Source organism: Pleurodeles waltl, chromosome 9 (assembly GCF_031143425.1).
Source record: "Pleurodeles waltl isolate 20211129_DDA chromosome 9, aPleWal1.hap1.20221129, whole genome shotgun sequence".
Lineage (NCBI taxonomy): Eukaryota > Metazoa > Chordata > Amphibia > Caudata > Salamandridae > Pleurodeles > Pleurodeles waltl.
The window spans coordinates 165,436,480-165,508,568 of NC_090448.1; positions in this window are offsets into that span (position 1 = coordinate 165,436,480).

The following is a 72,089-nucleotide window of genomic DNA, read 5'->3' on the forward strand; positions in this document are numbered from 1 at the left end:
ATGTATTGTTTTGATATTTAAATGTTATTGTAATGCAAAGTCCAAAATGTGAAGCACAGACAAAAGATATACTGTCGAGGACATTAATAAATAAGTGCATTACATTTTAGCCATTGCATGCAGGTATTGCATAAAGTGATCTCTTTCTGCAAGGGCTGGCAGCAGAAAGGTCAAAGTGGACAGATCTTCCTTGTACTCAGCCCTTTCTTTCTAATGGTTCCGATAGTCAATAGCATCACTAGGAGGTATATCTCTGTTCTCTTCGGTGGCCAGGATAAAAACATCCCCCAGAAAGCATGGGGCAGCTGTCACTCCCTCCCACGGGATGGATAGGGTCCCTGACTAACCTCTTTCACTGTAGATGATCACAGAACTCCTTTCGGATCACCGGCTATCAGTACTTTCCAGCCATGATTTCCCATGGTGGGAGTTTTCCTTGACCACCTCTCATTCCATAATGGACAGCAGCTCCTGAGAGGTAATCAGCTCCTAAAGGAGTGGGTTGAGCATACCACCCTTTCATATTATGCGACCATGAGTGACACCATTTAAATATTAAACATTCCTTCAAATGTGTTTTACAAAATATCAGATTGATGCCAATAAAGAGGCAAAGAAACACTTTGACTGTGATGAAAACAGAAGATCATCATTGCATAAAGATATAAAAAAAAATAAACTGAGAATCCTGACGGAGGAAAGCAATATACAATTACAAGAGGTCAAATATTTATATAGCAAGGGGAGCAGCATGGAACATTGTTACTCCCTGCGCAAACCAGCAGTAAACACGCTCTGCAAGACACTATTACATCTCTGCAGCAGCAGATGTTAATTTGTAATGGAAGGAACTGGATGCTACATCTGTAGTTGGGCTACAGGGCTTAAAAGGGCACATCAATGCCTCGTATCATTTCAGTGTAGTGTTTGACTTCTGACCCAAATACTATTTTGTGACAGAAGGTTTCCTAGGCAGAGCAGTCTATTTTTTATTAATTTTCTTAAACATTTTGAAATGTGTATTTACTAGTTTACTGAAAAAAAAGCTTTCCTGAAGAGGTCCGTAATTGCATCTTTAATTAAACTTGAGGAAAACTACTGTGACCTTGGGAGCTTTATTTTCACATGAGTGGTTTTCTCCACGCTGAATAAAAAAATACGGTTACTGAATCCCTTGGCCCCGTTCCATGCCACCTGTTCCTCTTCATTAAATAAGCTTTGTCTATCACCAGCTTCCAATACTCTCACAGCAGGCTGTGTAGCAGTACATCTAATTAGCTGCAAAGTACACATTCTCTAGTGAAAATGAAAAGCTTCTATTGTTTGGCTCCGGCTAGTGTTTACTGATACATCACGGCAAGGATTACTACCCTTTCATTTACAACATGCTTTTATTGTAAGACGAGGCAATGGAAGTTTCAATACTGTATTGCAATGTTAGACCTTCTTTCCTGAGAAACAGCGCTATAAAGATACAAAATAAAGTCTTGTCCCGTCCTTCATAACACAGAATGTCTTATTTCTCTATCTCTAGGCTGAGGCAAGGAGGTCAACACCGAGTGAATACATTAAGTGCTTGCTGTGTGATGCTGGGAAAGTAATAGCTGTTCTTTGGTATCACTTCTTGGTTCTTGTGATCTGCGCAGCTTTTCACGTGAGATGGAGCTTTGGAAAAACACTCCTTCTACCTTCTACGTTTATCAGGCATTCTCACAGCCCCGTCTGCCAACTCCTCCCTCTCCACCTGATACATCCATGGACAAACTCAAAGCCCTTGCGAATAGATTTCCGCCCACAACAATGTGTGACTTGTACAAGGAACATATTCTTCGTCTGCGTAAACAAATAGCACGATAAGGGGCGCAAGTGGGTGCGTGGGGGGGGGGGGAGGTCATTAAAATAAGAGTTAGCGCAAGCAGATACCTAGGCACGCCAAGTAATGCATTTACCACTGAACGTACGTATCCCCATTTTCGTAATTCAAAAAGAAAAGATGGAGATTTCACTCAGTTGTAGACATTTGCCTTTCCACCCTCTTGCTCTTATGCAGTTGAGGAGAGCGTAGACTGATGCCTAAAAACAGAACCGTGCTCTTGAGTATCGTTTCACATTCCAGTTCCCATTTTTCTGAACCTAACGCACGGTGATGGAATGAAAGAGTGTACCGCATATCATTCCGAATAAAAGATATAAAATATGTGGTATGCTTGACAGCGTTCAAGAGCACCATGCAGCAATAACTCTCTGAAGCGCACAAATATACCGAGAGCACTGTCGTTTTCCTTCTCCAAGAATAAAGATGCAAACCATCCCATCAAGAGGGAGATACATTTTAGTGATGAGGAGGCAGAGCTTGTGGTCAACTTTGTACTTGACTACTATAGGAAGTTACATGGTCTGCTATTAATGGTCACAGCCTCTGCATGTTATAAGCTGTAATATTGGGTGAAATGATAAATGAATAAGGCATATGCATTCACAAAATAAATGTATTATTCAGGGCACAACAACGGAAGAAAGCTAACTTAAAATTGAGTCAATTACAAGCAAAAACATAACAGATATTTTTTTTATTGTACATCTACCAAGTTGTTATTTATGTTGTGTGTTCACAAGACTATGAATGGCTGTTGCATCATACAGAGGCAATCAACGGTGTCTCAGGATGTCAACTGTGGACTAAATACTGTTCTTCCACTGTAATACAACCAGATATACGTCTCCGTCAAATTGGGAAAGCTACTACTTGGGATGGGCATGAAGACCTTGACACCGTGCCAGCTTAAGGAGCAGGGTAACTGTGCACAGCTGGGTGTTGGTCTGTGTGAATGCCCCGCTGCTCAGTGTTTTTGCATAGCACACAACAGGCAAAGTTGTGTTTGTGCACTATAATGGGGGCAGACACAAAACTCTATTCTACTGATTAAATCCTGCAGAATTGATGAGGATGTAAAAGTAGAGTGAGGAGTACATGAGTAGTGCTATGTTGGATTAGATGAAAGAAAGAAATCAAATCTCAGACTGGTCACTGTTCCACTCCTCAGATTGTGAGGCCTGCTGGTGCCACTCCCCCAGTCGCCTTGTAGGCTGTCCTGCATTAAAGGACAAGGGTATAAAAAGAACAGCTATACACACTATGCAGTGCAATTAGGTTGTTGTTACACAAAGTATGACTTTTTCCTCCTTCCTAAATAGTTAATAGCAAGTGCACTAATTCTATGTTCTCTAAATGCTAGTGGTTCCCTTTTGGTTCTTTTGTCTCCGAGTAATGCTTAGTCACTCTTTGTACACAACTAATGGAACCAGTGACGAAATGAAACTTGATGTCCCCCTGCAAAGTAGATGGAGGACCTGACTTATAGAAATGGGGTGTTTGCTTGGTAGTCAGGTTGCCCCCTGTGCAAGCAAGGACCCTCACTCTAGTGAGGGTAAAGGAGAATCACCCTCAGTTAACCCCTGCTCACCCCCTTGGTAGATTGGCACAAACAGGCAGGCTTAACTTCAGAGTTAAGATGTAAAGTATGTGTACCAACACACACAGTAACCCAGTGAAAACACTACAAAATGACACAACACAGGTTTAGAAAACTAGGAAATATTTATCTAAACAAAACAAGACCAAAACGACAAAAATCCAACATACATAAGTCAAGATATTAATTTTAAAAGCAAAAGAGTCTTAAATCCTTTTGTAAACAGGTAAAACACTGTTAGTGTTGAAAAGTACCTGGGTAGCATCAAAATAACACGCATGGGCGAGTGTGCGTCGAAAAAGGTAAATGGTGCATCGATTTATAAACTGCAAGCGAGACCATGTGTCGTTTCTCCTTCTCCGGTCGGGTCGGCGTGTGTCATTTTTCCTCCCCATTGGGGAATGATGCGTTGATCTGGGCAGCACTCGGGTCCGGGCAGGCGTTGCATTGTTTTTCCGCACCCAGCAAGGTTTGCGTCGAAAATCCTCCTGCACGGTATCAGCAAAACCACGCAATGTGGGTTGCGACATTGTAAGCCTCCGTCAGTGGGTGTTGCGCGTCATTCTTCCATCTACGTGCGTCAATTTTCCAGCTGCGATGCTGGTGGAGCGCCAATTTCTGCCACAAAGACGGCGGTGCATCGTTTTCCAGCCACATCTCGGAAGGTGCATCCATATTTTCCCCACACAGCAGTCTGTGTGTAGATTTTCAGTCTTGATCTGCCAGCTTCACTTTCCAAGGCCCCAGGAACTGGATAGGGCACCACTTGGCAGGGCAGGAGTCTCAGCAGAGAGTCCAGGTGCTGACAGGAGAAGTCGTTAATGGCCCTGTGACTTCAACAACAGGAGGCAAGCTCAGGACAAGCCCTTGGAGATTTCTTCACAAGCAGGAATGCACAACAAAGCCCAGTCTTTGTCCCCTTGCACAGGCAGAAGTAGCAACTGCAGGATATCTCCACAAAGCACAGGCACAGGCAGGGCAGCATTTGTCCTCAGCTCTTCTCCAGGCAGAGGTTACTCTTGATGTCCAGAAGTGATCTGAAGTCTTTGGTTTTGGGTGCCCTTCTTATACCCATTTTGCCCTTTGAGATAGGCTTACTTCAAAGGAAAGTCTCTCTGGTTTGTGAAATCCTGCCTTTCCCAAGCCAGACAAACACCAGGGCGTTGGGGACTGCATTGGGTGAGAGCAGGCACAGCCCTTTCAGGTGTAGGTGACCACTCCTCCTCTCCCTCCTAGCACAGATGGCTCATCAGGATATGCAAGTTACACCCCAGCTCCCTTTGTGTCACTGTCTATAGAGAGATGCACACAGCCCAACTGTCAAACTGACCCAGACAGGGAATCCACAAACAGGCAGAGTCACAGAATGGTTTAAGCAAGAAAAGGGCCACTTTTGAAAAGTTGCATTTTCAAACACACAGGCGGTCATTCTGACCGCGGCGGGCGGCGGTAGCCGCCCGACATGCGGTCACCGCCATATGGCCGCTCTGCGGTCAATAGACTGCGGAGGCCATTCTGGCTTTCCCGCTGGGCCGGCGGGCGCCCGCCAAAGGAGCGCCCGCCGGCCCAGCGGGAAAGGCCCTGCAACATAGAAGCCGGCTCCGAATGGAGCCGGCGGTGTTGTAGGGGTGCGACGGGTGCAATTGCACCCGTCGCGATTTTCACTGTCTGCTAAGCAGACAGTGAAAATCATGCTGGGGCCCCCAGGGGCCCACGACACCCGTTCCCGCCATCCTGTTCCTGGCGGTAAAAACCGCCAGAAACAGGGTGGCGGGTAGGGGGTCGGAAACTCCATGGCGGCGCTGCTTGCAGCGCCGCCATGGAGATTCAGCCCAGACAGCGGAAATCCGGCGGGAAACCGCCGGATCCCCTTTTCTGACTACGGCTTTACCGCTGTGGCCAGAATGGACAGGGAAGCACCGCCAGCCTGTTGGCGGTGCTTCCGTGGTCCTCCACCCTGGCAGCTGAGCAAAGCAGGGCAGCAGTTCCTTGAAACAGTCAGGTAAAGCAATGTGGTGATCCTCCAGCACAATAGCCTTTACTCCATCGTAGATTCTTCCAGATTCAGAGTGGACTGACTTTAGGGGAGGTCAGAGACTTACTACTTATACCAAAAAGTGCCTTTGATTTGGAGGATGACTTCAGAAGTTTCTCTGAAATGCACAGGACCCCCTTTCAGCCCAGCCCCGGCTCCAGACTATGAGTAGGGGGGTAATCTGCGCCTTTGAGTGGGCTCTGGCCACTACCCTTTGAAATGTAAGTAGAAGCCCTTCCCAACCTCCTCTCCAGGATGTCCCATCAGTATGCAGATGAATGCAGATACAGTTGAATATTCTATGTTGTGGGTGTCTGAAGAAAGGGCACAACTGTAGCTGTCACCCAGCCCAGGCCAGATGTGTATTGGAGACAGGCTTTAGGCACACAGGACAGAGAGGACAGAGAAATGCCCACTTTCTGAAAGTGGCATTTCTAAAATAGTAATAATAGATTCGACGTTACCAGTAAAGAGGATTTAACATTACAATTTCAATGATACTAAACATGATTCAGCTACTCCTCTCTGATCAGGAATTGCAGCTTATAAATATTTTAAGGAATTCCCAATGCTGGTCTCTGAGGGGAGCAGTCCTACAGTAACAGAAAATTAATTTGAGAGTTTTTCATTACCAGGGCTTGTAAAACATAAAAGGTACATATATCCTGCCTTTTACTTACCTGGCACCCTGTCCTATGGGCTACCTAGGCCTTATCTCAGGGGCGAGCTATATGTACAAAGAACAGAGTTTAAGTCTTGGAAAGAGAGTTTAAATGCCAAGTCAAAATGACAGTGAAATTGCACACACAGGCTCTGCAGTGGCAGGCCTAAGACAAGTTTATATGCCTAATTAAGTGGGTGGCACAATCAGTGTTGCAGGCCCACTAGTATCATTTAATTTACAGACATTGTGTTTATGGTATACCCCTTTTATAAGGGACCTACATGTACATTAAATATGCCAATTGTGGATACACCAATGATGCCATATTCAGGGGAGAAGTCCATGCAATTTAGCACTGTTTAAAAGTGGTAAAAAAGTGGTCAGAATCCTAAGGCCAACAAAATGTTCCAGCAACAAAACAGGACGTAAAGGCAAAAAAGTCTTGGGTAAGATCACCCTAAGGATTCCAGGTCTAATAATACTCCTTCTCTCACACAGAGTGTGGAAATCTTCATTAATATTTTCAATTTATTATGAAGCGAATATATGAGATTAAGGGCCAGATGTAGCAAAGGGTTTTTCCCATTCTGTGTCAATGGGAAAATGTGTTCGTACATATGGCCCTAAATCTTATCACACACATTTTAGCATCCCTAAATTATGTGTATCGGACAGCCTTTCAAATGAAATCCCAAACCAACCTATTATGGCAAACAATGTTGTTTTTTTGTTGGAAAGGGTTGCTTTGGAGATTTCGGTCAAAATACTTTATCTGATGCCTACACTTTTGGGGATGCTAAAATTTATGAAGTAGCTAGGCCAATGGTATCAGGATTCTCAATGGGCATCTAGTGCTCTTATTGCTGCCAAACACTGCCAAACAACAAGTGCACCTGAGTAACTGGCATACTGAAATGAGCCAGAAATCTACAGCAGGCAGGGAAGCTGCATGGCCAAGAGGTGATGTTGTTTGGGGGACACTTTATAAGACTAGGTATATAAAGCTTTACAAAAAAGATACTCATCTGGCTTTCAGAAACATTGGATTTGATTTGTTTAGTTTGATTTGACTGATTCTTTTTCATAGACTAAACTCTCATCTCATGAGGCATCTTGGTGCTAAGAACAATCAGTTGAAATTGTGGGAACAGAAACTAAGAATAGAAAAAGGTCCAATGAATAAATTATAGCGAGGAAGAAAAAAAGCTAGCAAAAAAAGACAAATTCAACAACTGATTTTGTAAACAAATTTTGTTTGTTTTTCACATTTTTATTACAGTTTTAATGACATTTTTTAAATGTATTGTTATTTTAATTGTTTACAAATGTATTTGTGTTCTGTTTGCAGATACTGTTCCATGGCTGTTAGACTTTTCATCCTTGGCGTGGTCTCCCTTAACTTTTTGCCTCTGTTCCCCAGGTTGTTGATGTGTGCTGGACTCTGATTTTATTGTGTTTGTTACTCTGGGAACTTTACCACTGCTAACCAGTGCTAAAGTGCAAGTGCTCCTGTTTAAAATGTGTACGTAATTGGTTCTCCATGATTGGCATATTTGATTTACTAGTAAGTCCTTAGTAAGGTGCACTAGAGGTGCCAGGGCCTGTAAATCAAATGCTACTAGTGGGCCTGCAGCACTGGTTGTGCCACCCACATAAGTAGCTCTGTAATCATGTCTCAGACCTGCCACTGCAGTGTCTGTGTGTGTATTTTTACACTGTAAATTCGACTTGGCAAGTGTACCCACTTGCCAAACCTAAACCTTCCCTTTTCTTACATGTAAGGCACCCCTAAGGTAGGCCCTAGGTAGCCCCAAGGGCAGGGTGCAGTGTATGGATAAGGTAGGGCATATAGTAATGTGGTTTATATGTCCTGACAGTGAAATACTGCCAATTTCGTTTTTCACTGTTGCAAAGCCTGTCTCTCTCATAGGATAATATGGGGGCTACCTTTAAATATGATTAAAGTGTAGATTCCCCTAGAGAGTAGATGGACATGTGGAGTTTGGGGTCCCTGAACTCACAATTAAAAAATACATCTTTTAGTAAAGTTGATTTTAAGATTGTGCGTTTGAAAATGCCACTTTTAGAAAGTGAGCATTTTCTTGCTTAAACCATTCTGTGACTCTGCCTTGTTTGTGGATTCCCTGTCTGGGTCAGTTTGACAGTTGGGTTGGTTTTCACCTCACACCAGACAGTGACACAAAGGGAGCTGGGGTGTAACCTGCATTTCCTGATTAGCCTTCTCTGCTAAGAGGGAGGGGTGGAGTGGTCACTCTCATCTCAAAGGACTGTGCCTGCCTCTAACAATGCCGGCTCCAACCCCCTGGTGTGTGTCTGAGGCCTTGCCTGGGCAAGGCAGGATTTCACAAGTAGGTGTGAGTCCCCTTTGAAGAAAGGTGACTTCAAAGACTAAAATGGGTATAAGAAGGGCACCCAAATCTACAGACTTCAGAAACACTTCTGGAACCAAGAGGAACCTCTGCCTGGAGAAGAGCTGAATAGCTGAGGAAGAAAAGCTGCCCTGCCTGTGACTGTGCTTTGTGGAGCTATCCTGCAGTTGCTGCTTCTGCCAGAGTAAGAGGGCAAAGACTGGACTTTGTGTGCCTTCCATCTTGAGAAGAAATCTCAAAGGGCTTGATCTAGAGCTTGCCTCCTGTTGTTTGAAGTCTCAGGGACAGCAAAGACTTCTCTCTGCCAGCACCTGGAGTCTCTGGAGAGACTCCTACTCTGCCCTGTGGTGCCCATCCAGTTCCTGGGACCATGAAAGGAGAAGCTGGCAGCCTAAAGACAAGAAAATCCACGCACAGAGCGCCGTGCGGGGAAAAGATCGACGCGAATCCGATCTGCGGCTGAAAAACGACGTGCCGCCGGCTCCGCAGCTGAGAAACGACGCTCGCAAGAAACGCGACCAAAAAATCGACGCACGGAGCAGGAGAAACGACGCGCAGCATCGCTGACGGAGGCTGGGAGATCGCAACCTGCGCGGCGGGATCTTCAACTCATCTTGCGGGGTTATTTTCGACGCACACCCGCCCGTGCGGGGTTATTTTTGACGCACACCAGGTACATTTTCACTCTAGCAGCGCTAGTGTGTTTTTAAAACTACTCAAAGACTCTTTTTGATTTTTAATTGATAATTTGACTTGTGTATGGTGGATTTTTGTCGTTTTGGTCTTGTTTTGTTTAGATAAATATTTCCTATTTTTCTAAACCTGTGTTGTGTCATTTTGTAGTGTTTTCATTAAGTTACTGTGTGTGTTGGTACAAATACTTTACACCTAGCACTCTGAGGTTAAGCCTACTGCTCTGCCAAGCTACCAAGGGGGTAAGCAGGGGTTAGCTGAGGGTGATTCTCTTTTACCCTAACTAGATTGAGGGTCTTTGCTTGAACAGGGGGTAACCTGACTGTCAACCAAGGACCCCATTTCTAACATTGGTGATCAGCGGTTGGGATTTGGACTTGTATTTGTACTTGACATACAGTGATTAAGTGTACACTACTGTTTTGAGTTCAGACCACTACGTGACCACATACTACTAGTCTTGTGATTTTTGTTTTTCTCTATTTGGACTGTTTTTGCTCTGCATTCAGTTTCCTTTTTCGCTGATCCGGTGATCGACTTTTCTGGAACTTCATTTGAGAACTTGCTTTTCTACATTTGGAACTTTGCACTCTTTTAACCTTTTATCATGTCTCTACTTGGAGATGCACCAGTTGAAGCTGTTTTTGACCTGAAGCAATTGGATAGTTATAACAAGGCTCAGCTAAAGCAGTTTTGTAAAAATTTTGGTTGTCCCATTAAGAGCTCTTCCAAGAAGGATGAGCTGAAAAAGGCGCTGAGGGCCTGGGTGACAACCAGAAGCACTGGAGGGCACACTGAGGATGAGGAGGAAGATGAGGATGAGGAGGGAGAGCAATCAGTACATAATGGTATAGTGGGGGGGCCTGTTATTTCCAGGGAAAGAGTGTCTAGGGCAAGTAGCAGTGTATCCTCCAAGGGTCTGACACCTGAAGAGTTACAGGACAGACAGGCAGAAAGGGAGTACCAATTGGAGCAGAGAAGGCTAGCCCTTGAGGAGAAGAAGATAACAATGGCTCATGAGCTTAGCTTGAAAGAGATAGATCATAGAAGCCAGTCCAGTAGAGATGGTGGCAGCAATCCTACAGTGCAGCCTGAGAGAAGGGTACACATCCCAAAAGACCTTGTGAGGGATTATAAGAGGGAGGATGATATCTACTTGTGGTTCAAGGGTTATGAGTCAGCTCTCCACATGAACCTGGTCCCTGAAGCTCATTGGGGGGCAGCCCTGTGGAAGCATTTTGAGGCAGAGGGGAGGGACACACTGACAGCCTTAGGGGATGTTCAGGATCTCACCGACCCTGTCATGAAGGAGGCCTTACTTACCAGGTATGGTCTCACCCCTGAGCAGTACAAGGAGAAGTTTAGATCCTACAAGAGAAAGGAATCCCAAACATGGTTGGAATGTGTTGATTCTTTTTGCAGGTTACTGGATGGTTGGGTGAAGGGCAGTAAGGTAAACACGTATGAGGGGCTTTACAATTTAATTGCTTGGGAGCACTTAAACAGTTTATGTTTTCCAGAGCTGCGCCAGCACCTCATTGACAGCAAGCTGACTGACCCCAGGAAGCTTGCGCAGGAAGCGGACCGCTGGGAGAGCACCAGGGCCCAGAAGAGGTATGGGGGAGACCACGCCAAGGGTGGGCAGGGTCCCTCTCAGAAGAAAGGGGGGGTAAGGGCAAACAGGGGGAGTTCTCTAAAGGGCCCCAAACTGATTCCCAGGGTAAGGATCCCCAACCCCCCAGTGAAAAGAAGCCATGGTTGTCCAAAGGGAAGCCAGTGGCAGGTGGTCCCCCACGTAAGTGCTATGCATGTGACCAGGTGGGTCATGTGAGGGGGGACCCCAAATGCCCCAGAAGTACACCAGCACCCACTGGTGCACCGTCCCAGGGTTTGGCCAGTGTAGCGCTTGGGGAGGAGTTGGTTTCAGGTGGGTGGGAACCAGCAGAAATGACCCTTGTCTCACTAGGGGACGGTGAGATGGTCCAGAGAAACCTAGTGCCTGATAACACTAAGAAGTACAGGCAATGGGTGACCATCAATGGACAGAGGGTAGAGGCTCTGAGAGACACAGGAGCCAGTGTGACTACAGTGAGGAGTCACCTGGTGTCTGAAGAGCAGATTGATCCCCGGGTACTTCACCAAGTAGTTGCGGTAGACAACTCTGAGCGCCTCTGCAGAGTGGCGCAGGTTCCCTTTCAATGGGGGGGGTCTCAGGTTCCTGGAAAGTAGCTGTGAGTCCAACCATGCCTGTTGATTGTTTGCTAGGTAACGACCTGGAGGATTCCCCTTGGAAGGAGGTGGAACACAGGTCTCACTTGGAGATGTTGGGTCTGCCTGGGTGGATATGCGTATCCACCCGGTCTATGGCAGCCAATCAGGGTAGTCAAGAGCCCCTGGAGCCTGAAACAGTGGCCCAGGGGACCGCCAAGAAGAGGAAGGGCCGGGGGCGCGGGAAACCGGCCCCGAGGTTCCCATGGTGTGGGAGGAGGCGGAGCCTGAGGGTGACGCCCCGGAACCTACAGGGGAGCAGGTGGCTGAACTGGGAGAGGTCCCTGAGCTGTCGCAGTGGCAGCAGGAAGGGGGACCCACCAGGGAAGCATTCTGCACAGCGCAGAAGGAGTGCCCTACTCTTGAGGGGCTGCAGCAGCAGGCTGCAGCCCAGGCGGCTGGCGAGGCGCCAGGTACTCACCTGATTTATTGGGAGGATGCCCTCATGTACAGTGAGCCTAAGGTTCCTGAGCCTGGGTCAGCTCGTATGCTGGTGGTACCCCAGTGCTTCAGGGCCTTTCTACTGGGTTTGGCTCATGATGTGCCTTTGGCAGGACATCTAGGGCAGGACAAGACCTATAAGAGGCTTGTCTCCCACTTTTACTGGCCCTTGATGCACAAGCAGTCAGCTGCTTGTTGTAGGTCTTGTCAGACTTGTCAGGCAAGTGGCAAGAGTGGGGGGAAATGCAAAGCTCCCCTCCAACCTTTACCTGTAGTCAGTACTCCCTTTGAAAGGGTAGGAATTGACATTGTGGGGCCTCTGGATCCCAAGACAGCCATGGGCAACAGGTTCATCCTGGTCTTGGTGGACCATGCCACGCGGTACCCAGAAGCCATTCCTCTAAGGACGGTCACTGCCCCCGTGGTGGGACGTGCCTTGATGGGGGTTTTTACCCGCATGGGGTTCCCCAAGGAGGTGGTATCTGATAGAGGTACAAACTTCATATCCACTTATATGAAGTCTCTGTGGCAGGTGTGTGGGGTAACCTACAAGTTCACCACCTCTTACCACCCCCAAAGTAATGGTCTGGTTGAGAGATTCAACCGCACCTTGAAAGGCATGATTCAGGGCCTGTCAGAGCCCTTGAGGCGTAAGTGGGACGTCCTCTTGCCATGTCTTCTGTTCGCTTACAGGGAGGTGCCTCAAAAGGGACTTGGCTTTAGCTCCTTTGAGCTCATCTATGGCCACCCTGTGAGGGGACCGCTCAGTCTGGTGAAGGAGGCTTTGGAGAAAGCTCCTAGTAAACCACCCCAGGATGTATTTAGCTACATGCTGGCACTAAGAAACCAGACTGCCCGCTTCAGGAGTCTCGCTCAGGAGAACCTGGAAGCAAGCCAGGAGGATATGAAACGGTGGTACGATCAGAATGCCACTCTGGTTGAGTTTCAGCCTGGACAAAAAGTGTGGGTCATGGCACCAGTGGAGCCTAGGGCTCTCCAAGATAAGTGGACTGGGCCTTTTGAGGTGGTGGAAAGAAAGAGCGAGGTCACCTATCTGGTAGACTTGCAATCCCCCCGGAACCCTTTGAGGGTCCTACATGTCAACCGCCTCAAACCACACTTTGAGCGAACTGAGCTATCCATGCTCCTAGCGACAGATGACGGGGTGGAGGAAGAGAGTGAGCCTCTTCCTGACCTCCTGTCTGCAGGAGAGAAAGATGGGTCTGTGGAGGGAGTGATCCTCTCCCCCTCCCTGACTGAGGAACAGCAGAGGGACTGTCGCCACGTGCTGGGACAGTTCGCCTCGCTGTTTTCCCTGATTCCAGGAGTCACACACCTGTGCACACATGATGTGGACACTGGGGACAGTACACCTGTTAAACATAAGGTTTACAGGGTGACTGACAGGGTCAGGGCTTGCATTAAGGAGGAAGTCTCCAAAATGTTAACCCTAGGGGTTATTGAGCACTCCAGCAGTCCTTGGGCCAGCCCAGTGGTCTTGGTCCCTAAGGCTGCTGCTCCTGGTGCCACTCCAGAACTTAGGTTCTGTGTGGACTACCGGGGTCTCAATGCGGTCAGCAAGACTGACGCACACCCCATCCCCCGAGCTGATGAGCTCATTGATCGGTTAGGAGCTGCCAAGTACCTCAGTACGTTTGATTTAACATCTGGGTACTGGCAGATTGCCTTAACTGAGGGGGCAAAGGAGAGGTCAGCATTCTCTACCCCAGATTGGCACTTCCACTTCAATGTGATGCCCTTTGGGATGAAGAACGCCCCTGCCACCTTTCAGAGGTTGGTCAACCAGGTGTTGGCAGGACTGGATGAGTTCAGTGCCGCCTACCTGGATGACATTGCTGTGTTTAGTTCCACATGGGAGGAACACCTGCAACACCTCTGGAGAGTGTTAGAGGCCCTGCAGAAGGCAGGCCTCACTATTAAGGCGAGCAAGTGCCAAATAGGGCAGGGTTCTGTGGTGTACTTAGGACACCAGGTGGGGAGTGGCCAGGTGGCACCCCTACAGCCTAAGATTGACACGATTATGGCTTGGGAGCCTCCCAAGACCCAGACTGAAGTGAGAGCCTTTTTAGGTCTCACAGGATATTACAGGAGGTTTGTTAAGGGATATGGTGCCATTGTTACCCCCTTAACAGAGTTGACTTCTAAGAAGCAACCCAAGAAAGTGATCTGGACAGAGGCTTGCCAGAACGCTTTTGATGCCCTGAAGGCTGCCATGTGCACAGCACCTGTGCTGCAGGCACCTGACTACTCCAAGGAGTTTGTTGTGCAAACAGACGCCTCAGAGCATGGTATTGGAGCAGTACTCTCACAGCTTAATGAAGAGGGCCTAGATCAACCCATAGCCTTCATTAGCAGGAGGTTACTACCCAGGGAACATAGGTGGAGTGCCATAGAACGCGAAGCGTTTGCTGTGGTCTGGGCACTGAAGAAGCTAAGACCCTACTTGTTTGGGACTCACTTCCGAGTTCAGACCGACCACAGGCCCCCCAGATGGTTAATGCAGATGAGGGGTGAGAATCCAAAACTGTTGAGGTGGTCCATTTCCCTACAGGGGATGGACTTTACGGTGGAACATCGTCCTGGTACAGAGCACGCCAATGCTGATGGTCTGTCCAGGTTCTTCCGCCTTAGTGATGAGAACTCCCATGAGGTTGGGTAGTTGCTCCCCACTTTTAGCTGGGGGGGACACGTGTTAGACTTTTCATCCTTGGCGTGGTCTCCCTTAACTTTTTGCCTCTGTTCCCCAGGTTGTTGATGTGTGCTGGACTCTGATTTTATTGTGTTTGTTACTCTGGGAACTTTACCACTGCTAACCAGTGCTAAAGTGCAAGTGCTCCTGTTTAAAATGTGTACGTAATTGGTTCTCCATGATTGGCATATTTGATTTACTAGTAAGTCCTTAGTAAGGTGCACTAGAGGTGCCAGGGCCTGTAAATCAAATGCTACTAGTGGGCCTGCAGCACTGGTTGTGCCACCCACATAAGTAGCTCTGTAATCATGTCTCAGACCTGCCACTGCAGTATCTGTGTGTGTATTTTTACACTGTAAATTCGACTTGGCAAGTGTACCCACTTGCCAAACCTAAACCTTCCCTTTTCTTACATGTAAGGCACCCCTAAGGTAGGCCCTAGGTAGCCCCAAGGGCAGGGTGCAGTGTATGGATAAGGTAGGACATATAGTAATGTGGTTTATATGTCCTGACAGTGAAATACTGCCAATTTCGTTTTTCACTGTTGCAAAGCCTGTCTCTCTCATAGGATAATATGGGGGCTACCTTTAAATATGATTAAAGTGTAGATTCCCCTAGAGAGTAGATGGACATGTGGAGTTTGGGGTCCCTGAACTCACAATTAAAAAATACATCTTTTAGTAAAGTTGATTTTAAGATTGTGCGTTTGAAAATGCCACTTTTAGAAAGTGAGCATTTTCTTGCTTAAACCATTCTGTGACTCTGCCTTGTTTGTGGATTCCCTGTCTGGGTCAGTTTGACAGTTGGGTTGTTTTTCACCTCACACCAGACAGTGACACAAAGGGAGCTGGGGTGTAACCTGCATTTCCTGATTAGCCATCTCTGCTAGGAGGGAGGGGTGGAGTGGTCACTCTCATCTGAAAGGACTGTGCCTGCCTCTAACAATGCCGGCTCCAACCCCCTGGTGTGTGTCTGAGGCCTTGCCTGGGCAAGGCAGGATTTCACAAGTAGGTGTGAGTCCCCTTTGAAGAAAGGTGACTTCAAAGACTAAAATGGGTATAAGAAGGGCACCCAAATCTACAGACTTCAGAAACACTTCTGGAACCAAGAGGAACCTCTGCCTGGAGAAGAGCTGAATAGCTGAGGAAGAAAAGCTGCCCTGCCTGTGACTGTGCTTTGTGGAGCTATCCTGCAGTTGCTGCTTCTGCCAGAGTAAGAGGGCAAAGACTGGACTTTGTGTGCCTTCCATCTTGAGAAGAAATCTCCAAGGGCTTGATCTAGAGCTTGCCTCCTGTTGTTTGAAGTCTCAGGGACAGCAAAGACTTCTCTCTGCCAGCACCTGGAGTCTCTGGAGAGACTCCTACTCTGCCCTGTGGTGCCCATCCAGTTCCTGGGACCCTGAAAGGAGAAGCTGGCAGCCTAAAGACAAGAAAATCCACGCACAGAGCGCCGTGCGGGGAAAAGATCGACGCGAATCCGATCTGCGGCTGAAAAACGACGCGCTGCCGGCTCCGCAGCTGAGAAACGACACTCGCAGGAAACGCGACCGAAAAATCGACGCACGGAGCAGGAGAAACGACGCGCAGCATCACTGACGGAGGCTGGGAGATCGCAACCTGCGCGGCGGGATCTTCAACTCATCGTGCGGGGTTATTTTCGACGCACACCCGCCCGTGCGGGGTTATTTTTTACGCACACCAGGTACATCTTCACTCTAGCAGCGCTAGTGTGTTTTTAAAACTACTCAAAGACTCTTTTTGATTTTTAATTGATAACTTGACTTGTGTATGGTGGATTTTTGTCGTTTTGGTCTTGTTTTGTTTAGATAAATATTTCCTATTTTTCTAAATCTGTGTTGTGTCATTTTGTAGTGTTTTCATTAAGTTACTGTGTGTGTTGGTACAAATACTTTACACCTAGCACTCTGAGGTTAAGCCTACTGCTCTGCCAAGCTACCAAGGGGGTAAGCAGGGGTTAGCTGAGGGTGATTCTCTTTTACCCTGACTAGAGTGAGGGTCTTTGCTTGAACAGGGGGTAACCTGACTGTCAACCAAGGACCCCATTTCTAACAATGGCCATTTTATATATGTTTCTGCTAATTTCACCACTGATCACAACTTTATGGCAGTGTCTGCAGTATATCCTAAAATTCTAATTTTCTTTCACTTATAGTTACAACACTTCTTCCAGAGCAGTTGGTTTTCTTTTTACCACTCACGTATTTTGTACCTCTGCAGATGACATGGTTTTTGCATGCATACCCCTCAGGTGCTTCTACCTTCCATGTATGTGGAGCATATTCTGGCACAAAGTGTATGTCAGCTCTGCCACACTAACTTTTTTCTTTGCCATCTTGAATGTCAAACACTGACCTTGCTTCTTGTGATGCAGCAGAAGTGCTATGGAGACCACTGATGTATTCATCTTCAGATGGACCACCTTGTATAGGCCTGTTGGATAATGCACCTGCGGCCAGATTTATCATTCTTTCATGAAGCAAGACAACTTTCTGCGCTGTGTGAAAGGGAGAGGACATAAATACACCATACCTATCAAGATATGGCACATTCCTTCTCTCTGCATGCATTGGCAAACAATCTGCTTCCTAGTGCAAATGCAGGTGCATTTCCTGTATTAAAACAATCTTACAAGGCTTTTCCCTCTTTCTAAGTGTGCTGATAAAATGCAGCACCCTTAGAAAGAGGAAACAAAAAGGAGAAATAAAGATATTTCTGCTAAATGCACCTTCCCTGGGAAGGCATAGCATTTTTTTAATTCCCAAGTTTACCAGAAATGGTAAATCAGGGATTGCGCCAAAAACCATAGGTGGACGTGTGGGAACAGCCACACTCCATCCATGGAATGTCTTCTTAGGGCAGAGTACCACAAGGCAGCAACTTGCGCTGTCCTGTGTTACTCCAGATTTACCAAGCCATGCAGGGCCAAGCAAGGAATCCTCACGTGGCTTGGCATATCTTACTTAAGTATTATATTGCCTTTGTGACACAATGCATGATACAAGGCAAATGCAATTCAATGCTAAATCTGCCCGTTGGTGTTTGCTGATCTCCACTTTTAGCTGTGGCAATGTAGCCATTGGATTGTATTTGCTTCAAATGGACTCTGTATAGGGTGTATTCAGTTTGCAGGTGGTATCTCTTTAGTGGCCAATCAAATAGCTCTGTTCATGTTTTTACCTGCTATAGCTACCAAGGTACTCATGTGGAACCTATAGGAACAATGCTAGGCCCCTAGGGACTCAAGCATAGGTTTCCTTCCAGTTCCAGACTTGAGAACACTCACCCATCTGCAATCTCTTGTGCTTTTTTGTGAGCGTTTTTCATTTTTCTTTTTTATTGAATTATGATGGCACCTTCAGACGACAGGGAAGAACAGTCCCCCAAATAAGAGGAGCAAGGGAATGAGCCACAGACCACACCCAAATCCCTTGTGTGTGTAGATTTTACTATTCCAGAAGGGCAGAACAGAGTCTCTGCACAGATCGTGATATGCAAGATCTGAGGTCATGAATTTTCCAGAGGAATTTTAGAGAAGTACTCCTTTGGAACCTCTGGCATGAGGAAACATTTGAAGTTTTGTCACAGCAACCAGTTAATTGCTGCAAAGCACAAGTGAGATGAAAAGAAGGTGCTTTGACATCCACAGCTCCTCTACCCAAAGTCTAGGCTGTGGACACGGCTCCTTGTGATGCTGCTGCCACCTTGAAACTTGGGTGCAACCTCCTGTACCATCTCATTGTGCTTTATTGTATGGACTGTGGCAAATTTGTAATGGAAATCACTGTACAGAAGGCAGGGACAGGTTGTGAACCACCCAGGAAAATGTCAAGCTTTGATGCCCTTTTTTCTCCCTTTTCAGTTCAATTCAAAAGAAATAAAAAAAATAAAAATAACAGGGTCAAAACAGTTAAAAAATGAAAATCTCTCATTGAAACCCTTTTTCTCGTTAAAAGAAATACAGCCAATGCTGTTGGTCATGTATTTCTATTAATGTAATGATAACCTTACATTCTGCCATAGGAGGCTATAGATACAATTAAAAACAGTGTACTTTTACACGTACAAACTACAAGCAAAACACCTACAACAAGAAATTTGGGCTTTAATGACTACAATAGTGTGCTATAGTGAACTATAAATGTGTAGGAACATTCTGCTCTATGGTGACAGAATGCGTAATATAACTTTATAGCTTGAGTGAGTGCTGCTGTACCATTGAGTGGTTATTTGTATTGCTTGATTTTCTCCAGAACAGTTCTGGGGTTATTAGAGCCTTTTATGGCACCTTTAGGGCTGTTTTATCTTTAGAAGTGCAATTTGTGAATTGCAATAGTCTTGCTTTTCTGTCTAAACATGTCCCTCCCTAAAGTCCTCCTTAAATTTCCCTAAACATCTCCCATTTAGTGCCAAAGTTTTTCCAATTTCCCAGACACTCCCCCTTGTCTCTACACATTTAATAGAAACATGTGAGGCACTGTTTGCAACAAACTCCGCTAACTTGGCAGGAGTTTCCACACAGAAAAGACAGGAGGAGCAATGCATGATGTCTCAAGCAGTAGGTTTGTGTATGCATTTTGTAGTGAGTGGGCAGTACTACTGTAGTACTACATTGGGTATTACAAAATTCAGTCTGTGAATCAGGTCCAATATGTTCCTCCTACCCATGAGAATATGCTAAAAAGGTGATTTTGCACTATCAATATCCCTTTAAAAGAAAAGAGAGCCCTTTTTCTGAGATGAAAACAATGATTATGAATCTGTAAGCTCTCCCTTACCTGACAATTCTATTTCAGTTGAATCTACACCATTATTATCACAATTATGCTTCTGGATATGTAGATCTTTCTGAGCCTATGATGACTGGATTTAATTTATTAGGTAATCATGATCCTTCTTAAGGATTTTTAGTTGATCAGTAATGGAATGATTACCTATCTAATTACACCTAGTTATTTGTCTGCTTGCCCCATGTGAAAAGACTTGCAGCATTGGGATATACCATTTGTAGTGCTAAACATTTTCCTACTTTTGAATATGGTTGAGATGTTATGTGCTGAATGTATATATTCCTTTTCGCATCATACTTTTATTGCAAGCTTCTTGCAACTCCATTGAAAAAATCACTAGAAAACACTTTACGAAAAAAGAAATACATTCCAATAGCAGGATTATTAGCAAAATGCTCAGCTTTATTATTCAGCTTTGCAGAACTTCAAATATTTGGCTCTCAACATATGCTTTCCGTTTTACAAGCCAGAAGATCAGCATATAACACCTGCCAAGTAACCAAATCCTGTGATTGTCTTAGTAGCATTGCTTTATGTTCATCTCTAATCTTGTCAAATGTGTTGTTCTAGAGATAAAATGTAATGAACTCAAATAAAATGTTAAAATATTGTACTGCAAAGCAGCCTTTTTTTTACTGTACTCCTGTTAATTTGGGACCCATGTAAAACTCTCATTCCAATGTGCATTTAATTACTAATTTTGGCACCCCACCAGATTTTTGAGGTTTACATATCCAACGAGGAAGTACATGCAATAAAAAATACCTCAACAGTAAAAAAACACACTCCACTGTGTGAGCCTTTCACTGCCTCCTGGTAGTCTTCCAGCAATCAAACTACAGACAGTACTAAATAACTAAGATATTTACAAATGAGCATTCCTTGATTTGAAGTGGGATCTGCCCCACATAAATCATTGATTCTTCCTCGCCACAGCGCAAGTTCCTATAAGGAAGCATGTGTTTCATTAATACACTTCTGCAAGGAGGCATGGAATATAGACCACCCTCGATCTTGGCTGAACCTCTGATGGATCATGCCCAAACGAAAAATCCAAACTCATGCATATAGGCAGATGTTTAGCCATGAGTACAGAGCTTATCTCACCTATATGAAATGCTGTATCCAAACACTGAGAGGGGCTCTGGGGACCCCACCTGTGTTGGGATCAGTTATGGTCCTCTACCATCCTTACATAAATCCCATGGAGCCCATTAAAATGCCGAAAGTATCTCATGCCCACCTTCACAGAGCTCGAGGTGAAACAGATACTTTGCCAGAATGTGTTCAGGCAAACATTAACACAGTGAGAGCCATCCTTGCTGTCATATATTTATTTGGCAAACACTGACATTCCAATGAAAAATGTCATACATAAGGGAGCAGCATTCTGTAACATGATGTAGTTATGATGGGCAACATAAACCAAAGTAGATGATTAAAACATTAGTACAAAGATGCTGACTTGTGAAAGATGATCAACACAACAACACCAAGTAGAACAGATATATGATATTGTCTCAACCAGGACGTCATTACAATTGTTGGGTATGATCTGTTTTTAGGTATTCTTCTTCTATTTCCACTGCACACTGCATATCTAATATAACATTTGGGTTCCATTGTGGTTGGCACAGGTAATGTTTCATAATATGACCTCAGAAGTTTACAGCCAAGTAAGCATCTGTCTACTTTTAATTGGATAATAGTCCAGGGCACTTTAATTAACACAATTCAAAATAGTATATCGAAAAGATAGTTTCCATTTATTAAGTTTCCATTTATTACCAAATGTGTGACAAATATGATTCTCAAAAGGTACATGATCAGATATATCACAATGCCAACATACAGCATGAATCACATGGCCAATCTAATGAATAGAAATAACTGTAATGTTAGTAAAGTGGTAAAAAATCAGAAAGTATGTGATGCACAGGAAAGTACAGTCTATGGCCCTCATTACAACCCTGGCGTTCGGTGTTAAAGCGGTGGTAAGACCGCCAACAAGCCGGCGGTAAAAAAAATGGAATCACGACCATGGCGGAAACCGCCAACATAGACAGCCACTTTAACACTCTGACCGCCACGGCAGTAGAAACGAACAGCTTGGCGGTCACTGCCAACAGACAAGTGGAAGACAATGTACCGCCCACACTATTATGAGAGGCCAATCCACCACCTTTTCCGGGGCGGAACCAACGTGAACAAGAACACGGCGGAAACAGGACTTGGAAGGTAAAACACTCACCTCTACACATTCCACGAGGAACCAGGACGCCATGGAGCCAGAACTCCAAATACTCCCTGCAATAGTATTCCTGCTCCTCTACCAGGAGCACGAAAGACAGCGGCGACGACCACAGTGAGTACTACACCTACAACACAGGGGAGGGGGGAGGGAAAAGAGAGAGACACACACACGCAACACGCAAAACCCCCACCCACACCCACAACATACACACAAATACATGCTGCAACATTACATTAACACCCCCGCATCCCCCCTGGAAGCACGCAAGGACAAAAAGAAATGAGTTGAACGATTGTAATAAATAAAAATTCATTAGTCAAAACTTGAAATACAGTATAAACAATTATGTACACCAACTACACAAGTCTGGATACCCCACCAATCATAGTCTGTGGACCACTGGGCACAAAATGCATGGGCGAAGCCCACACTCGATACCAGACTCCAAATGGAGAGAACACTGCAGGGGCATCAGATCGAAATGAAACAGGCACCTCAGGAGGAAGGAAAGGGGGGGCACCTCAGCTGGATGAGTGCACGGTGCCAGCTCCACGAGGGGGCTCCATGCCCATTGATGTATGCTTGGGAGTGCAAAACCACAGTCTCTCAAGTCTCTCCAGTGGGTGGTTTGCCCACTGCTCTATCCTGGGGAGTGCAAAGCCACAGTGTCTCAAGTGGATAACAGTCTCCACTGGTTCTGGAGGGGGCTTTGTGCCCAGAGTGCTTCATCCTGCCAAAGAGTGAGGTAGTGGATGCCTTTCTCCACTGGTTCTGGAGGGGGCTTTGTGCCCAGAGTGCTTCATCCTGCCAAGGACTGAGGTAGTGGATGCCTTTCTCCACTGGTTTTGGAGGGGGCTTGGTGCCCAGAGTGCTTCATCCTGCCAAGGACTGAGCTAGTGGATGCCCTTCTCCACTGGTTCTGGAGGGGGCTTGGTGCCCAGAGTGCTTCATCCTGCCAAGGACTGAGCTAGTGGATGTGATACTCCACTGATGGTGGTGCAACATGCAAGCTGCCCAGGCTCCTGGAACTGACCACCAGCCTCGGACGACTGACCACTGGGGATGGCAGCCATGTCTGCGGTGGTGCCACTGGCTCAGGATGTCTCGGGCCACTGGCGGTGATCGCGGCGGTGTCAGAAGCGGCGGTGCTTGCGGCTGCCTCAGTGGCATTGGTGCTGGCGGCGGTGTCAGTAGTGGTGGTGCTATGCGGCGGACTCTGTGGCATCAGTGCTGGCGGCGGGCTCTGTGGAATCGGTGCTGGTGGCGGTCTTTGTGGTGGCGGTGCTGGCGGCGGTCTTTGTGGCGGCGGTGCTGGCGGCAGGCTCTGTGGCATCGGTGCTGGTGGCGGGCTCAGTGACTGTGGTGCTGGTGGCGGGCTCAGTGACTGTGGTGCTGGTGGCGGGCTCAGTGACTGCAGTGCTGGTGGCGATGCGTGTGCCGGTGCAGGTGGCGGTGCTGGTGGCGGTCTTGTCCGCCGTGCAGGTTGGCATCGACGTGGACCTGCCCTTGATTTTCTGGCCCTTCCCCACCTTGGATGGTGGCGCAGCTGCTCTTGCCACTATCCACTTTTGTTTTGCCTGAGCCCTTGGTGGCAGGTGTTTTCGCCTTCTCCCTCTGGGATGTGGGCAACTTTTTTACTTTTGGAGATGGCGGAATGTCCTTGCCCTCGCTCCGTGGAACACTGGCAGCCCTGTTGCTTGGCCCACTCCAAAAGCCCGCAGTTGCTGGTACCACTGTGCACCGTGATGTGGTGGCTAAGGTGCTGGGTTGGGACCTTAAAAGGCAGGCCCTAGGGGATGGACAGGTGGGGGAGGTGTAGGGAAGAGGTCAACATTAGATAGGAAAAGCTTTTTAGACACACTGGGATGGGTAGATGGAGAGGGTTTGGGAGTGGAGGAAGAGGTAGTGGTTGTAGGAGGTGTACGTTTGCTGACTTTGGGTGAAGGTACATGGGCTGGAGGCTGTTGTGAGGTGGATGGCTGTTGGGTGGGTGTGTGGCTGTGTTTGTGTACTTTGGGAGGAGGGCTCATAGACACACTGGTAGAGGACACAGGGGATGTGTGAAAGGTAGTGTGGGTGGTGAGTGCACGTGAGCGGTGTGTGGTGATGGGTGTGCTGGTGATGGAGATAGTGGCTGAAGATGTAGTGCATGCAGGTGTGAGTGAAGACAAGACAGGGAGGGAGGAGGCGGAGGACGTGGAGCAGGGGGACACAGTGGAGGCAGTGGATGTTGGTATGTCTCCATGGGTATGATGCTTGTGTGAGTGCCTGTGGGATGTGTGGTGCTTATGTTTGCCAGAGCCACCCTTGTGTGTTGAGGTGTGTGCATTCTGGTCTGATGGTGTGCTTGGGATAGGCTGAGGTACAGGGTATTGGGTCTGGGTGGAGGAAGTTGGAGGGGGAGGCTGGACACAGGGACAATGGCTGCCATCAATGCTGAGGCCAGAGCCTGAAATGCTCTCTGTTGGGCTGCCTGGCCAGAATGAATGCCCTCCAGGTATGCATTTGTTTGTTGCAAATGCCTCTCAACACCCTGGATGACATTCAGAATGGTAGACTGCCCAATAGTGAGGGATCTCAGGAGGTCAATAGCCACCTCACTGAGGGCAGCAGGGCTGACTGGGGCAGGGCCTGAGGTGCCTGGGGCGAAGTAGATGCCCACCCTCGTGGGTGAGCGCCCACGGGACACACGCTGAGTGCAGCTGGGAGGGCGGTGCTGGTAGAGGGGTGGCGGCTGTACCTGTTGATGCGGGGGCACAGAGGGGCCCGCCACCACAAGGGAGGTCCCATCAGAGGAAGAGTAGCTGATGTCACCTCCTGTCCCCGCCGTGGAGCTCCCCTCGCCCTCCGTCCCACTGGTGGCTTCAGACTCGGTTGCCTTGCCCTCAAGGGCCATGTGGGATGGAGCTCCCTCCTGCTCTGGTGCCACTGCTCCTCCGCTTGATGATGCTAATGCACACAAGAACAGGGAGACCACAAAAAGGGGGGGGGGGAAGAAAGAAGAAAGACATGTTCAGTGCTTGCAATACCGCTACCGTTGGTGGACACTACTGACAGAGCAGCCCTCTGCACTACGCAATGCACTTAGAGTTCCCTAATTAATCACAGGGACATGGGGTACAAGGCCTATGCCCGATTGCTGCACACATGGAGGTCACAGGAGCCTGACTAGGTGTAGTTGGCTCTTACCACTGGTGGTGTTGGGGTGCCACATAGCCTGCCTCACGAACGGACCTTGCCTGCAAAACTCGCCCTGGCTTAGGGGAACCCACAGCCCACCTCCCCCACCCAGACACCTCGTAATGCACGCAGAGTCAGATGGATGTGACTGTACTCACCCCCTTGTGGCTGCTGTGATGCCCTCAAGTACCCATCCAACTCCGGTTAGGCCACTGCCAGGATCCGGAACATCAGGGGGGTCATGGTGCGACGGGCACCCCTCCCACGTTGGGAGGCCATCCCCAGCTGGGCCTCCGCCGTCTTCTTGCTCCAGCGATCAATGTCCTCCCATCTTTTCCGGCAGTGGGTGCTCTGTCTGTGGTGGACACCCAGGGTCCGGACGTCCTTGGCGATGGCACACCAAATATCCTTCTTCTGGTAGGCGCTGACCTAGAGAAATAGTACAGGGGAAAAGGATAATCTTTAACAGTCCGGACCATCACAGTCATTGACCCACGTTCCCACCCTTGCCCTGACACTCATACACTCACCGTCCGCTCATGCAGGCCTCAGTCCCCTTCCCCTGTATCTTCCATCCACACCACTCCAAACAGGCATTGCCCATACAGCGTGCTCACAGTGTACTCACCTGTTTGTCTGAAGAACCCTAGAGTAGCATGTACAGGGGGAGAACTCCATCCACTAACTTCTCCAACTCCTCCGAAGTGAAGGCAGGGGCCCTTTCCCCAGACACGCCTTCGTTGCTTCCAGACTGAGGTCACAGCAGCACTTGCAGCGTAGGTCCTCTCCTGTCGAAGGTCAGATATCAAGTGAGTGAAGAGACAGAAAATGGCGGTCACATCCGCGGCGGTGCGTATCGTCACCGCCGGCGTACATCGCCATTGGCTCATGGGACCCATAGGGCCCAATGTTAACCAATGCAGGATTGCGCCGCGGTCTTCGACCGCCTACTGCGATGGTGTACAACGCCAGCACAGTTACCTCATATCCCCTTGTCCCACCTTACAGGTCAGGCAGCCGCCATTTCAGGGGGCCACATGGCATAAATTTTAAATGTGTCACACCTATCTAGGCCTTGCATACACACAGTGACAGGCACATTGCGCATTGACAAATGTGTGCAATAAATATATTTTTTTAATACCTCAGTGTTGGCTGACTCTCTGCTCGCTGTTCTCGTCCATAGGGCACGTCCGCTGGGGCAGGTGAGGAGATGGCTGCATCCTCCGGTGTACAGACCGCTGGTGGACCTGTCAACAATGGAAGAGAGACATGTAATAGTCGCCTACGTACTTGATCGTGCAACAATCCATGAACTGTGTGTCCAGTTGGAGCCAGACCTGATGTCAGCTATCCGCCATCCCACAGGAATCCCCCCTCTAGTGCAAGTCCTGTCAGCACTCCATTTCCTAGCAAGTGGGTCTTTTAAAACAACAGTGGCCATTGCATCAGGGATGTCCCAGCCTGTGTTCTCAAACGTGTTGTCCAGAGTGTTGTCTGCCCTGCTGAAACATGTGCAGCTACATCGTTTTCCCTCAGGTGGAGGATTTGCCCACAGTGAAAGGTGACTTCTATGCTCTGGGACATATCCCCAACATCATAGGTGCCATTGATGGGACACATGTGGCATTGGTACCCCCCAGCAGGAGTGAACAGGTGTACAGAAACCGGAAGAGCTACCATTCAATGAATGTGCAGATGGTGTGTTTGGCCGACCAGTACATCTCCCATGTGAATGGAAAATTTCCTGGCTCAGTGCATGACGCTTACATTTTGAGGAATAGCAGCATCCCTTATGTGATGGGGCAACTCCAGAGGTACCGTGTGTGGCTAATAGGTGACGACAAGGACCCTATACCATGTGAATAGTTGTCTGGGTCTGGGGTTGTCCCTAAGGGTTAGTGTGTGTCTAACAGTTGTCCCTCAACATTTGCAGGTGACTCTGGGTACCCCAGCTTGTCATGGCTACTGACCCCAGTTAGAAATACCAGGACAAGGGCAGAGGAACGCTACAATGAGGCACATGGGCGAACTAGGAGAGTGATCGAAAGGACCTTCGGCTTCCTGAAGGCCAGGTTCCTGTGCCTCCATATGACAGATGGTTCTCTCTACTACTCACCAAAGAAGGTGTGCCAGATCATCGTGGCCTGCTGTATGCTGCACAACCTGGCTTTGCGACGACAGGTGCCTTTTCTGCAGGAGGATAGTACAGAAGGAGGTCTTGTGGCAGCTGTGGAGCCTGTGGACAGTGAGGAAGAGGAGGCATAAGAAGAGGATATCGACAACAGAAACAACGTTATCCAGCAATACTTCCAGTGAGACACAGGTAAGAAGATGTCACTGGCTCACACATCTCATACAATTGTTAGACCTATCATATGTCTGTCACTTTCACCCAGTGTATGGACCCTGACTTGTCACTTTGCCTTTCCATTTCACAGATGTGGGTCCCACTGTGTGACCTCTGCTATATTACCTCATGGACTAGAGCTGTGTGATATAGGTATGTTGACAATACAATCGACATTGCTATTTTCCTTAGTTATTGCAAATACACTTTTGTGAAAGCACAGACTGACTCCAGCTTGTTTTGTGATTCAAGGGTGTTTATTTCAGTGCAAAATAGTGGAGGGGGTGTAAAATGGGCAGGGGTGATGGTGGAGGATTGTCCGTTTGCGGGGTGGTTCTCCATCTGTAGGGGGTGGGGTGCTGGTGTCGTGGTCCTGTGGCGGTGCCTCCTGTCCACTAGCGCCGGCGGAGGTGGTGGGCTGTTCATCATCCAGGCTAGTGTCAGGGGCCCCTTGTTGTGCCACAGTGTCCCTCCTTGTGTTCACAAGGTCCTTCAGCCCCCCTACAATGATGACCAGGGTGGTGTTGATGGACTTGAGTTCCTCCCTGATCCCCAAATACAGTTCCTCCTGCAGCCGCTGGGTCTCCTGAAATTTGGCCAGTACTGTTGCCATCGTCTCCTGGGGATGATGGTATGCTCCCATGATGTTGGAGAGGGCCTTGTGGAGAGTGGGTTCCCTGGGCCTGTCCTCCCCCTGTCGCACAGCAGTCCTCTCAGTTCCCCTGTTTTCCTGTTCCTCTGTCCCCTGAACCGGGTGCCCACTGCCACTGCCCCCAGGTCCCTGATTTTCTTGGGGTGGGGGGTTTGCCTGGGTTCCCTGTAGTGGTGGACACACTGCTGCTTGACGTGTCCTGGGGACAGAGGGATGGGCCCGCTGGGTGGGTGGGTGCTGTGCTGGTGTTTCCTGAGGGGGGGAGGCTCTGTGGTGGCATGTGCCAGTGTCAGGGGAACCGACTGTCCCGAGGTCCCTGATGGGCCGGACTGGTCATCTTGATGCAGTTGGACAGAGCTGCTGTCATCACTGTGGGCCTTTTCGGTGGGGGGAGGACACGTCTGAAACCTCCTGTCCGGTGACGTTGGGTAGAGGTCCTGCAGGGGTGTAAAGGCATCATTATTGCATCTGTGTGTGCATCGTGTGCAATAAGTGGGTGACCCTGTACTCCAGTGCTTGCCTTCTTGTGTAGGACCCTGTGTGATAATTGGTTTGGGGTCTGTGTGGGTATCTGTAGTGGACATGCTTTGGTGATGGGTGTCCATGCTTTTTTGTTGCATGCAGGGCTTGGTATTGGGATGTGTGGGTTGTGATAGTGGGAAATATGTGAGGTGTTGGAGTGATGGGGGTGAGGGTGAGGGTGGGGTATGTGATAGCATGCAGGTAGGGTGGGGGATGTAATAGTTAAGATTGGACTTACCAGAGTCCATTCCTCCTGCTACTCCTGTGAGGACCTCAGGATGCAGTATAGCCAAGTCCTGCTCCTCCCATGTTGTTAGTTGTGGGGGAGGAGGTGGGGGTCTGCCGCCAGTACTCTGAACTTCAATCTGGTGTCTTGAGACCACGGAACGCACCTTCCCCCGTAGGTCGTTCCACCTCTTCCTGATGTCATCCTGTGTTCTTGGATGCTGTCCCACTGCGTTGACCCTGTCTATGATTCTGCGCCATAGCTCCATCTTCCTAGCTATGGAGGTGTGCTGCACCTGTGATCCGAATAGCTGTGGCTCTACCCGGATAATTTCCTCCACCATAACCCTGAGCTCCTCCTCAGAGAACCTGGGGTGTCTTTGCAGGGCCATGGTGTGGTGTGGGTGATGTGTGGGGTGGTGTGTTGTGTGATGTGTGAGGGGATGTGTTTGTGTGTGTTGTCTGAGGTGCGTGGATGTTGTGTGAGTGATGGTGTTGTGTGCCTGTGGATGCTAGTATTGTTGATGGTGGTGTCTCTCTGTGTGCTTCTTTCTGAATTTTTGGTAGTAAGGGTTTGTGGGTGATGTGGGTGTGTGTTTTATATTGGATTATATGTGTGGGAGTGGTGTGTGTATGTGTATCAGTTGTGTGTGTTTCGATTTGTCCAATGTGGTTGTGTTTTGTATATGTGTGTGTATTTTGAGCGTGGCGGTGTGTACCGCCAATGGAATACCGCGTTTGAAAGACCGCCGCATGGATTTGTGGGTCGTGATAGTGTGGGCGTATTCCTGTTGGCGTGACGGTGGAGGTTTTGTTATCACCAGTTTATCACTGACCTTTGGTGTGGCGGACTTGTGTGGGTGTCTGGATTTTGGCGGATTACGACCTGTGGGTCGTAATAGCTGTAGCGGAATCCTGTTGCCGCAGCGGCGTGTTGGCGGTCTTCTGCACGGCGGTAGGCGTGATTTACCGCCAATGTTGTAATGAGGGCCTATGTCTTCACATAACCCATCGGATCAAGCAGCACAGCGAACACACGCCTCGTCTAAAGTAGACTTCATCAGTGATGTAGAGGAATAATAGGGTATGATACCAACATATTATAAACACATTGTTAAGTTTTTAAAACTACAAAGAAGAAAAGGGGAGTGTCATATCTGAGACCATAACAGCCCAAGTTCCATATACCATTATGACCTCACATACAGTAAAAGAACAAAGATGATGAACAAAATGCAAGAAAAAACACATAGGTGTTGTTTTCGAACCAATGTCACCATCTACCAACAAACCAAAAAGCGTGCAAAAAAAAAGAAATAACGCACGAAAACCCAGGTGTCCAGAATAAAAGTAAAAGATAATAAAAATCTATCTGATGAGAACTTTAAATATAAAATCACCTTAGGAATAATTGGTAGTGAGTAATTCCATAGAGAGACTGGAAGTAAAAAGAGCCAAATCGAATAAATGTAAAAATCTGCAAAGCAAAGATTATGTATATTGTTCTTAGTGCAGATATCTGTAATAGACGCCCCAAATAAAAAAGCATAATTTAAATGCTAGGAAAGCCAACCTTACTCCAATTTTAGATATCAGCTCATGATAACATAACCATTATATATGCATATTCTTAGTCAGTAACAATGCCACCAGATATATTAATGGCATTGTCCATAACGACTGGCATCTGAACAGTCAAAGTTCTCTATATTGTAGCAGCACAAAGCCATATAGTATATCACAACATCTAGAAAGGAAACCTAAATATAAACCATGAGTATAAGTGATATATCCCTCACCTGGCCAAGATAATATATTTCACTTTCAAAGATTAAAATGTTACACCACATGACACGACACCTTAGTCAAGGATAGGAAAGCAGATGTATATAAGATTCTGTTAACAAGTAACCTCCATTGTGTGTAAATTGAGCCCACCTCATGGTCAGTACAATATGACAGCAATGCAAGTACAAGGAAAAAATATATATTATTATGATAAACTGAGCAGTGCACGATTATAACAGAAGGTAACCCCAATTCTTAAATTTGATCCAAAACACTGTCACATACAAGCAAACTCAACATATTAATATTATATGCCCGCATTCACGCTTAGAACTTTATATGGTCTATCAATGATGATTACACTTATGAAGTATAAGCCTAACTCAGAATAAACATAGCTAAGGCAAGCAATTCCAATCATGAACTAAAAAAGAGAACCAAACTGTTATCTGAAACGGACAATATAATAGAAAGTGTTTGACTATATGATGTTCTAATGCAAACAATAATTACCACAGGCGAGGGAATACACACCCTTGTACCAGGGTAACACAGTAATCGTAAAAGGAACACTATATTGTCATACACAATGTAGCTGTCAACATATAGCCCAATAATTTGAGCATGTATGCTAGAAGTGCCCCAAAAACAAACAGCAGATAAGAGCATGCAATTGGAGCACAATTAACAACATGAGCGGGATATTTTACCATAGGTATCGAAATTCATCACCCAGCCACCATCAAAGCCCCGTGAACAAACATACAACTTAAAAAAAGGCCTGGATGGAGTTCACAGAGTTCTGCTATAGAGAATTCTACAAAGTGGTCCTGAGGCTCCACAATATTCTGCCAGTGGCCGGAGCTAGTTGATGTTCCCATTTGCGCTATGTTTTTCATGCTTAGGAGCGCAATGCATGTTCTCACACTGGAAGCGCCATGGAAATGGCACCACGCTGTTCCCATGTGCATGGCCATTTTGTTTTCTTCTCTTCATTCTTTTCGGTCCTTCCCCTATCTGATTCATCCACCCCATTTTCCTTAATTGCATCACTGTGTGTCTTTGTGTAGTTTATGTTTTGATCATTTCTTTGTGTTTTTGTGACTTTTGGTAGATTTTTTAGTTTTCCCTTTATTTATTTAGTTTTTCCTTTCTTTCTTCCTTCTCCTATTTTTTTCATTTTTTACCACCCAGTGCCATGGCAAATCAGAGTAAAAGAGGGAGTGGAGGCGCCAGTGCCGCTGCTTGCTCCACACCTTGCAGACATTGGTGTCTCCAAGGGGTGCAGCCCTGCCTGATTTTTTCTGAGGCGGAGGTGGCAGCACTTTTTTTTATGTGCAATGCAGCTTCCTCTCCATGCTGGCAGCAGGTACCAGGCCTGGGAGCAGCTACGCCTTGCAGGCGTTTCGACTGCTAGGTGTGTGCATTGGAATACTGGGGTCCAGTGCACCCAGCAGCAGTTAACGCACCCCTGGGTGGACATGCTGACCGCAAGCATGACCTGCTTGACCTGCTGGGCTTTGATGTGTCAGGGCTTGGTGAGTAATTATTTGTTTGTTGTGTTCTACAATGCTAATTCTTTTTCAACTAGCATGCCGCTCACACTCTGAGGTAAGTTAAACTTACAATACAACAAATGTTATGTGATCCAGTTTGAGCTAGCCAGGTGTTTGACGCTACCTAATCCTACTCATCGGCACTCCTCCGGGCTGATTATGCAAGAAGCCATGTAGACTCCTCTCACTGTCTTGTCTCTAAAATAGTGGTAGTAGTAGTAAGTAATATCAGTGAGTTAGCGTTCTCTGTGCCTCTCTTTATGTAGCTCATACAGTCCCAATCTCAATCTCCCAGTGATGTGTAGTATGTATTTATGCATTGAAAAGGGACCGAGTTGGCCCATCAAAGGTGGTTGCGAAGCAAAGATCATTTGTTGCAATGTATTAGTAGTTCCAAATGTAGTTTGGGGAATTTAGAATAGGACTTAGGTTTTGAAAATTAAGAATAGGACAACTTGATACTAGTACTATAGGTGATCTGATTTAGAAAAGTACAAATTATACTGCGTTTGCCTGTCAAAATATTGTTTGGGAAATTAACTGTACTACTAATCTTTTTTTTATTTTGTTTACTTCTTACCTCAGCACACAAGGGCAAGAAGAGGAGTTCGGAGGTGGGTCAAAGGGATGAGGGTGCCACTACTAGTGCAGCAGCTGGTGGATATGCTGGCCCCAGTAAGTCCTCCTGTTACACTGTTATTATTTTCCTAACTTTTACCTCTCCTCATTTAGAATATTTTTTTCTTTGTTCTATCTAAGGTTTGTTAAATTCTAGCTATCTGTGCATTATCCTGTTTTTTTCTATATTTCCTGTATGTACTACTATGGTGTTTTCTTTTGTTTGTTAGTAAGCTTTCCCTCTCCCCTTATATCTCTTGTGGGCTGGTACTGTAAGACTAAGAGAACAGAGTTTAGGACAGGTACTACACTGTGAAGATTGCATGCCCAAGTAAGCTTTTCTATGCATATTTGTTAATAAGGCTTTTTTCTTGCTCATGCTCAAACAGTAAAACAAGAGACTAAACCCCACAATGTTGTGTTGTATGTATTATTTTTTATTTATACAGAACTAAATCATACCACCAGTGTTGATGATAGTGCAGCATAGCTGAAATGTACTGTGAGGATGGTACCATTGTATTTTCCTACCAACACCACATCATATGTCCCCTGATTGGCCAATTATTCCAACCCTTCATTGCGCTTCAGTGACTTAGCTCTGCCCCTTCTTTATGAAATGTTTGCAGTTGGCTTGACTTGGCTACCTGGCTTTTCTAACACAGTTAACCAACAAAATTCCAAAAGTGAATTACAGAAGAAGATACAACTGTAGTAATCTATTATGGTTGTATTTTGTTGAATTTGTTCTTAAATAATTTCAAGGGGAGGTGTATCTTGCATGTAAAATGTGCACTGTTTTCCCCAGCTGCACCGACCACCAGTGCTGGGGCCAGTGGCAGCACCAGTGAACCAGAGGTGGCAGCAGTTGGAGGGGGAGAACCAGTGGCAGCAGGTACAATCAATCAATCAAACAAACAATTTATAAAGCGCGCTACTCACCCGTTAGGGTCTCAAGGCCCTGGGGGGGGAGGGGAGTTAATGGTCAAAGAGCCATGTCTTGAAGTGTTTTCTGCAGGCCAGGAGGTCTTGGGTCTGGTGTAGTTGGAGCGGTAGGGAGTTCCAGGTCTTGGTGGCGAGGTAAGAGAAGGATCTTCCTCCTGTGATGGAGCAGTGAATACGGGGGACAAGGGGCAAGGGCGAGGCTGGCGGAGCGGAGTTGGCGGGTGGGAGTGTGGAAGGTGAGTCTGTCGTTGAGATAGGTCAGACCTGTGTTGTGGAGGGCTTTGTGTGAGTTGGCGAGTAGTTTGAAGGTGATCATCCTCGATACGGGTAGCCAGTGTAGTTCTCTGAGATGGGCTGAGATGTGGTTGCAGCGTGGGTCGTCAAGTATGAGTCGGGCAGAGGCATTTTGGATGCGTTGCATTTTCTTTTGTAGTTTGGCCGTGGTTCCTGCATAGAGCGCGTTGCCAAAGTTCAGTCGGCTGCTGACTACGGGGTGGGTGACTGTTTTCCTGGTTTCAACGGGAATCCACTTGAAAATCTTGCGGAGCATGATGAGGGTGTTGTAGCAGGAAGAGGAGACTGCGTTGACCTGCTGAGTCATGCTGAATGCTGAGTCAAGGATGATGCCCAGGTTCCGTACTTGGGAGGTGGGGATGTGGGCGGCTCCGAGGGAAGTAGGCCACCAGAAGAGGTTGCTGCCGAGGATGAGAACCTCTGTTTTGTCTGTGTTTAGCTTGAGGCGGCTTGATTCCATCCAGTCGGCGATAGCGTGAATTCCCTTGTGTAGGTTGTTTCTTGCTGTTGTGGGGTCTTTCATGAGGGAGATGATCAGCTGGGTGTCATCTGCGTAGGATACTATGTTGATGTTGAGGAATCATGCGATGTTGGCGAGGGCAGCCATGTAAACGTTGAAAAGTGTAGGGCTGTGGGAGGATCCTTGAGGGATGCCACAGACGGTTTCGGAGGATTTGGACAGGTAGGGCAGAAGGCGGACTCTCTGGGTTCTGCCGGAGAGGAAAGAGGAGATCCAGTCGAGGGCCTTGCCATGGATCCCGGTGTTGTGGAGGCGTGTTCAAAGGGTGTGGTGACAGACGGTGTCGAAAGCTGCGGAAAGGTCCAAGAGGATGAGAACTGCAGTTTCGCCTTTGTCGAGCATGGTCCTGATGTCATCAGTGGCAGCAATGAGTGCCATCTCCGTGCTGTGGTTTTTGCGAAATCCGGATTGGGAGGCATCGAGCGCTTTGCTGTCTTCCAGGTAGTGGGAAAGTTGGCTGTTCACGATTTTTTCGATGACCTTCACTGGGAAGGGGAGGAGGGAGATAGGTCGGTAGTTAATGGAGTTATCTGGATCTGCTTTGGGTTTCTTCAACAGGGCGTTGATGTCGGCGTGTTTCTATCTCTCCGGGAAGGTGGCTGTCTCGAAGGAGCTGTTGATGATTGCGCAGAGGTGCGGTGCGATGATGTTGCTGGCTTTGTTGAAGATCTGGTGCAGGCAGGGGTCCGAGAGGGAGCCGGAGTAGATGGAGGCCATGGTGTTGATGGTGTCTTCATTGTTGACGTGGGTCCAGGAGCATAGAGGGTTGGTGTTGTTTGATGCGTCGGGTTCCTGGTTGTCTGTGGTTGGCTGATGGGTCTGGGGTTCGAAGCTGTTGTGGATGTCTTCGATCTTTCGATGGAAGTGAGTGGCAAGGGAGTTGCAGAGTTCCTGTGATGGCGAGGGTTCGTGGGAGCAGGTCCTGGGGTTGGAGAGTTCTTTGATGATGCTGAAGAGCTCTTTGATGTTGTGGGTGTTGGTGTCTATTCGGCTTTTGTAGTTGGTTCTTTTGGTCGTGCAGATCAGCTAGTGATGTTTGAGGATGGCAGTTTTGAGGGTGGTGTGGTTGGATTCGGTGGGTGCAAGGAGCCAGGTCTTCTCCATTCTTCGACATTCCCATTTGGAGGCCTGCAGGTCGGGGGTGAACCAGCAGGCCTTGGGTCTGTGGTGGGAGTCCGAGGGTTGTTTGAGTGGTGCGAGGGTGTTGGTGCAGTCTTCTAGCCATTTGTGCAGGTAGGTGGCAGCTGTGCTGGGGTCCTGGGTCCTGAGGGGGGGTGTCTGGGTGAGGGTGGAGATCAGCTGTTCTGTTGAGATTCCATTCCAGTAGCGGCGGGGGTTTAGTGATGAGGTGGTGAGTGACCGGCTTCTGAAAGGAGAAATGGATGCAGCGATGGTCGGTCCATAGGAGTTTGGTTTTGTGGTTGAAGGAGATGTGGTTGCTGACTGAGATGATGGGGTCGAGTGTGTGTCCTGCGATGTGGGTGGGTGATGTGACTAGTTGTTTGAGGCCGAGGTTGGCAAGGTTGTCAATTAGATTGGTGGTGTTGGTGTCGTTGTTGTTTTCTAGGTGGAAGTTCAGGTCATGAGGAGGATGTAGTCCGTTGAGGTGAGGGCTTAGAAGCTGATGGTGTCGGCGATGTCGTCGCAGAACTGCGGTCTGGGGCCTGGGGGTCTATAGACCAGTGTTCCTCTGAGGGTGGTGTTGATGTGGATTTTGAAGTGGAGGTGCTCGGCGGATTTGATAGTGTTGTGGCAGCTGGTGGAGACTCTTATGGTGTTTTTGTGGACTATGGCGATTCCTCCTCCTGGTTTCTTGCTGCGGTCTCTCCTGGTGATCTTGTCGTTTTCTGGTATGGCTATGGCTATGTCTGTTTCCGAGGACAAATTCATCCAGGTTTCAGTGAGGAATGCGACGTCGGGCGAGGATGTGGTCAGTAGGTCCCAGAGTTTGATTGCATGCTTGTGGAAAGAGCGGGTGTTGAGCAGGATGCATCTCAGGCGGCAGTCTGAGGTCTTGAGTTGGAGCTTGGAGGTTAGGTTGCAGGTGAAATTGCAGACTTTGAAGGAGAAGGGTCCTTTGGTGCGCATTGGGGTGGACTGGAAGCAGGTGGAGGAGTGTCCTGGATTGAGGGCGTGGAGGTCGCAGGCAGTATAGTGGTGATTGGTGGTACGGGTGTGTTGGCCAGGGGGCCTGGAGCTGGGCACGGTCGTGGCACGGACGGGCGCAGATGGGCTTGCCTTTGGCATGCCTTCGGCGTGCCAGCGGCGCATCCGTGCTGTGGCCAGCATAAGAGGGGAGGTGGGAGGGAGTGGCAGCTGGGAGGATGGGGGGGTTTAACAAATGAGAGGACAGGGGGGTGCGGGAGCGGGGCTCTGAGGCGGGAAGGAGCAGACTGGAGTATCTAGGTGGAGGGAGGGGGGTGAGGCCGCAGGGACGCAGCGGCGAGGTAGAGCCGGGGAAAAATAAGTTAAAATTAAATAACAGGTTAAATATGGCAGCCGGGTTTAGCAGCGGAGAGGAGGGAAGCGACCTGCCTGAAGGAGCAGGGTCAGAGGTTGCTCAGGAGTTGGTAAGTCATATTGTTTGCTTATTGACAATTACTAGTATCCTTACTGCAGGGCATTGCTTGTGACCCCCCAATTTAGCAACTACAGCAGGTGTTAATTTAAAATGAACACTGCAAATGATGGGTTGGTGGAAAAGGGAAAGAAGAATGGACAGTTAAAAGAAAGGATGATTGAAAGGATGTGTGGGTGGGTGAAAGGAAGTGTAGGTGGTTGGTAAGAGATGCATGGGTTGGTGAAAGGATGGATGAAAGGGTATAGAGGTGAAAGGATACCTGGATGGGTGAAGGGTGGATGGGTACAATGTTGCTCAGGTGGGTTAAAGGATGAGTGGATGGGTAGCGATGCATGCATAAATGGATGGATGGGTGAAAGGATGGTTGAAAGTGTACGTAGGTGAATTTATGGATGGAATGGAGGATATATGGATGGATGGATTGGAATGAACTGGATGTGAGAATGTAAGGCTTAAATGGTGGGTTTCAAAGGGTGAATAGAACAAAGAAAGGATGAATGGATAATTGCTAGGAGGAGGAAATAAGGGAGCTCTTCTGGAGAGGGATCTCTACACCTAGTTCACTTTCTTTGCTTAGTTATCAAAGCTTTAGTTCAAAGAGGGTTATTTTTTTTAAATTTCTGTCTACTACCTTAACTCACTGTAATTATTAAGCAAGGCAGCTATGTGTCCCTTCACCCATCATCATTTATTACCTCCATGCCCATGGCACTTAGTCAAACATGCCGTGACCAAACTGCAGTATGGTTCAATTTGGCAGTACAATAGTGTTGTAAGTGCAATGTGCATCTGCTTCACTTGATGCAGCATTTCCAAAGTTTTCAATGTATTGCACACTGACAACAAGGTGTGTTTCCTGTACATTCCAGTGCACACATAGCCGCCTCCTAGTACTTCAGGCCTTTATTCTTTCCTAAATTCTGTCCAGCCGCACACAAAAATTGGAAAATCCCTTTTTGGCATGTGCCACAATTTTCTGGATAAGAGATTCCTGTATTTTATAGCTTCCATAATAGATTCATGCCTGTTCAAATGTTTCCCTTTTAACATTTGTTGAATACAGTGAGGCATGTGTGGGTATAAAAATGTCCCTGTGACTTGTAATCAGCCACATTAAATTTCAATGGCCCTAGGGGACCAGCAATATACTGCTACTGTGCCACTCTAGTTTTAAACAAGTGTTTGCACAGAGCACTGTTTACAATCTGTCTTTTCATTTCTTTCTTGATATAGCTACCCAGCTGCAGTGGCAGAGGCTGGAGGCCATCCATTCGGAGTACCAGTGGCTTTGCAGGAGAAGAAGGACGAGACAGCTGCCTTTCCTGTGGGCCCAACTCCTTCAACCAGCCACCAGTGCCTCCAGCCTCCAAGCAGTAACAACATTGGCAGCACCACCACTAGCTGGCAGCTGCCCGACCATGTCAGGCCACTGCTGCCCTCCCTCCTGCTAAGATGGCACACTCCAGTGCCACATCCTGGAGCATCTGGAGCACCTAGACCACTGGGTTGCACTCCTTAAGGGAATCCTCAAAGATCTCCAGGCCTGCATATAGAACGCCCTCTTTTAGACCATTTTTAAAAGTTTTGATTTGGTCGGATGGACATTCCTTGTCATTGGAGAAGATGCGAAAGGGAGTTGGGACCAGAGTTTGGACTCGATTAGGCTTTAGACTCTTATTGTCAGAGTCACCAGATCCTCGGGGTCTGTGCACGTTCCCAACACGTCCACCACTGAGCAGCTCCAAGACTCTTATAGATAAATCACAGAGACTGAGAGAGTCCAAGAGGGGAAGAGGGGATTAGGAAGGGAACAGCTGGGAAGGAGACCTGTAGTAAGAAAAAGGTTAGAATACACAATATGAAAATTATATCTCCTGAAATCAATACTAGACTATGATTCTAAGCCTAGTCACTCTGAAAACATGAACAATCTAAGAGTTAAGTTTAAAATGACTAAGTTTCAAGGTGGCCGGATACCTGTAGAGGAATCAAGATGAATTAAATGAAAACTTTCTTATTCAAGTACTTTCCTTTACATGAGAATCAGAAAAAATATTCTGACTAAATTTTAAACCAGTCACATAAATCCTGTTTTGAGAATGTATACTAGGACCATACAATGTTGCATCTAGAAACTCTTGCCTTCTGTATACTCTTAAAATGTTTCAACACAAATTGCGCATATTGCAGATATATATATATATGTATATATAGTAAACACCATAAAAGGATTGTGCACCATGAATAACACAATATGGATTCAGGAAACAAGGAGAAGGACAGAAGGAAGATGAGCCTCATAAGGAGTGTACCAAGAAGACTCAGATGCATAGCAAGAACATAGAAGGGTTCTCATGTTTGAGCCAGCAGTGCAGTACACACACTCAGCAGTATTTCCCAAATAAACACACCTCTCTCCAGTCCACAGAGCTGAGTACTATGCTTCAGATTCATCATTGTCATGGTGTCCCTTTCAAGTCAGTAACTTCCTTCTTCTTACTGTCGAGGTACTCCCACACTGAGGCCTTCCATCCTCCCCCTGACTCCTGAGTAACTCCGTCCCAGTCCCAACCCATGCAAGATAAATCTGTTGTACACTATTGTTGAAGAACAATTAGAGAAACAGAACTGGAATCATTTGTTGTGTAGTAGATTCGTGTTTGCTAACTAAAGTGACTGATCTGATTTCTGAAGAACCAGAAAAAAGATGTTGACCCTGTAGGTACATTTCTCTAAGTTTGAAAGGGCCAATCACCTTCAGGAAAAAAAATCACCCATCAGACACAAACATAATATTCCACTAGCTATATCTTTTTTATTTTTTGGACAAAGATAAAAGTTTGGCGATAAATAGTTAAAAGTACCATGGTGGCATACTCAGTCAGGGAAGTGGCATTTGTCCTCAAACTCAAGCGGTTCGCCCCAAAGTTGGTCAGCTAACACACTTGATTCTGACCAATCATCCTTATCTTCCTCCTGTTGCTGTTTCAAGAATGGTGTAATCGTGTGGTATGAAATGTTGGCTCATTTTGATCATGGTCAATCTCTCCACATTCTGAGACACGAGACTGGTCCTCCTCACTATGACAACTGTGCCAGCTGCCCTGAACACATGTTCAGCAGTCACACTGGCCACAGGACAAGCCATAGACTTTATTGCCAGTGTGCTAAACACTAGACATTGGCATACCTTAGCGTACCAATACACCAATGGGTTTTGATCCACATAGACCTCTTGTGGGTCATACAGATGCTCCTGGTACATCCTCTCAATAGTCATTGGTGCTGATATATGCTCGACCTTTTTTGCCTTCACCTCTGTACTTAGGACCTTCCACTTGAAAGCAAGCCTGTGCAGACTGTGGGGCCAATTCTTCTGTTCCTGTAGTTGTGGTTTTTGCTGGTGTTCGTGTTGCTGGTGTTGGCTGCTATGAGACATGACTGCCCTCTTTGGAAATTGAAGGTGGCACCCCAGAACTTCTGTCTGGTAATGGGACTGTAGTAATTTCCCCGATTCTTCTGCCACATCTCCGGCTTGCTCAACAATCCACCTCTTGTATTTTGAAACATCCCTTTCAGAAAAAGGAATGTAAGTGGACAGAATTCTTTTTTATTGTGGATCAAATAGCATGGCATAGATGTACTCTTTGGACAGCATGATTTCATTTTGCAGCCTTGCATTACAAGCCAAGTGAAGGGTTAAGCTCTCAAACTAGGCATGTGCCTCTGTGTTTTCATTCACACATGCAAATGCAAACCTTACAGACACCTTCTTTAGCTGGTCCTGTAGCAGATGCAACAACAGGAGAGCACTTCATGTGTGAAACCTCACAAGGGAGTAACATCTGTGTCAGGGTGCCACATTCTAAAAATCCCACTCCTTCCACAAGAGAAGAAGGAGGGAGGTCCAGTGCTAACATTTTTGCCAGCTTCCCCTTGTACAAATGGGCCATTGGGTGGCTGTCATGCAAACACACAAGAAAAACATTTAGCAAAATGTGGCATTGTTTAAGTTTAAATTAGTACAGAAGGAGACAATATAATTTAGTGTGGTTGGTTACTTTGGTAATAATTAACAGCAGTTCATCCAGCCATTTTAAAGTGAAACCACACCACCATATCATGAAAATGTAATTCCCAATCAGGATAACATGACATACGGATATAGCTCTTTGTTTTATGTGTATCTATGCTAAAGGAGACACATATGGCAGTCAGGGAGGTGCATGAGTAAATGGAATAATCCTTACAAAATGAAGACTGGTGTGCGCCGATGGCAGGTAAGGTGGTGCAGAGGGAAACAGAATAATCATTTAAAAATTAAAGATGCTGTGTGTGCAGTGCATGGGGTCCATGGGGAAATGGAAAAATACCTAAGAAAAATGAATACTTCTGTGCGGATGTGTGTTGATGGCAGTAAGAGGGTGGATGGATATATTTGAGGCAAAACGCAAAAAAAAAAGAAAAAAAATACAAACATTCTAATTAAATGAAAAACAAAAATATTAAGAGGGTTATTACAACTTTGGAGGAGGTGTTAATCCGTCCCAAAAGTGACGGTAAAGTGACGGATATACCACCAGCCGTATTACGAGTCCATTATATCCTATGGAACTCGTAATACGGCTGGTGGTATATCCGTCACATTTGGGACAGATTAACACCTCCTCCAAAGTTGTAATAACCCCCTAAATCTTTTAAAATTACATTTAAAAAAAATGAAATTAATTGCTGGTGTTTGTATTACGGGAGAATGAGAAACCAATTGGGAGACAAGGAGTTACAGTTGAAAAATGCAAACACATGCATATACTGTTCATCATAATCATATTCATACTATACATACATTACAATGATACTCAAGCATATTATTAAGCTGACATCACATGCAAGCCCATAAGAAAAGCACACTGACTGGCTGCACAAAATGGCCATCAGCCACATGGTCAAACTACAACAGAGAGCGAGGAGTCATGAAAATCAAAGAACATATGCAAGGATCTGACGATAGCACACTGGCAGGCTGCACAATCTGGCCACTAGTCACATGGTCAAACAACAGCAGCAAGCAAGGAGGCATAGAGAACAAATAACACATGCAAGCCTATGGCAATAGCACACTGGCTGGCTTCACAAAATGGCATCCGACCTACATAGTCAAACAATAGCAACAAGAAAAGAGGCATGGAGAACAAAGAACACATGCAAGCCTATACTGACTGGCTGCATGTAATGGTCACTAGCCACATAGTCAAACAACAACAGCAAGCAAGGAGGCATGAAGTACAAAGAACACATGCACGCCTATGGCAAAAGTATACCGGCTGGCTGCACAAAATGGCCGTCATCCACAGGTTCAAACAAAAACAGCGAGCAAGGAGGCACGGAGAACAAAGAACACAGGCAAGCCTCTGGCAAAAGCACACTGGCTGCCTGCGCAAAATAGCCACTGGCAACATGGTCAAACAACAACAGCATACAAGTAGGCATGGAGAACAAACAACACATGCAAGCCTACGGCAAAAGCACACTGGCTGAGTGCACAAAATGGCCTCCGGTCACATGGTCAAACAACAACAGTGAGCAAGAAGGCATGGAGAACAAAAGAACACATGTAAGCCTATGGCAAAAGCACACTGACTTGCAGCACAAAATGGCCAACAGCCCCATGGTCAAACAACAACAGTGAGCAGGGAGGCATGGAGAACAAAGAACACATGCAAACCCATGGCTAAAGCACACTAGCTGAGTACACAAATGGGCTCCAGCGGCATGATCAAACAACAGCAGCGAGCATGGAGGCATGGGGAACAAAGAACGCATGTAAGCCTATGGTAAAAGCAAACTGGCTGAGTACACAAAAAGGCCTCCGGTCACATGGACAAACCAACAACAGGAACCAAGGAGGCAGAGAGAACAAAAAACACATGCAAGCCTTTGGCAAAAACACACTGGCTGGCTGCACAAAATGGCCACCAGCTACATGGTCAAAGAACAACAACAAGCAAGAAGGCATGGAGAACAAAGAAAACATTCAAGCTTATGGACACAGACTACACAAAATGGCCTCTGGCCACATGGCATGGAGAACAAAGACAGATGGTGGCCTGCGGCAAACACACTCACAGATACTGGCCAGACAAACAAGGCACATATATAAATTTTGCAGAAAAAATATCATGAACTACAAACAATAGACAACATTTTTAATTTATTCCAATGCCATCCCTTCCTTAAATTATGTTTTAAAACATATATACAACAGAAATATTACTTCTGTGCACTGATGACTAGTACTGAGCCTACTGGCTGGATGACCTGTAAACAGTTAAAGGACTAGGCCACATAGTAAAATAAATCAATATTGCAAATGTAACAAACATGGACAAAAGGTTCTGAACTATGCAACATTTTCCCTTAACAAAAGATGAAAAATGAAATGCAAAAAAATAACTATGCCCCTACTGAAACTCCAGCCCACCTACCAGAATGACATTTAACAAGGATTAGGTTTTGCCAATGTGATTAATATAAATTTTCTTTATGTTGTAAGATCTAGCTTGGTGAGCACACAAGGAACAAGCATTAGTAAATGCAGAAAATAGTACTACAGTCAATAGAAACAGAGGAAAATGTATTGACAAGCACAAGAATCAATAAAAAGCAAGGAAAGCAGGGGGGCGGAATGTAAGCCCCGTTTAAGATTTTTATCAAATACAATAGATTTCAAACACACAGCGCAATTGCTGCGCAAACCTAAAGGAGACACCAAGCAACAGCAGACCACCCCCTTTCCACTATCACAATTCACACTGATCTACAATAGCTCCTGTAGGGAGAACTTTCTTGTAGTATGAGATTGCCTGATTCCATCACAGGAGGGGAGCCACTGCACTGAAATGCTGAATTTACAGTTAATGTGTTTAAGCAATCAGGGATAACTCATCAATGCCTTTTGCAAGTTATGGGGAATGGACACCTCTTTAGTCTGTATAAACACACCCCTAATGTGTGGCTATCAAATGTTGAGCGTGTTTATATGTTTTACATTGTGCTCAAACTTAACTGATGATTCTAATTTCTACCGCTTCAAGCGTAAGGAAAGCAAATTATTTATATTAAATACAATGGATTTCACAAGCACAGCACAGGAGCTGTGCAATAAACAAAATATTTAAAACGTATATTTGGGTCAGCCTCTTTAGGGATTACACTTTTGATTAAACTACTTTTCTTTCTGATTTCAATACAATGTGCAGTGGTTGTGGAACAGTGACCATCCAACATGCATATTAAAGATAGATGCAACTGGAGAAATGGCTCAGAGTGTTCAACTCCTGCTACTCTAATGTGTGCCTAACCTCTTTGACATCTCACATGGGCTAACTCAGTCATTCATCCTTCCAGGCTCAGCAAACTGAACAACCTGCTATTGACAGCTCAGACAAGCTGAAATAATAGCGGAACCAAGTGTCATAGAAAACAGTTATTAATTTTTTTAAGCTTTGCCTCAGTAACTAAAGAATTTTTGCAACAGGAGCATGTGTACATAACAAATCCCCATTATATGCAAATCAATGCATCTTTAGTATTAAATAGCACACACAACTTTCATCCGCTGCATTATAGATTTCCCATATAAGCATTTTTTTTCCTTATGCCTTGTGCAAAATACTAAATCCGGCCACTGGCACTTCATTTTTAACGCTGCACTTTCAAGGCATTTTCTTATGGATATTAAGTAATGTGTTGTGAGCACATGGCACCTGCAAATGAAATTACCTTTCTCCATGTGAAAAAATGTAATTTCATTTCCAGTCTTCAGAATAAAATGGATTACAATAAGTTGGAAGGAATGGATCTTGAATTTGTGCATTGTGTACGGGTGAATTGTTTTTACAGTGCAACGTGACTAATCCTCTTTCAGGCAATGGAGGGGACATTCTAGGCATTTTCCATAATAAATATTCCACTACATGCGCACAGTCTTGTGCTCTACACAGGTTCTTAAGTAGTTGAATCAAAAAAGTCTCAAGCATAAATGGTGCCATTATTTTGCTACCAAATGGATCACCCCTTAGGACAAAAATATTACCAGAACAAGTTTAGAAACTTCACAGCAAATGACCACTGTCTTACTTGCATGGCTGCTGTATTAACAATTTAATATCTGTTACAATCCGGGCTTTGAGCTCCTAATGCCATAGTTACACAGTTTGCAGTTTAATCACTGTGACTGTGTGGCATCACTCAAACAGAATGGAGCTGGCAACACACTTCTAGTATGACTTAGTAATCACGGATCTGTGCATCTGCTCATGACGTAGTTATTAGAATGCACCGGGGAGGTCATAAGAGAAGCATGAACTCTGCTGTTCCCAGCAATGTAGGTCCTTTTTTTGCCACCAGTAACAATCGACGTACACTTTTGTTAGCTGTACTTTTTTTGTGAATCAAATGATTTAAGCATCACTATGGTGACAATGGTTCCAGTACCTGTATGCTGACAGCAATATAAGTTTACGCACTGTCCGTTAAGATGGTTTGATATGTACATCAATGGAACATTGTGGAGACATGTGTGTGCCTGTCGGTACAAGCTGTGGGGGGCAACGAGCAGGATGGGCTGCACGGTGAGTGCTTATAGTGCTTGCTCCCACCATGAGATAAATTGGGCAAAGGAACAAGTGGGGGCCTCCAAAACGAAAGGGAACACTAGAATGAGTGCCTGCTTTGGCCCTGGGGGGACTGCTGAGTGTGTGTTGCCCCCAGGGATCTGAGGAGTACTATTGCTATCCGGGTTTGAGTTTTGTGGCAGGCACAGCATCCAGTGTTTCTGTGCACATCACTTAATCCATGTGCCTGTGAAGCACTCTGATACTTTCTTTGCAGTTTGCGCTAGGTGTGAAGTACCAAATGGATTAACAAAAGAACGTCTGAAGCTAAAGCGGATCAACACAGTACTTGGGCTTTGGGACACTGATAAGAGCAAGCACACAAGGAACAAGCACTGGTAAATGCAAGAAAATAGTGCAACAGCCAATAGAAATGAAGGAAAGTAAGTGGCAAGCACAGGAACCACTGAAAAGCCAGGACAGCAAGGGGCCAGGCGAAACGTAAAAATAAAATAAAAGTACATAGAAATACTGGTGCATGCTCTATCAAACAAACAGCGCCCTTATACAATAGTTTTGAACTTACCTGTGCGGTATATCACAAAAACAGTCCTTAAATCCGAAGGTATATATTGAGCAGACAATGAGAGTGATCCTTCCACCTCGAAATCCAAGTAAAAAGTGACCAGAAGGGGGACAAAGCACTAGGAGGAGCCTGCTGGACAGGAACAGGAAGTTGGAGACTCTGGCTAACTCTTTCCTGTTGAAAAAAGAAGTTAAAAAAGGCTTCTCGCACGAAAAAACAACTTGAATGGTCCATTGGAGTAGAAAATCCACTCAAAAGCATCTTTTAGAATAGATTGTTTCTCAAGTAGAGAATCTGCTTGAGGTGCACTTGCAGGCAGCACTATAATGGCGGTGTTGCGGCTGAAAGGTGCGTGAGCGGGCAGAAAATCTTGTGCACATGAGCAAGTGGCCTGAGACTATCGTGGCACTCACGAGCGAGCGCCAAAAACAATTCTTGTGCTGACTGACATAAAAAAAATCTACCATGTGCTGTCTGGTGGAATTTTGGGAACTCCATCGAAATTCTGCAAGCTCTGCATGCGGAGAAAAATGTACTGTCCAGGCCTACTTTAAAACAGGGCTGTGTGGAAGAATAAACTGACTTTCATTCTGGGGCAGTCTATATTGCTGCAATATCTTGTTCTGACTGTGCACAAGTGCAACAAATATTTATTAATAGCAAAACATTTACCGCTTAAATAAGAAAAAATCTATCAAAAACGTGATGTACTATGAATGCAATGTTTTGATAATCATAAGAGGAAACAAATTCACGTGTGGGCAGTAGACAATTGGACCTCCATCTTAAGATGGTCAAAATAGCTGTGTCTTAGACAGACTGAACGATAACACATTCTGTTTATGTATATTGGCCACAGTATTCACTTCTGTGCTACTGCTATAGTGTAGTAATCACCAAAACAACCAATGAAAAGACAACAGATTGAAAAGGTACTAGAATGGTACCAACGTTGTGAAGCATCCAATTGAATCTCAATAATTGAGGCAAAACAACTAACCACTGACAATTGTATATCTCAAAATAGCATGAATATTTATAGAAGTTCACATACTGTCTGATATTTTACCATCTATGCTAACATCGCAGTATGAATATTTCACAATAAATTGAATCTTTTTGATATACTGTTTTGACTTCTGTTAATTTGAGTGATTAATTTCAGTAATTCGAGGGACTACTAAACAATTTTATGCTGGGCATTGTTTTTTGGCAATTCCCATATGTACATTTTTTAGCAGTAGAAGTGTTGTCTTGGTAGCACCTTTCTTATGCTCTGAATGACCACTGTTTGTGGCGGGTTTCTTCAGGTTGTTTGTTCCACTACTGCAGATTGTAAAAGTAATCTGTCCACTTTTTACCTGAGTCTTGTCTCGGGGAGGTTTGGCTTCAGTGAGTACTATAGCGAGTAATTTCCAGGAAAATACATATTATGTTTGTTTTGAAAATATTTGTCTGAGAGAGTGTTAACACACTAGTATGAAAATGAGCGCCGCCTTTGCGTCATTTTTTCCGCAAAAGCAGCGTAAACACCAAATATAATTATATTTTGTAAGTTTGCAGTGCTTTTGTGCCAAAAAATGATGCAAAGACGGCGCTAATTTTTCGTAAATCAGGCCCTAGATTTGCTAATTTACTGAAATTTAGCAATACATTCAGTGGATTGTCAGCCTTTAGCGCCCTTCTACTTACCGCACTGACCCGGGCTGCAAGACCGTCTTTGTTCATCCACAGGTCCATAACCAAGTAATCACTTTATGAGCGCTTTCACTCCTCTGGAAACTCTTTAATAGCGTTTCAAAGGTAATGTCCTCCTGCGCAATGTATGGACAACAGTGATGTCCGAAAATCTCTCTGGCAAATAAAAAGCAAGCATGCTTTAAAAGTATTTAAATCTAAAAGGCACAGTAATAATTGTATCCCGGCATTAAAACATGTTTTCCATCCACATGCTGTCTGTTTATTGCTACAATTTAACAAAAGATGCCAAAACATTGTTTTCCTTCCACGGGGATGAAACTAGTGTCAACCTCCTGGCTGGCATTGTTATTTCCTCGTGGGTATAAATAATTAGCTCACATCCTTTATCATCTTTTTAGTTCTCAGGCATGCAGCGATAACAACTGTTATCATATTTTTATGTTTGGGTTAATATTTAGAAGTAGACTTTTCTCCTCCAACTGTTTGCGGATTAAAGCCAGTGTGATTATTTCATAAAGGTGTTTAAGTGGAACTCAGTAATTATAACTGTTTTTGTCATCCTTGAACCACTTAATTATGCAAGGCAGGGTTAAACAAGGAGAATTAAACTTAAATTCCAGAGGCTCCGCTTCCCAGATTCCAATAATTTAGCTGACATGAGGATGTCTTTATACCCTTGCACTTTAGCTCTCTAATGATATTTATTTGATTTATCTGCAAAGTAAAAGAGCAACATAGATAGCAAGTGGTCAGAAATAGCAAGTAGCACATTAAAGTAGGTTCGGGGAAGAGTGTCCCTGGGGCCGGTCTGCACTTTGTGGTAACCAGCGAGCTGCTGACCAGTCAACTTTAACCAGCGAGCTGCTGACCAGCCAACTTGTGCAACACGCAGAACACTGCCAGCTTGCCTTGTGATTTTACCGTCACACTAAAAGGTACATGAGTAACACGAACCCTGTGAGCAGGATATTGGGAAATGTGCGCCTGTGCGTTATCGGGGGCATTCATGAATACCATCCAGATGTAACTTCGCTACTTTCAGCAAACGTATTGTTTTTTTCCGTCTAATGCCATTTATATTTTAATTTGCTTTAATTTAGTGTACTTTGCTAGAATACTGATCTTTTATAATCACCCCTCAAAAGTCTTGAAAGAATGTGCAATGTTTGCTGCATCCTTGTCAAATCTGTATCTGTTCTAATTCCACGATATGTCCATTAAAATGGCGAGGTAGCTCGGCTGGCATTAGTGCTTGCATAGGGGGCGAGGGGTTCTATTAGTGATCTTCAGGTTAGAATTTCAACAGGGTTCCTTCAACATTTTATGCATTCTACCCTACTGAAATTAGAGATGGGAAAGAGTTATTATACATCGAAAACATCTACGTAAATGTTTTAATAACGTCCTAACAATTACTAATAATGTAATTTTCACCTAGATTTGAAAGGGTAATGGGTTATTTTCCCTTACAATCCTTGGTTTTTCTATTTTACTGCGCCATAAAAGCATCTTTCTTTTAAAAAGCTCAAGTATGAATATGTACATTTGCATTAATTTTACTTGGGTGCTTTTCATAATAACGAAAGTGTACTTTCGACAACGTCATATAGGTTTTATTTGTCCACCAGTGTTTTGTTGAATAGAATGTCAAAGTGCTGACGTGTTATACCACAAACGCCTCAATGCAACTGTGGTAGGCACTAAAAAGCAAAATGACTTTGGGTAAGATGTCCAAAGTTTTTTTGTGGTTGCACACGGCCCAAATCGGGCTGTTTGTGGGTGCAAAAAAGATTTTTTCACTGTATAAAAGGCACATTGCGACTTGATAACTTGTTACCGAATTGCAGTTTGCATTTGTGACTCAATTCTGATTCGGTATCTGGAAGGGGCATGCTCAGGTTGTCCCTTCCAAATACTGAATCACAGTGGTGTGTATTGATATTTTATGACCGAATTCTGGTCGCTAAACAGGAATACTTTACGACTAATTCAAAATTGGTGGTAACCCATTCACAAATGGGAAGAGTCCCCATGGAACCCTAGCCTTTTAAAAGTGCTCCGCATGAAATTGATTAGCAATGCGGTTCCTTTTAAGGAAGGGGTAAAGTCGGAGTCCTCCTGCACATGTGCTGACCGGAAGGGCACTCTTCCGCGCCCTCGAGGAACAGGCGAAGAGAGTGGCATCAGCCTGTTCGGAATTGCCACACAAAACAGCAATAGTTAGATTTTAAATAGGGCGATGTTGCTGTGGCCCAGAGCAGAGTCAGCAGAACGTTATTCAAATAAAGGGTAAGGACAAGGCTGGCCGATATCAACAAATATGTAGTGGGTGGCAAAAATTGAAGCATTCCCTTCTCCTCCCTACTACTATTTATACTTCCTAATTGGATAATGGAAGCTGGGAGAATGGGCTGTGGAACTGTTCAGCAGCTCCTATTTCCAGGGTAATCAGCACATAGTTGGTGTGCTGTAGCCCACTTGTTAGCTGTTTATTGCTCTGGGGCGGTCACCATGGAGCTGCACCTCTTTGCTATCTAGATTTGCAGTAAGTGCTCCGTGTTGATGGCTCCTTTAGCTTTTGCAAATTTCATCATGGAAAACATATCCGCTCTCCTCTGACCAGGATATTCAGCACTGACATCGGCATGGCACTGTTGCCTCACTCAGCAATCAAACTTGCTTGTTTAATAGGTTGAGTCAATAAAGCCTGGAGCGCAGTTGTCTTTTGCGACTTTACACTGGTGTTCAAGGCCATCTACTCATCTAGTTTTGAGCCTCGAGATGTGTTTCACTTGGTGTAGCTTTTGGTTAAACTCTTTTGCTTGGTGGCTGTGACATTTGCTCTTTGCCCAGTGGAGCTGCGAGTTCTGAGCTATATATCCATAACTGAAAGGGTTTTCCTTGAGGTTGTCTTGAAAACATCCAGTCTGTGTTTGCCAGGGCAGCAAGCACCCCGTGATATATTTCCACAGATTAAGTTATGTACAATTGAGCAGACTGCTAAATTATTTATTTGGCTTCCTGGCACTCCCAGCAAATCCAAGTCTGCCTTTCCAGTGGAGTCTACGTGATGGCATCTTTGTGCTGAGTGTTTTGGGGATGGATGGGTGAGTGGTCCTTTTTGGCCCACTGTTGTAACAAAGGTGCAGCACTTAAACATTGTGTGGCAGTGTATATCTGTTACACTGTTTAACAAAGGTTGGGCTATGGAAAAACACTTTGCAAAGGTCAAGTCAATGCTGAATACACTGACTGCATTGGGATCCTACACTGATGGTGCCACATTTATTTAGACTAGGTGTGTACTGATGGTGCCACATTTATTTATACTAGGTGCACACAGATTGGTGGACTGTTCCTCTTCCTAGATCAACGCTTTAAAATAGACAACAACAATGAGACACCTGGACCATTTCCCCAGAGTTGAGACAATGGCATCTTGTCATCAAAACTACTCCATACATACCATGCATGTCTGATTGCCATTCTTTCACTGCACCTCATTTTCAGCATCCCATTCACTGCGCTCTTTAAAGTGGCTTGATGGTGGAGAAACTGCATAGAAATTAGAAAGTGGGGAGCAGGCAGGAGGCACACAATACAAAACAGTATAAGAACATCTGTATTCTACAGACGACCCTTGACACAGCTCACAAAGAGACTGCTGCTGGTGCCTTTCAGGTGTTGTGTGTGGGAGGTCAGCCAGAACTGTGGAAGTGTGAGTCTGCATCTGTGAGTGGCTATTCTGTGCCAGTGTAAAGCTTGCTCTCCCCCTTGCTGTATTTTACCACGGTTTGTCCTCCACAACGAATTCATGAATATCAGGGGTGTTTGCAACACCAGCATGGTGGGGGGAGGGCTGGGGCACACAGGTCAAATCATCTCAGAGAGTGCAGACTTGTCTGATCAGGGGAGGGGACTAATGGGGTGCTGGGCCTGCATATTGGGCGTCCACACTCTGCTCTCTCTGGGTCTTGTACCTCGATCCCACTCCCTTCATTTGTTTCACCAATGCTACCACCTGTTCTGCCCTGTCTCATCCTTTACTTCTGCTCTACTCTCCTCTTTTGCTCCCTTACCTCTCAAGCCCATACTTTCCCCTCTTGACCCTACTGTACTCCAGTCCCTCCTCTACCCCTGCTTATTCTTCTTTTCTGCTCCTTCACTTTGCTCTCTCCCCTCAAATGTCCCTGCTCTGCTCCTCTTCTTTTTTTCCCTCTCACTCTTTCCTTTTCCCTCTCTGCTCTTGTGCCCTTGTATGCTCCAGTCTTCCTCTTGTCTCCCCATCTTCTCACTGTAAGCCTCCACTATCCTGCAAAGCCAACTCTTCATTTACTTCTATCTCATCCAGACCACTCCCTGCAACCATCGCTGCTCTCACCCTTCTGCAGATCGCACTGTGCCCTCCCTGCCTCATCTCTGTTCATCACTCGTCTCCTACTCACGGCTACCTTATGTCCATGTGTCATGTGTAATTGATTCAAAAGCGAGAGAGGCTACATATATTCTAACTCTGTGTGATTAGCTTCTCCAATGCAGGTTCTTTGCATTCTGTGACTCATAGTCCTTATTTAATATTATGGGATTAAGAAATCAACAAGTTCCAGAATGCAAATAAAAAACCTAGACTGGAATAGCTAGTCTCACATAGACCCAGGAAACTTGGCAAGGCTGACCTGGATAATGGATAATGGATAATGGCTTGGTCTTACGCCCCACCACTTTCAAATTTCACTAGCCACCACTGTATGCCCACAGCATACAGGGAAGCACCCAACTAATCTAGCTCTGGATAATAAATCTTTAATTATTTTCCCATCCAAGATAGCCTATTTAAAGGAAGACACTCCCCTGGCACATCCAATTTTGTCTTTTATCATTGGTAGATGGGTATCTTTCCCCCGCAATACACTGTTTTTTTAATTCTACTATTCTACTTGACTTTACTTGAGCCTTAAATCATATTTGTTAATTTGTTTAACATGTAGACTGCTATACTGGGGCCAGCTTTGGCAACTGGTCATGATAGAGTTCTTCTAGACTTATGGCTGGGTTGTAACCCCAACTTTATACTGTACAAGATATTGACCTGGCTTGGGTCTGAGCTTCAGTTCCGTATCAAGGGATTTGGAGTATTTACCACACTCAGGGGCCATGTTATATATTGGATGCACTGCCCTGGTCTACACTATGGCACACATTTAAATGGGTGCACTGGTCTAAGAATTGGTAAGCGTGCCATATAACAGGAAATGTGCTGCCCCCAGGATAACAGAAAACTTAGGTCTGCCCTTTGGCCAGTAAATTCATGAAAGATGAACCAGTTGTTTGAAGCAGCTGATCTGTCTTTATGAGTGCAGGCTGCACCCAGCCTAGTTTTGAAATGTAAGCAGGGATCCCCATGAAGGTGAGTGTGGAGGGCCCATGGATCTACTTCCCCCCCTTTCAGGGGCCGCTCTTGGGAGACACACTGCCTGGGCACCACCTCTTTGTGGTGCACAGTCACTGTGCTGCCTGACAGTGTCTTTGCCTCTGTGCCTGTTAACACAATATGGAGAGGGTGCAGAGGCAAATATTTTCCTAATTATCATGGGCCTACACTCCCGTGCAAAGGAGGGAATTTTGCTGGTGCTAAATGTATGCCTACATGATCTGTATTACAAAAGTGGCCACACATGCCTCTTCGCCCTCTTCTGCACTTTCTGTGTCCAGCAGGTGCAGAAAGCATACACCCATTGCACCTGTGCTCACTTTATGTACTACACTCTGAGAGAGCGTAGCTTATATAATCTATATTAACATGAAATGTTTATGAACTAATGTATAATAATGCCGCATAGAAACTGCATTAATGTATTTTGCTAAAATGTGCGCTTGAAATGTGCCCACTGGGAGTGGCCGTCATTATATACGGGGACTAATAAAATTGACTAATAATGTTGAAATGCTATACTATGATATGATTTTACACTAATAATAATAAATATATGTAAAGGTTTTGCTAATAAATCATTAGGCCTTAGTTAGCATGAGTCGTGGCCTAGCTGCCTGACTCTCTTATTAAATGTATTTTTCTAACGTGCAGTGCGCTGACTTGCTGAAGGACATGAACTTTTGTTTTTTTCCAAACTAGACACTGTATGTAACGGTAGTAGATTCGTTCTCATGAAATTCGACTTGCCAATAGAAAATGTTTTAGCTGAATGGAACACTGTAGATTATCCATAGGTACAAGGTCGCCTGAACCGGTACAGACAATGGAGCCACTGACCGAAGATGTGCAAAGGACCACAAGACTATGAAATCATACCGGACATTCCACCCGCTAAAGACGTCAATCATAAGGACCAATAAAATACGTAAGAACTGTTATGGGGTAACAAATTCGATGACCTAATTTGAAGTTAATTGGATAGAGATAGTGGGGTGCAGCCTTTTGTCCAACCAGGTCCTAGGGGAATGTACAACAAAAAGGGGATAAGAACCCTTGACACCAGGAAGTAAATTAGAACTAGGGAGTAGGAGACTAGGAGAGGGGGAGATGCTGATGCGATTTGCTGTGATCCAGAGACTTTGTCACTTTGCTTAGTGACTTGCTAATTTTTAGAACCATCTTTGCCCTTAGATTGCCTGTTTACACTTTACCTCCTTATGAGGGAAGTGCCCCCCTTTTTCCAGAGCTGAATCCTGATGGTGAATCATCTGATGTCCTGAGGACGAAGACCGAACCTGAGTGCAGACCCAATAACTGGAGGGTAACTATATAACAATGAAATTGTGATTGTCTGCTTGCTTTTCCTTTCTAGGTACCAACTGCTTCTTTTGACAGAGAACATAGTTAGATGTTTTTTCCAAATTGGTGTTTCTAAAATGTTTTGCATGAAGCCCAACATGCCAATGCTAATTAGTGGTTAGGAGAGGGGTTCCCCAAAACTGAGGCAAATAGACAAACGACTGAATCTATTCTTTGTTGAATAACCTTATGACGATTCTCTGTTAAAGACATCTTATGCTGACGCTGTGCTATATTCTAATGTTTGTGATTCTTGCTTTGGTGAAGTTTTACCAGAGTTGCCATATTGTGACTATGTTATTGTGTTTCCTGGTTTTAAGACTAATAAACTTACTAGTAGAATTGTAATCAATAGGGAATAAACTTCATAAAATCGTAGTAAACTGGTGTGGTTATTCATGACTGAAAGGTCATGGTGGTTTCTGAGTCTCATTAAATGTCATTGACTAAGGTGAATTGCATTGTTTTAATAAATATTGATGATATTATTGACGTATTGATTGACAGGTTGATTAGCTATCTCGTCCTAAGGTGTCTTCAATCAGGGTCAAAAGATTCATTGGCCTAAAACTAGTCCCAAAGTGAGTAAATTAGTCATAAAGGGATGCATTAGCAGTTCCAAGGTAAATACTAAACCCCCTGGGTAAGATATTTGACTGATGCACTACATGCCTTCTATTACACATTTGTGTTCTTGCAAATGAAGTATTATATTAGGAATCTGTGTTTAAAGGACATGACTGTATGTTTTTCACACTTTTCCAGGATTTTACCCCCGAAAACTTTCAGTAGGCGTCACTTGCCAAGCTTTGGTAGGAGAAACACAGAGGGTGACATATTTATTGCACAATTTGAACTTTTGATTCGTGCACAAACTTCTGCCTGGAAATGTAAACCCAGCTAATAATTAGGGCATTTATTCATGGTTAATTTTTTCTTATTCACAGTTAGAATTGCATATCTATCTCACTGCATGGACTTTCAGGCTTTAGCCGAAGTAGAATGGAAATGCTGGGCCAGCTTTATCGAATCTTTGTACTTATGAAACGGCACAGAAAGTTACGCAAAGTCTTAACAAACTATTATGTAACACAAATCTTGATCTCCGCTGAAAAGTAGCACAAACATAATGGAAATTAGTGCCTCGTGTTGCTTGTGCTGCTTTGCACCAAGGGAGGATCCTATGAGCATTCTCACGAAACCACACCTGGAGTTTGATGCAAAGCCCTTTAGACCTACTGACTCTGACAATGCCTTGTGTTCATGTTGTACAGCATTGGCAGAAAGTTGTGAGGCTGCATAGCAGCTGCCTTATTTTTTCGGCATTCGCATGCATCGTGACGTATGTGAATGCATTTGTCATGCGGTATGAACGAGTAATTCGCTTTTTTTATTTACTGATATGAGATGTATTACTAAATTAAGAAAATAACAACATTTAAAAATATATCAAAATGAAGCATCGTGAAAGACTAAAAAAACAAAATAGGACCGCAGGGGGGTGGTGAACAGGTGGCAATGGAGGCACAGGCTTGGGTAGCAGGTGGCATTACGAAGGGAATAGAAGCACACCTAAGAGCAACAAGGAGAGCAGGGAAGAGGCACATGAGGGAGAGAACAACATGGGGTGAGGAGAGATGCATACAGGCAAGAGCAACATGGGCACAGGGGAGAGCACCACATGGAGGAGGCAGAGAAACATGGGAGGAGAGAAGCACATAAGATAGACAGCTGGAAAACACAGACAAGAAGGAGTAGTTCATTAAAACTAAGCAGTGGAAGGGCACAAATAAAGAGTCTACGAAGGGACAAGCACAGATGGATAAGGAAAGCCCCAGACCATCAAATAGGAAGCAGGATAATGAGAGTCCCAATAAAGCCAACCTATGGTAAGCCATGGGCCAGCTTTAAGCCCATTGTAAATGCTTGATAAGTTGGCAGCAGGTTTAATGCAACCAGACAGCTTGAGCGGTCTAGTCTGCTTGACCCAAAATGGGCAGACAAGGCTTTGTCCCAAAAATGTAGACACCCTCGAGGCAGGGATAACATTTAAGAAACGTTTGCTTTTCTCAAATCTTTTCAAACCTTGCATGTGTGCTGTAATGCACAGCACACAGGCAAGGTTAGACATGTTTTACTCTATGCAACACAGTAGAGAAGCCTTGCGTGCTGTGCTGCGTTTAGTGAGTTCTATAGTGAGGATTATGAAACTTGATGAGACCAGGCTGCCCAAGCAATGTGAATACTTATTGGTATATATCATGTAATAAAGACTTTGATGAGAAGGTAGAATGGGAAAGAAACGGATTTGGCACTCACTAGTAATTTACGTTACTATTTTTCGTAATCCTGTCCATTTGGCAGTGCTTCCCTCTTTTCTTGTGATATGTTTTTCACTTATTCATGACCTATGATGCCCTAGAACATGTTGGAGGCTTAAGATGATTGGACACCCTGGATGGGAAAGAAAATAAGTGACACATTTTCTTCAAGACTAGTCTAGCACGGGGACTCCTAAGTTAATAACAACTATAACTGTAATGAGGAATAATCAGGCATGGAGTAATGAAGAACACCAGGAAGTAATCAGACCATTATCTTAGGTCGGTGTATCTTTTTTGCTAAATCCTTACAGATTTAGACCGTGTGGTGATTTTCAAAGCTGACTTAAGTCTTGATAAAATGCCTAATATTTTTTTATATTTTATATTAGAGCTTTTGACAGTTTTATGATTCCTTTCAGTAGAGGTTTGGCAAATTCATGCAGCATACATGTTTATAATATGAAGAATTTGGCCACTTCCAAGATGTCTCTTTGACCACTGCCTTTCCTTGCAGTTTAGAAATACCTTGAACCATTCATAAAATTTTCGCTAATTTCTTGCCAGAAGCTACTACATAGAAGCAAGGCATGTCATTCGAGGCCATGCATCGGTACCCAAATCATCACAATCTTAAGCATCCTTAGTGGAGTTTGTCAAATAAAATGAAAGATAAGAGTCCAGATCGGGAAGGAGAGGAAAGGCTTTGAAAAAAAACCAATTGAAATAGTCAAGTCGTTGACTTTTTGCAGTACTTGAGAGTTTCATATATTTTGGATTTTACATATTTTTGAAAGTAGAAGCTTCTCTGTAGTGCAGAGGGATACTCAACAAACCTGCCAAGGAATGGGAACAGAACAAGATGTTCTTCCCATCTCTCATGGAACTTGATGAACGTGTGGAGGAATTGGGAGTCAGTTAACTTTCTGCCGTGAAAGAAAAAAACACTGAAATGGAGATGAAGAGAAATTAACTGAAACTCTAAAGGGATTGCAGAGAAAACCACCACCAAAAGAGCAAAGGCCCAGTCTCAGTAGGCGGTATTGTTGAGTGCAGGGTAAATTCGTCCCTGATTCATAAGAAAGTCTGGAAATACAGCATTTGTTTAGATAACGTTTTCAATTAAGAAAAGGCTAAGGTCCTTATACTAAGCAGAGCATATACAAAATGGCCCACTTTACAAGTTGTCTCTTAATTCTGACAGGGCCGGTAACAGCAGTTACTGGCCACATTTGAATTATGAGTTCCACAGAAACGCCACAGATCTCTTAATTTTTGCCCAGAGCTTTTGGGTATTGGAAAGTCTGGCTAACAATGAGAAATTACCAAGGAAATCAGATCCAGTATTACCACTACTCCTGGTAATTCCTCATTTTTCAGTTGACCCTCAGAGTCCAACTCATAATGGGCTCCACCCCAGGAGGTTCCCATCCAGTATCAATAACTACAGGGAAATATAGTCCATTTACTGGGCCACTTATATTAAGAACTATTGAGGTAAAATCCAGATTCGATGTGTACAAAGTTAGCATGCATTTGGCCCAGCACAAATTGTTATTGGAGAAATGTTTATCTTTGAAAGTGGATTGTAATGGGGAACATGTATTGATTTATGTGTTATGGTAAAACCTCAAGAATCCAACATGAGGCAATGAAGTCACTTTTGGGTAAAAGTTCAAGGTGGGTAAACAAATTTACCACTGGGACACTTTTGGGTGAATTACTTTGTTCCTAAGTCTTTTTTTAGCTCATGAATTAGAATGAGAGACTAGCATCTTAAATGGTTTAATGAACTAATCCGACATAGTTGACATTTTATATTGAAAGTCTTGCATGCTGAATATATGTGGTCACACATTACAACACATTGTCTGTTTGTATAATATACATTCACCTGAGGGTACCTTGGCATGGATTTTTATTGAATTCAGCTAACTCTTGTTTAGGGGTGAGCGGAATGTTCTGTTCCGCCCATGGACATGATGGAATTTTGGCTACATTGTATTGTTTTGTAACGCAGAGTTCTGTCCAAATTTCGCCAATCACCACCTGGCAGAATTTTTCTCCAGTGAGGCTCCAGAATATACGATCTGGTGAAAGTAGCTGAGATTTGGTGTCCATTGGGGTATTTTTCTAATGCAGGCAGTCATTGGTGTTCACAAGCAGTCGTGGTCAGAGGGCTGCTGGTTGAGTAGCTCTGTTGATGCTTGAGTAGATTTTCTACTTGAGTGGTAGCAAAATCAACTCAAATGGCCTTGTGCTCTTGCGCAAAGCATGATGCAGTAGGCACTGATTTTCAGTGCTGCTCGTGCTTCTGTAGCTAAATTGCAGCGTGAGCAGCACAAGCTGCACATTGTCCACCTCTTGGCAGAATTCTGTGGAATCTCACTATGTTTTTTTATAACTCAGCAGAATTCGGCCCAACCCTAGTCATTTTATCCACCTATTAAACCTGTGATAATGAGGTCAACCACAGGTCCCTGCAGTGGTTGCATTAGTCCACCGATTCTATGATTAAAAAAAAGAGACAGACCCAAGAAAATGTAGGGACAAGAGGCACATAATATTTAAATGTAACAGCTGTTCCTACAGGTACTAATTTCACTCACAATAAATGAAATCGATGCCCTGATGATGATCCTTGTATTAGTGTGAGATTGAAACATAGTCGACTTGTGCCCACTGACCCTATATTCACTATACAATTTAGTAAAGGGCTGATTTGCTGACTTGTGTACCCTGTGACAGAAACGTTTTTACTCATAGGTTGCCTGAAATCATTGTGGTTTTGTTTTAGTTTCCCTTCTTTTGAAATATACTACCCACTACTTCACTTAATTACTAATAAGTATGGTTTTACTCAATTATTTGCGAAATGAAGACATTGTGACATGTTTAAACATGTATTATTTATTGTGAATGAAACTAGTACTTGTAGGAACCTTTGTTCCTTTAAAATATGATATATATCCGACCTGAGTGAGCCTTGTGTCTAGATGAGATAAAATAGCCTGCCTCTACTGATGTGTTAGGTCTTTGCATTTGATATTGCACTAATCGAAACTGGTCGACCCAGTAGTGAAAATAAGTAATTGTCCATGACAAAATGTATACTGGGCAGGTTCACTGTATAGTCTACTGTGAATATTCCACAAAGCCACTTTTGAGTGTTCTAATAAGTAACATGCACTTTTTAGGTTCAAGGTATGGAACTGTTGTCTTGTTTAAAATGACCCACATCGTCAATGGTGATCAGTTTTAGAGCAGTGCGGTTTGCTTGGGGATGGGTGTCCTAACAATTCAGTTACTGTCCTAATCGAGACAGAGTCACTTTTTCTCATTAATTTGTTTATCACATTCTGGACCAGTTTGTGGAACAAAGGAATCCTAGGGGTCATCAATATTCCATTCCTAGAGGAATGTAATTCCTGTTTTTTTTGGAACTTGTCTTCAGGCAGTTTTAGCTGCCTCAATAGCCTAAAAGAAAAAAACAAGGATTTGCATTTTTCTAGTGTTGGCTGCCAGCCTTTTGTTTTGTCAAGCTTGTTTCGTATTGCTACAGCTTTATGCTGTGTGAGTTGCTGGGCTCTTACCAATACTGAAGAAAAACAATAATGCTACATTTGTTTGGGCCTTGATAAGCACACATAGCCATAGTAGTGCCTGGTACTGAAGGGAACTAATCCTTGTAAAAGGGCAGAATGCCATCCATAGATTGAAAGTAGTGAATGGGTGAAGTGGGGTGACCCATTGCCCCATGCTATATGCTGTTGTGGGCAGAAGAAAATGTGAATGACACAATAACAGACCAATAATAGACCAGTAGATGAAGATGGCTGATTGAAAGCAATTTAAGTAAGAATATTGTACATGTAAATATCATTTTACTTACACCAGACCTAAAAAAAATCCCACATAAAAGACGTGTGTATACATCGATCCATACATACACACACATTCATAGTTACGGGGGGCTGGATATGCCCATTTCACTCATTAGTGTTCAAATCTTTTTTTTCCATTTCCACTCATTGTCCTATTTTATTTTCTAGTCATTCTTGTGGGCTTAAATTATGTTTTGGGATTACATTTCTTCAAAGACATTGGTACATTTCCTCTGAGCTAATAATAATCACTTTTCCTGAGATGTGCATTACAATTATTCCTATACCCATTCTAAGTGTATCTGCCTGTCAAGAAGCACCCATACACCTCAGTTAAAATTGTATTCACATGTTGTTTTTAATTTAATGTTTTATTGCAGGTACATCACCACCACTTTTAGGCAGACTCATGTTTTCTTTCTTTATTCTTTTTATTTTTGTGGCATATGCTTCCAATGATAAAACCAGTAATCGGTATACCATGTTGCTAATGACAGGCATATTGGAATTGCCAAGGGTTATTTATCAGGTCAACATGAAAATTCAATCAGATTCAAAATGTGTATGCCATAAATGTATTGTACTTTGGTTTATCAGCCACTGATTCTGTTGCACTGTCTCACAGAACCTTCAAACTCTTTTAAGTGGTTATACTTCAGGATAATTCACCTCTGTTATTCCACCTAGGCTAGCAATCCATGTATTTGGACACATTTATGGTGATCGTTAAGTAACAACACGGCTCTCATAGTCATATCATTTGATTATTGCCTTTAGCCCTATTTCTGTAGAATGAGTAGGTGATGTTAGGATACAAGCATATGAGGACTGACACTGTAAGTGCATGAAACTGGAATGTTACTATTTTCAGTGGCTTTGTTAGAATGGATTTCATGTTTACACCATTGTACCTCTTCGGGCCCTCAAAGCATACTAAGAGGGTCTGTGACTACTTGGAACAATAAATAATATTAACAGATTAATAAAGTATAAAATAATAAAGAACAATGTACAATTGAAAGTTTTGAAACATTCTGTAAATTTGAAATGTGAATTTGAAAGTTAACATTGATTGAATCCTCGTGGGAGTAGTGCAAGTGAATCAAACAGAAATTAGTGTGGATGACAAGAGGCCTCAATTCAATTTAGAAAAGCTTGAAAATTTGCATTAAAATTAGAATTTAGTTTTTTCTATATTTGTTTGATGAATGCTGTGTCTTGTTTTGCAGTTAAAATCATTGAAAATGCTAAGGCAGGTGTTCCCAGCTTCCAGTAATGACTCAGTGGTGATCCCCAGATTCCGAGAGGGATTCATCGGGAGTCCCTGGATTCTAATAATGAATCATTGGGGTTTACAGAAGTCAAAAGGTTAAGAATCATTGATGTAGAGCTCCAAATTTAAAGTGTTTATTTTTCCTCCTGATATGCTGGACTAGACTAATTTGGATTTAATTTACCTAGATATTTGTCTTGGTGATTGACAAGCACATTGTTTATTTACTTGCCAAATAATTGTAGCTCATAATTGCCATTTGAAAAAATACTATGGTATTACGTAGGATTAAAGAGAGAGGGACCCCACAGACCGAGGGAACACAACACCGTTTAAATAGTAAAACCAAGAAATTTCCTTTAGGAAACCTATATACCACACAACATACAAATCCATTTCACATGCCAATTGGTCACCCACCACACAGAGATAAAGTTAGTCTTTTGGTCTAAGTGTAGACCAAAAGTCTAACTTTACTACATTTCAGTATTCATAAAGGTAAGTTATGAGTAGTATCACAAGTTCACATTGAGATATTGCCCTGAGTGTGGAGATTCCACTCTGGGTGCAGAGATTCTACTCTTGGAGCGGAGATTCCACTCTGGGTGCAGACGTAAAGATACTACTCATAAGTTACCTTTTTAAATACTGAAAGTCGTAAACGTTTGATTTAAGTTTACCTTTATGTACCGGGCCCTCTGTTTTTCACATCTTATTTACCAGAATGAGCACCAAATGAAACTGTAGAAAATACATAAACTTGAATGTCACAATATACAACTCAGCATTAATACATAGATACACTCTTTTTTTCAATATGTATAAAGAACTTAAAAAAATTGTTTAAAAGTGTATACATTGTAAATAACATACAGTATCTGTTTAAAACAAACCTATACCGTAATAGCAAAATTAGGGAAAAAAGGGAGAAAAAAATAAGACATCAACGTTAGTCTATTTCAGTGCTGCTAATCCACTACAGATATCAACAGAGATTCATAGTGTATGTAATTTCTCATCTATGGTTTTCCACTGTCAATCAGATTCTGCACACATATATATTGATGTGTTTTGGTGGAAATATCAATATCAACCACCTTCTTCAGGACAGTACAAATGCTTAAGTCTGCCATAAAACCATAAAACTTCAAAATCACAATATCAATAGAGAAGACAGCAATTGCTCATTCATGGCCTTCATATGGATACAAATCATCCATTGGACACACTCCTCTGTAAAATCAGTAGAGCACATAGGCATATACATTTTTTTGCAGCCACTGTAAAGTAGGTAGAGGGGACCTCCTAATTATGTAATTACATCAGTCCAAAAGGGTCCATCAGATCCTTGGGTTTATACATCAATTAGGGTGTATAAACAAGAATATTTTTCCATATATCTGATAGTTTCCATCTATACATTGGATTCTCTATATATAAATATGTGAAGGGTACTTATGGTTCGCAAAGTCCAACTATTTAATGGCTGCCATACTAGGCACTGCCTGACGGATTCAGACCTTCGATGGCGGTCTCAATCTTAATCTTTCATCTGCCGAAGTACTATGTTTTGAGAATGATAGAGATATGCACATTTCCCATATCAGCATACCTTTGTCTCTGCAGAGTCTTTCTGAATGAAAGCAAGCACAGGTGCTTTCCTAACAATAATCAATATTTGCAATTCTGGTTAACATCACCAATCATGGTCTGTGAGTCATAATTAGCAAGTTTGAAGAAGATTACTGGGCCTCAGATTGGTGATAATAAGGTACTCTGAGCAACATGACCTCTACATACACAGATCACTTTAGATTTAACAAAATATTACCTTCCAAGAGTTGTGCCCTACTTCTAAACATACTCTGCATTGTCTCTACTGCTTCCATTTACTATCAATGGGGATGGCATTTATGTGCTGGGGCGCTGTGTGCTTACATTCCAGGTTGTGGTGCATCATGGCGGCTCCACTTATTGTTGATGCCTAGGGGTGAATATCTGTGTGACTGGTGAGTGTTTCAGGGCCCCACCTATAGATGGCAAAACAATATGCATTATGTGAATCTATGGCTATTTTGAGTTGCAGAATCTTTACAGATAAATAACAGTTTCATACTGAGGTTGCTCTTTATGACATCTCTGCTAAATTGCATCTTGCTGATGGAGCAACCTCCTAAGCACTCCAAGGTGGCTTCAACTATAGGATTCTGTTCTCATCCAAGTGTGATAGGTATGTGCAGCTACCTTTATTTCTCACACTCTGTGCAACACACAGAGCTGCACCATATGCAAATGTTTACTTACCTTTGACAAGGACATTGTGCACCAGCAATTATCAACTTACAGCCTGATTTAGAGATTGGCAGAGTGGGTTACTCCATCACAAACATGTAGGATAGCCCATCTAATGCCTTACAAGTTCCATAGGCTGTGATGGAATTATATTAGGACCGATGGGATATCGTCATGTTTGTGACCGAGTAACCCCCTCCGCCAAACTCTAACTCAGGCCCTTATTCCGCCTATACTGGTTTATTACATTTAAAGCAAGGTGCCACAAGAAACCTAATAATGTGCATAAGTCACATCGAACAGTTGTAAGATGAGGCTTGCAGAACTGATGAGTCCACAGCAGCATTTTATCATGGGTTAAGGGAAGAATTAAAGGATGCCTTAGCAGTGTTAGTTTACAAACCAAATACTATGTTGGAGCTCATAGGGTTAATCCTTTAAATTGGTACTCAAGTAAAGAATCAGTTAGAAGAAGAGATGTGAAAATACCCTTGAAATGTATCAATATTTTCTGTGAAAAAATGACAAGCCTAAAACCAGCCAGGGTGAACCTATCCAGGAAGGGAATTTGAGGCAGCCTCTTTTCAATGAGGTGAAATGCAGAAGGAAGAAAGAGGGGGCTTGCATGTCTTTGGTCAAATCAGATATTATGTATACAGTGTCTCCAACTTAAGGAAAATGAGAAAGCTTGACCCTCAGGGGCAATGTGTGACTAGGCTCTCTCAATAAGTGGTATCTTGCCCTGAGGTGACAACTTTTATTTCTAGTCATGGCACTAGCCACTCTGCAGAGAATTCCTTGGCATTAATAGATTGACCAATAATGGAATCCTTTACGGGCAACACCTTACAGCAATCTAAAAAGATTTAAGTGTGAGAAACAAAACAAGGTGAGATAATTTTAGGTATAGAATTGAAACCTCTCACGGCAGATAACACTACCAAAGAAACTTGTTCTATAGTGATGTCTACTGATAAAGAGTATGTCAAGGAAAATGTTTTGTATTAATTGATGCCCCACCATTTTCTAATCTGTAGCACATCTCTTATTTAAGCCACTATCCACACATTAACTGGGAACTAAATAATATGGGATTTACTTAGGCATATTGTAATCAGCCTAGTCAAAATTTCTCTTTGTTTAGTCCATTCCACCTGCTTGATCAAAGATTACACATAAAAAAAGATATACTTAACAAAATTTTATATATTTCTTACAGATTTTACAGATGTGTTCAATACAAAGGGACAGGCACCTTACTGCCTCACCAAGACTGTGACTGGAGGAATTACTTGGTGCCAAATGTGATGATTTTACATTGAAAAAATTACCCTTTAGCAATCAAAGATTAATAGACTTTCTAAACAAAGGCTTACGAATGGGGCTTATTTGACATTCAAGATTACCTATAGGAGGCCCAAACCTTTTTGAACCTAAGGCAAATGAAGGGTTCTGTCCTTGTGTGAATTATAGAGAGTTGAATATTATCACAATTCCAAACAATTATAATTAGCATTTAATATGGGTACTACTGAATGAGAATAAAATAGCTAAGATCTTTTCCAAACTAGATCTTGTAAGAATTTGCTTAGGTGATGAATTGAAAACAGCTTGTAATACCTGCCACAAACACTGTGAAGATTGTGTAATGTCATTTGGGTTGTGTAATGCTCCATGTGGATTCCAAAACAATGTCAATGGTTGTCAGCATATTTTGGCTCTAATGAAGTCAATTACCTTGATGATAGTCTGTTAACACAGTACAAGAATACTGTAATCATATAGCAGAAGTCTTAAATAAACCGGCTGAGGCAAAACTCTTTATATGTCAAATTGGAGAAGTGTTGTTTTGAGATTCCTTCATTATCTTTCGTAAGCTGTCTAGTATCTTCTACTGGTACACAAATAAAAGGAAGAGAAGGTACATTCAGTTAAAGAATAGCTTATTCTAAAAATGTAAAAGAAATATAGGGATTCTTAGCGTTACCTTACTTTCACTGAACCTTTATTAAAGACTATTTTACTTTAGTTGCCCCACTAGTTTTCCTTCCAAGAAAGGAGTTTAACTCAAGTGGGGTCTAGAAAAGAAAAGAATGTTTAATATCCAGAAAACTGCATTTACTACAGCTCCGATCTTACTGCACCTGGGTTGTCCACTGCTATAATTGTGAAGATGATGCTTCTGCCATGGCCATAGAAGCCATTCCACGACAGAGATATCCACAGATGCGGAAATCTCTATCCAACTAGGTAATCTCTATCTAGCAGCCTTTCATTCCAGACGTTATCTTTAGCATCAAGGGACTAAACCATTTAGGACTGGGAGTTACTGAGAATTAAAGATGTTTTGGCCACTGGAGATATCACTTTGGAAGGACTAGACATAAAATAACAGTTCAGATGTATCATAAAAACGTGTACTATATTAATGGAATGAAGTACTCTAATGCAAGATGCATATTGGAGTCCATTATTTTCACGATGTTCCTGTGATATCACATTTAAATCTGTTCATCAACGTGGTAAGGTTGCTGCTCTTTGCCAACAAGAAGAAAGCAAGGATTTTGAAATAGAATTGCCTCCTTATAGTTTGGCTCCCCAACTACTGGCAGAGGATGAAGCAAAGGACTTTCTCAAATAAGTCAAAAGACAGCAAGAAACTCTGGACATTGAGCAATGATTGCAAGAAGATAAGATTAATTGAAGATTAAGTGAAGAACAATCTTTTTATTTTAAGATCAGCTCTGTACAACAATTGAAAATGTGCTGGTAGTCTTCACTACAGCAATCAGTATCTGCCTTTATTAAAGGGTCTTGTAGTTTGAGCACAGGCCATTGTAGACTAAAGACCATTGGCAAGCCTTCTTTAACCACTGCTTGTTCAAAAACAGCTCTGGAGGCAGACTACCATGGATTTTGTAGTGGAATTACTTCCAACTGAAGGATGCAATACTCTGTTGCTGGTAGTTGATATATTTCCAAAGTGGGCACATTTTAATCTCTTAGAAAGGCTGCCCATGAATCCAGAACTAGCAAACGTTTTTTTTACAAAGTTTAGAAGACTGCAGAAATCATCAAAAATCATTGGCACATATTGAAGGGCTCAATTTATTTCCTGGTTTCCTGGTTTTGGAATGTCGGATTTGTGAGCTATAAATCTACTAGCCATCACCCACAAAACAGATGGACAGCCAGAGCTAATCAAACTATACAACAATATTTCATATGCTTTCTTATGAGTTGTGCGCACAATATGTAAACTTGGTTCTAATAGCTGAGTTTACTTATGACACTTCCTTGCATTAAGGGACACTGTTTTTGTACTTATGAGACACATCCCAAGGTCTGCAAATATGCATTCCAAGCATCTGTAGTTGAATAGCTTGCTGTAATGATTACATTACAATTACTTTCAGGCCAAGATAAGTTACAAAAATACAATAAAATCTCTTTCACCTTCACTCAGTGACAGTGTATCTGTTTAAAGTTTATTCTCATACAATAATGCAACAGCCTATGTGAAACTGTGTTTGTATTAATCTTCCAGGATGAAGGGAGCAGTTTTTGTACTCCCTCACTACTAAATGTTCAATATCGGGGATTGCATGCATTTTGTTTCAGTTATTTGCCTGATACTGGATGTCCAAAGCATCCTGAATTCTCGAAGGCCATTTAAGCAAAAAAGGTAATTGCACTAATTTTACCAGAGGACTACTGCCATATTTGATGTTGTTATTGTTTTAACAGAAATTATTGGATGCTGGGACTTTCTGAGCTATTTACAAAGTTCTTTTTCAGTCAAACACACATTTCCTATGTAACATTAAGCAGGTTGCAATAAAAATGGGTACCATATTGGTGTTTTATAAAGCCAAATAAGCATTACTGTGGCAAACCAGCAGGGTGGTTTAGTTGAATAAGTAAATACAAACTACAGTTTTTGGGCATATTTAAGACTTTAAGATGTTGTTCTAGCTCTGTGATGTGAGTGAAGTGCATGTTCCAAGTTATCAAAGTGGCAATTAAAGTAAATTTACTTTTTTTAAGCACTTGTGGAGTGTCAGAAAAAAAGTAATCAGACCACAGTCTCCAGGGGTAAAGGCCACGGTGCCTACAAATAGGTTCTTAATTCATAACCTTGACCTGCAAACAGGAAGGAGCCATGCTGGTACGTCACTTGCTGCATTGCCTTTCCTATCACTGAAGTCGATTCAAACTGAAGCACTGAATGGACATTGGTTACTTCAGTATTTATTGGCTCTAATGCGCTATTTGGGGCAGGGATAGATACTTGTTCCTAAAAAACAGGCTCCTGGCTCCCCATCCGCGTAGGACAGGAAGCTATTTTCCGTGAACCGAACTTAAATAGACTGCCCAAACGCACATAATTTTGCACTTACAGCGCACATTGCACTTGCACAAGTTTTTCCTTGTGAATTTGCAAGTGATCAAGAAATGCGTTTTTCCTAATGTGGACATATGTATGATTTCTGAATAGTTAATGTTTCTTGAGAACGGGGTAAAAATCCAAGTCAGTCTTTGACATAACATGCATGATCATTATTGAAGTCTGCAAGCAATTCATTATTTAGGCTTTTCGTTATGCATTAAACGTTAACCTATGTGTGTAAAACATAAAAGGTTTTGTCTAGCAGTGGCATTCAATTTAAAAGCACTTTATCTAGTAAACAAGCCGTGGTAATGCCTATATGTTCGGTGTTATCAGTCAGCGTTTTGGCAGTCTGTTGTCTTGTCATGTGTTTTTTCAAAACATTATTGCTGGGAACGCTGCCAGAAACTGATCAATCTAAAAGAAAATGGTTAATAGCAAAAAATAATTCATTAACAAAATTTGTGTGGGGATGTTATCCTTGTGACAGGGCAGAAAGCTGCCACTTACATTGAAGTTGGTCAATGGGAGACATGCCCCAAGGTGTGCCCCGAATGGGGCGGGATGAAGGCATTGTGAGGCACGGTGGGAACGGATGCCCCTCTGGTGTGTTGAGGCCACTAAAAACTTTCCCCAGTGTAATGGGCTTGGCCCACTGCATTGTGCTGGCGTGGCCCTGGAGAGGCCTGCGGAGAGAGAGACCCAGTCTAGTCTCTCCGCGGGTACGTTCGGGACGGAGGAAGTGCTGCGGAGGCGCCCTATTGGAGGACAGGTAAGTGGGGGAGGGAGTTAGTTAGGGTTTAAAAGGGGGGGTGGAGGGGTGGGGTCGGCCTCTTGTTCCGCGCCGACTACGCAGATAGGGAGTGTTTTTAGAGCAGGCAGAGCAAGTTTTTCTAGGCCTCGGAGGTAAGGAGCTTTCAGGCAGGGCCCCGTGGGGCCTGGTGGTGGGGCACTTTTCTTGATAGGCCGGCACAGTTACCGGGGGCTGGGGTCAGCGCAATTAGACCGGTGGGGGGGGCGCATTTCGCCTTGCTTTTCCGAGGTTTTGGGCAGGCGCGCAGGGCCGCGCTGGGGACGCATTTTCACGCACCCGAGCTCAACACCGGCTCGGGCGCGCCACACCCCGCGGGGAGGCGCGTGGGGCAATTCGTTGCAGAAACAGCGGGGGCCCCCAGGGCAACAAACAAAAAAATAAGAGTGAGAGGGTTTAGGCCCGAGGGCCTGGTATAAAAAAATAAAAATAAAAAAAAACAGGGAAGGGGACAAGGGGGTCAAGCCATAGGGCACTTACCCAGTAAGGGGAGCCCTAGCGGGCCACACCCCGGCAGCCAAGGAAGGCACACTGTTCCTTGCGCACAATAGGGCCACAGGTGGGGGGGCATAAAAAAAATAAAAATAATAATAATAATAAATATAGGTAATAATAGTATATATATATACAATAATATAAACAGAAAGTGCGCCATGGCAACCAGCCATGACGCTGACGCAGTGAGGGCCACGATCCGCATGCTAGGCGACGCAGGCCGGGCGGATTTACTCAGACCAGGAGTGTTGGGTCAGGCCTGGGTGGGGATGTCACGGCCGACTAGGGCTGCATCAGGCCGGGTCGCGGCGGCAATTGCGGCATGCGAGTCTCAGGACTCAGACGGGGACAGGGATGAGGGGCCTGTGGCCCCTGGGCAGGGCTCAGGAGCGCAGCAGGAGTTTCACAGTGCACATAGCCCGCTGATGTTTAGCAGAGAAGCCCAAGGCGCACAGGACACGGGAACGGGAACCGCAGGCACAGACAGCGCACCGGCAGGGGCCGACCCCTCAGGCGCGGGGGGACAAATGGCGGGGGAGGGAGGGCCCATATTACAAGGCGGGGCGATCGAGCAGCCCCTACCTGGGCCCAGCGGGGAATTTGCCTCACTAGATTTGTCATACCACAAAGGAGAGGGACACAGCCCCGGAGGTTTTGGGGCACCAGTAAAGAAAAGAGGCAAGTATTGGGGGAAACACAGAGGTGGGTCGGTGAGAGCCAAGGCAATGCCCCGCCAGGCCAGAGGGGGGAAAACCAAGGTAACGTACGAGGCAGGGCCCAGGGAGACCCCGGACCCACACACGCAAGCGAACTGGGTCCAGACAGAGACCTGGGACCTGGAGGCCAGAATACAGGAACAGCGCAGGGTGGTTCTATAGACGGAGGCCAGGTGGGCACAGTTGTGTAAGGTCAGGGAGGAGGCGGACGTTCACAGCGAAGCGGCCAAGAGGGCCAGAGAGGCTAGAGAGAACTCAGGAGCGCAGCAGCCGGGGCCGGGAAGTGGAACATGGGTTTGGGTCCCACAGGCAGAAGGGGATCAGAGACAAGAGGCTGGTGCGGCCGAAGGGCTAGTTGGCGCGGGGAAACCCGGTGGCGCATACGGTCACGGGGGTAGAAGTAAACCAATGCCAACGGCCGAGGTTGGCAGGAGACGGGCTACGCCAACTGGGTGCAACACAGCCCAAGCAAGTTGGTATGAAGCATTGGAGGGGTCTGCGGCGGCCTTCTCCACCCGAGGGAGAACGGGTACCATTGCGATGGTGTGCGTCATTCGGGTACGGAGGCGATTGAGACTGCATCAACCAAAGCGAGAGGTTTCGCCCAACACATGGGCCAGTGGGGAGGAGAGGATGAGTTGGAACTAGACTACGAGGAAGAAGGGGATGAATGGGAAGATGGTGAAATTCGGGAGGTGGAGGTGAGCGCTGTCAAAAAAGGGGGTGGCGAGGGCGCAAGAGTGGCGCAACCTCTTCCTCGATTTCTGTGTTGCAGGATACGATTCCAACGGAAGGGCCCACAAGGGGACGGCAAGCCATGCCACGCGGCAGAAACCTGAAGAGAGTGCCAAGGAGCTGGGAGATAATGACGGAGGTAAGAGATGATAGTCAGTGTGGGGCGAAGGGGGAGCGACAACAAGGGAGGCAAGCACTAGTAGGTCCATTGGGGTAGGAGACGGTTCAGTTTTGGAAATACCAGGCACTAGTTCCGTACAGGGAGCGGCCGAGAACAAGGATAAAGAAGGCGACGACACGCTAGAGGCAACCACAGGCAGTAAGGTGGCTGCGGGAGATACGACATTAGAGGACAAGGAAGGGGGAGGCCATAAGAAGCGTCTTCCAAATATGGGTTTGGCTATGCCACTCGGATCTCACATAGCGGAAAAAACAAAAGCTAGGATATGGAAACACGAATATGTGGACGTGTTTAAGCTACTGCATAGGGACATACAGGCCAAGGAGGGCT